Raw genomic sequence first — 72,089 nt, 5'->3', positions numbered from 1 at the left:
CCCGGTTAATCCCAAAAAAAGGAACATGTCTAACCACCCCGGTTAATCCCCAAAAAAGGAACATGTCTAACCACCCCGGTTAATCCCCAAAAAAGGAACATGTCTAACCACCCCGGTTAATCCCCAAAAAAGGAACATGTCTAACCACCCCGGTTAATCCCAGAAGAGCTGATCTTTCCCACCTCCTGATCCCAATTGACGATCCAGTGGACGAAACATTTAGAAAAGAACTTTACAAATTTACACGAATATTTGTTATTTTCCTCGTCCGTTACGTAATTTTTCATTTCTGAAGATACCAACATTTCATACTTATCTATTTCATACTGATCTATAATTCATACTTTCTTCTTGCAAATCCCACTATTATCATTAAATAAAGAAAAAAAAAACATATCCAATATACGTTTTTTTCCGAGCCTATGATCTAAAACCATATCTCCAAATAATAAAGATATGGAAAAAATGTGATTCAGCATCAAATCATCTGCCACGTTGCGAGACGTCCTCAGCTGGAGTTGCAAGTCTTAACACACCAATGCCTACACGAATATATACGCCATTAACTCAATTTGACAAGGTCACTGTGGAGTCAGACAAAATTCACCAGACTTAACTCTGTCCATTCATGCATCAGTGATTTGTCTTTTTTTTTTTTTCCCTCGCTGGTTTCTTTCAAGGATCTCATAAACCCACAGCGGTTGCCATCTTTCTGTGTTATTTCTGTGCAGTGATTGAAAACTTCATTGTACACCTTGTGGATTTTCTTCGCCTCAGGTGTACTATAGGGAACAGGCAATTATCTAGACTTTAACATTCGTGCTATACAAACCAACAGGAACTTCTCGGCGCCAGCTGTGACCAATCTGCCAAAGAATGAAATGCCGAATGTGAAGCATCAATATTTAATCGGGCAAAGTTTTTGCTGAAGTTTATGAGCGTAGATTACTTCTGCCAGGTTAAGATACAGGAAAATTCAACCCCAAAAACCTTGGTGACTCTGACGTAGGAGAAGAGCTTAGGGTTCTAATTAGTGCTATCATTTTCTACACAACTGGCTGTAATGAAGGTTCCTAGTAGGTTACTGTTGCGCCTAACGAAACCTTCTACTTGTCTTCTTCTTGTAGAGCCATCGGCCATCTTATCTCCATAGGAAGCTAGGTACATAAATCCCGGAACAGCATAAATAAGTATCCTCCAGAACTTTGATTGAGTGCCAAAGTGACAACACAAGGACTATGACTTAGTGGAGCACTCCGGAATAATTCATTAAGAGGTGCCCTCCACTTAATGAATTCGGCACATCTTCTCAGAGTCGTGCGCCTCAACAGAAATGTTATTGGAGTAACTTTTACTTTTGCTGAATTTGACACAACAATGGACCCATCTTAGAAAATGTCAAAAGTTGGACAATTATTACCTAAACTAGATTGTGGCCCGATTCTAACGCATCAGGTATTCTAGAATATGCATGTCCCCGTAGTATATGGACAATGATGATTCCAGAATTCGCGGCAGACTGTGCCCGTCGCTGATTGGTCGAGCCAACCTTTATGACATCATCGTCGTCATGGCAACCATTATGACATCTACATCGATACTGTGCCCGTCGCTGAATCAGAAACGTGGGATTTCTACGTCCTTTATGACATCATCGTCGCTGTGCCCGTTGCTAATTGGTTGAGGCCAATCCTGGCCTCGACCAATCAGAGACGCGGGATATCTACGTCCTTTATGACATCATCGTCGCTGTGCTCGTCGCTGATTGGTCGAGGCCTGGTGGCCTCGACCAATCAGAGATGCGGGATTTCTACGTCGATGCTGTGCCCGTCGCTGATTGGTCGAGGCCTGGCGGCCTCTACCAATCAGAGAGGCGGGATTTCCAGGACAGACAGACAGAAAGACAGACAGACAGACAGACGGAAAAACCCTTAGACAATTATATATATAGATTCCACACTGAATAGTTGTAAAATTTGGGGGTTTAACGCCAGTAAACACTTTTATGTATCGGCCACATCGGTTATTCCTTTTTTTCATGGGACTAAGTAAGCAGTTGAATGCAAAAGTTTAGAGAAATAGGTGTAACATCATTCTGACGGTTTCTTTTCCCTAATGGATAAAGCAAAAAGAAAAAGAAAAAAAAAAAACACAAAATGAGCATATACCCTACAGCAAGTAAACAAGTCAATAATAATAGTGCATGTCAATAACGCAGGGTATTTAGTTAACACTATTTTGATCAAAAAAAGGATAAAAGCCATCCCACCGTGACAAGGGACAATCCTAACCTGTCTAGTATTAAAACCTTACCGACATCAATGTGAATAAGGGCAGAGCAGGAAGGGAGCCGACTAAGTCACCCATCTATGTGAAGCTATACAGATGAAATAGTTCAAAAATGGGGGCAATGCCCCTGTTTGTACAGAGTACAAACAAATTGCAGAAAAAGCAAAAACCTGAGCCAGACTATAAGCGGATATACACGTAAAGGTCACACTGTGGCAATTTCAAAGACAAAACCCAAGAAACAACACAAAAGAAAAAACAAAAACAAAATGAGCATACACCCCACGGTAAGTAAATAATAGTAATGGTATAGCTTCCTATGGATGGGTGTCTTAGTTGGGACCATGTCCTGATCTGTCCTTATTCACATCGATGTCGTATGACAAATGGACAGGTTAGGACCATCCCAATGGGTGCACCTTGTCATGGTGGGATGGCTTTTCTGCTTTTTTTGAACCAAAACAGTGTTAACTAAGTACCTTATGTTATTTACATGTACCATTGCCACAGTGTGTATCATGGCAGCAGTGTGAACGTGCTCTTACACTTTGCATGTATACCAGCTTAAAGTCTGGCTCAGGTTTTTGGTTTTGCCTTATGAATAAAGACCATGTTGGCACAACCAACTAATTTTGGTAAGATCAGTCAACCATCGAAAGTCTATGGGATCTGTCACGCAGAGCCTTGGGACAGTGGGCGCTAACCAGGTCCCTAGAACTAGGGGCACCCTCGTCTATCCCTGTCACGTGGATTAATCTTGAAGGTGGACTTACTATACTCCCAGATCAGCCCTTATCGGTCCTCTCCCACCCAGGGAGGTGGGAAGTCAAAGTGTATAGGATAACACTAACCAGACAAACAAGGAAAGACGGACAGGGATAAATGAAAGTAGTCATACAACATACACTTGCTGAACAATAGAGTGGAACACAGGGGAGTTAAAGGAAGGAGAAACAAAATAGGAGAGGATGAGGATGTGCACACAAGCAAACTAAAAAGCAACAGTTTCCTGGACAAATCTCCAAATGCCGACTCCAACCACGAACTACACCTGAAACTCCATAACCAGGCAGTAAGAACTAACACTGGCAATCCCTAAGTGCCAGAGATGAACATATATAACAGAGGGAAGTGGCCAACACTGAACAACTGAGACAATCCAGGTAGAAAAGCTCCAGGAGCTTAGATTAACCCTTGAACTGCAGCAAGGAAATAACCTGCACTGTTTAATAAGACGGTGAAGAACTTCTAACCAGTGCAGTAGTTTGTGAAAATGGGGGCAATCTGTCGTAGTATCCCCTTGACAGGACCCTCCCTTCCCTCAGATATACTTTTCCTACCTATATCTGAATATTTGATTTTTTTTCGACATCTATTAGGCTCGGTTGATGCCAGATTTCAAGGGGTTCTCCAAACGTCCAATATGAAAGGCCTATTTTTAGGGTAGGTCATCAATATAAGATCAAAGAGGGTCCGAAAACCGATACTCCCACTATTCGGGTGTTATAAGCTCCATTGGGAAGTGGTCATTCTCACGTTGAGGAGAATATGACATAGGATTGGTTATTGCAGTATCAGGCTCCAGCTGGTGGGTTGATGGCTGCCGGACCCCCTCACTGACCTAATATTGATAGTCTATCCAGGGATTGGTCATCGATATTGGAAGTCTAAAGAACTACTTTAAAGGACTAATCGTAACCATTGAAAAATTATTTTTTTTAAAATGGATTAATAATTGATTATTCATCATTTTACGTCCTGCTATGAATCTCTGAATGCCAGATTACATTTAATTTTCCGACCGCGGCGCATTTAACCTGATGGCGGGTCCTTCATGTTGTTCTTTCTACCACGTTTGGATTATGTAAATGTAATAAGCCGCGTTTGCTAAGAGAGGGTTTCATCGCCGCAATTCCGATGCCGGGGCTTCTCTTCTCTGCGGTGTTATTGTAAGCAGGAAAATATGATAATTTATTTTGAAAATCAGGTTTTCCCGACGTTCAAAAATCGAAATCAGATGCTTTGAAATTCATGATATCTGATCAGCATTTATTAAAGCGCAGATGTAAAATATTAGACTGGAAATAAAATCTATGCAAATGTGATAATTGCCGAGGTGCCAAATTAATGTTTCTTTTTAGTATTTTTTTCCATATATAATGCGAAAAGATGCTCCTCGCCCACAAGAGAGTTGGCTCAGAATTATCCCAGATGTTTCACTTTCTGTCGTTTTTACAGAGATTTAAGAGACACAAAAATAATGAAATAAAATAAGATTTCGTAAACAAATTTGGCTTATTCTATAATATTTGAGAGATGCAAATCCACGGAAATCGCTCTGAATGCAGCTTGTATCCAGCAATATTACATTTATTTATTTGTGTTATTTATATAGTGTCGTCATATTCCATAGTGATTTACAGTCGTTAACATCACTGTCCTCAATGGGGCTCACGATCTACACATACAGGAGCATCACAGGGAAGCTGCAACATGGAGCGATAGCACGTCATTGCATAAATGCTTAGTTACTATGTCTTTGAGAAAAAGATCTGTATAAATCCTTTCTGTATTATACCCCAGAGCTGCACTCACTATTCTGCTGGTGCAGTCACTGTATACATACATTACATTACTGATCCTGAGTTACCTCCTGTATTATACTCCAGAGCTGCACTCACTATTCTGCTGGTGCAGTCACTGTGTACATACATTACATTACTGATCCTGAGTTACATCCTGTATTATACCCCAGAGCTGCACTCACTATTCTGCTGTCACTGTGTACATACATTACATTACTGATCCTGAGTTACATCCTGTATTATACTCCAGAGCTGCACTCACTATTCTGCTGGTGCAGTCACTGTGTACATACATTACATTACTGATCCTGAGTTACATCCTGTATTATACCCCAGAGCTGCACTCACTATTCTGCTGGTGCAGTCACTGTGTACATACATTACATTACTGATCCTGAGTTACCTCCTGTATTATACCCCAGAGCTGCACTCACTATTCTGCTGGTGCAGTCACTGTGTACATACATTACATTACTGATCCTGAGTTACATCCTGTATTATACCCCAGAGCTGCACTCAGTATTCTGCTGGTGCAGTCACTGTGTGCATACATTACATTACTGATCCTGAGTTACATCCTGTATTATACTCCAGAGCTGCACTCACTATTCTGCTGGTGCAGTCACTGTGTACATACATTACATTACTGATCCTGAGTTACATCCTGCATTATACTCCAGAGCTGCACTCACTATTCTGCTGTCACGGTGTACATTTATGATCTTAGTCACCTTTTGCTGTACCTTTGTTGGTCCTGTTCACACTACAGTATCTACACAAGCTTCATCACATGCTGTATTATAACATCTCAGTATCACTTTGGTTCTGTACCTTTCACGATAAACACTGCGCCGAGTTCAGCTAATGACGGAGACTTATAACGAGCCGAATAGAAAGTCTACCGGCCATTTCCAGTCGCTGACACTGAGCAGTGCTTGTTAATGACATTCGACTCTTCATTTTAGTAATGGGGAAGGACTCAGCCGTCGGTTCTCCACCAATGACTACTCCCAGGTCTATGACATGTCAGAAGTATTATAGAAGTGAAATTGGGGCCGTCCACACTGCGTTTTGGACCTTAGGCGTTATTCAATGAAGCCTACTGGAAGGTCCATGGAGCTACAAACGGACCTTTCTGTGCTTTCCTTCAGCTCTAAATTCTAGTGCTCCCAGGAAAATCTTTAGCTGCATCTCAGATGTCGTTTGAATCATGTTTTTAGGCGTGTATCCATGCCATGTCCATCTAGTTCGTATGTGTTGCGTCCACGCCGTATCCATCTAGTCAGCATGTGTCTGCACCATGTCCATCTAGCTGACATGTGTCTGCACCATGTCCAACTAGTTGGCATGTGTCCGTGCTGTATCCATCTAGTTGGCATGAGTCCATACCGTGTCCATGTAGTCAGCATGTATTGTGCCATGTCCATCTAGTTGGCATGTGTCCTCACCGTGTCCATCTAGTCGGCATGTCTCCATGCTGTGTCCATCTAGTCGGCATGTCTCCATGCCGTGTCCATCTAGTTGGCATGTGTGTGCCGCATCCATCTAGTTGGCATGTGACTGCGCCGTGTCCATTTAGTTGGCATATGTCTGCGCCGTGTCCATTTAGTTGGCATATGTCTGCGCCGTGTCCATCTAGTCGGCATGTGTCCACGCCATGTCCATTTAGTCGGCATGTGTCCGTGCCATGTCCATTTAGTCGCCATGTGTCCGTGCCATGTCCATTTAGTCGGCATGTGTCCGTGCCATGTCCATCTTGTTGGCATGTGTCCGTGCAATGTCCATTTAGTCTGCATGTGTCCATGCCATGTCCATCTTGTCGGCATGTGTCTGCGCCATGTCCATCTTGTCGGCATGTTTAGCGCAACGTCCATTTAGTCGGCATGTGTCCGTGCCATGTCCATCTTGTTGGCATGTGTCCATGCCGTGTCCATTTAGTTGGCATGTCTGTGCCATGTCCATCTTGTTGGCATGTGTCCGTGCCGTGTCCATTTAGTCGGCATGTGTCCGTACTGTGTCCATTTAGTCGGCATGTGTCCGTGCCATGTTCATCTTGTTGGCATGTCTCTGTGCCGGGTCCATCTAGTCGGCATGTGTCCACACCATATCCATCTAGTTGGCATGTGTCTGTGGGCATGTCCATCTTGTCAGCATGTGTCTGTGCCCGGTCCATCTAGTTGGCATGTGTCCGCACCATATACCCGTCTAGTTGGCATGTGTCTGCGCCATATCCATCTAGTTGGCATGTGTCCGTGCCGTGTCCATCTAGTCGGCATGTGCCCAAATGTCTGCAAATCACATACTTGCATCCACGTGCCCTCTGATCCTGACGCTGGTAGTGGAGAATCCTCACAGTGCGCAGTGCGTGCGATATGAGGACTCACAAGTGTGCAGTCACATTAAGTGACGACTGACTTGCAGCCTAAAGCCGGGCAACCCCTTTAAAAGAAGTTAGACTAGACTGTATTACAAGTCCCAGAGAAGACAGGGCAGGCTTTCACACCCCATACAACAGGGAGGAACGGACCTGACACAGTGATGGAGATAGGAGCTCATTGCCTCTTCGATAGTCGAGAATTTTGACATCACTGATTGTGAAAAAAACGTAAGACAACTTTAAGAAAAAGGCCGTGGAGAATTCTCTGGAAATTCGACAGCTTGTCTCCTCTTCATGGCAGATTGAGATATATCCGGAAACATCAGGATAAAAGATCACACGCAAAACGTCATCAGTCACAACAGAGAAAAAGACGGAAAACTGAAGGATTGTGATCACAAGGCGAGATGTCAGGGATAAACGAGCAATCTTCTCCTTGTATCTATTTTTAAGAGGCGAGGCGCCCTGACATGTGAGCCTCGTCCACGCCTCGACGCTTCTCCGCTTCTACATTTTTCATTACAGTTTACGTTAATATCTTTTCCTTTTTAATTTTTTCTTCTCAATGTTTCTCAAAACGTAATGATATTTAAATTGAATTCCCGAGGTACAATGTGTTCAGCTGATTGCGGCGGCCATGATGCAAAGCCTTAATATATTTCGAAGCCAGCACCTGGGGCCCCCGGCTGTTTCGAAATTACTAAAACAATGAAAGGTGAAAAAAAAAAAAGAAAATGTGGGTCGACATGATCAGTGTTGTGTTGCAGGGATTTTACAAGATGCTTTAACTAGAAGGGAAAATAATGATCCTGCGACGCGGCTCAGACTAATTTACGACAGATTATCGCTCATTGTCATCGTGACGACAAACACTCGTAAACACAAAATCAATTATGAGGAAAACAACAACAAAAAGTTCACGGAAAAGGAAAATCTTCTTGTACATAAATTTAACGATGAAAAGAGAGAATGAACGATTGTATCTACCCGACGCACCGCAATCAGAAACGGAGAATTCTCATTTATTTACAGGTTCTAGGCACGGAAGTAATATTAGAAAGAGATCAAAAGCGAGAAAGAAAACGTGACGTTATGTAATAATTCGAGTCAGACATAAAAGTAATCTCTGTGTGCATGTTCATGTCCACGGAAGCGAGAAATACGTAATAAATAATACTATATACGGGGCAGTATTATAGTAGTTATATTCTTGTACATAGGAGCAGTATTATAGTAGTTATATTCTTGTACATAGGGGCAGTATTATAGTAGATATATTCTTGTACATAGGAGCAGTATTATAGTAGTTATATTCTTGTACATAGGAGCAGTATTATAGTAGTTATATTCTTGTACATAAGAGCAGTATTATAGTAGTTATATTCTTGTACATAAGAGCAGTATTATAGTAGTTATATTCTTGTACATAGGGACAGTATTATAGTAGTTATATTCTTGTACATAAGAGCAGTATTATAGTAGTTATATTCTTGTACATAGGGGCAGTATTATAGTAGTTATATTCTTGTACATAAGAGCAGTATTATAGTAGTTATATTCTTGTACATATGAGCAGTATTATAGTAGTTATATTCTTGTACATAGGGGCAGTATTATAGTAGTTATACTCTTGTACATAGGGACAGTATTATAGTAGTTATATTCTTGTACATTGGGAGCAGTATTATAGTAGTTATATTCTTGTACATAGGAGCAGTATTATTATTATTATTATTATTATTTATTGTTATAGCGCCATTTATTCCATGGCGCTTTACATGTGAGGAGGGGTATACATAATGAAAACAAGTACAATAATCTTAACCCCTTAGCGACCGCCGATACGCCTTTTAACGGCGGCCGCTAAGGGTACTTAAACCACAGCGCCGTTAATTAACGGCGCTGTGGAAAAAGTCCATAGCGCCCCCCAGAGGCCGATTTTCTCCGGGGTCTCGGCTGCCGAGGGTAGCCGAGACCCCAGAGAACATGATTCGGGGGGTTTTTAACCCACCCCGCATTTGCGATCGCCGGTAATTAACCGTTTACCGGCGATCGCAAAAAAAAAAAAAAAAAGCGATCTCTTTTTAATTTCTCTGTCCTCCGATGTGATCGCACATCGGAGGACAGAGAAAAGGGGTCCCAGGTGGCCCCCCAATACTCACCTAGCTCCCCCGATGCTCCTCGTGTCTCCCGGTGGGCGCCGCCATCTTCAAAATGGCGGGCGCATGCGCAGTGCGCCCGCCGGCCGGCACCGGGAGAATCTTTGGGGTCTCGGCTGCCGGGGGTAGCCGAGACCCCAAAGAGCACGATCGGGGTCGGTATTACCGACCCCTGTTTTGCGATCGCCGGTAATTAACTGTTTACCGGCGACCGCAAAAAAAAAAAAAAAAAAAAAAGTAAAGTGTAATTCTCTGTCCTCTGATGTGATCGCACATCAGAGGACAGAGAAATAGGGGGATTCGGGGACCCTAGCATACTCACCTAGGTCCCTGGATCCTCTTGCTGCTCCTCCTGGCCGCCGGCAGCAGAACATGGCGGACGCATACCCAGTGCGCCCGCCATCTGTCTCCATCTGCCGGCCGGCAGGAGAACAGCAGTTGGGGCTAAAATTAGGGTTAGGGTTAGGGGTAGGGTTAGGGGTAGGGTTAGGTTAGGGGTAGGGTTAGGTTAGGGGTAGGGTTAGGTTAGGGTTAGGGGTAGGGTTAGGGGTAGGGTTAGGGGTAGGGTTAGGGGTAGGGTTAGGTTAGGGGTAGGGTTAGGGGTAGGGTTAGGTTAGGGTTAGGTCAGAGATAGGTTAGGGTTAGGGGTAGGGTTAGGGGTAGGGTTAGGTTAGGGGTAGGGCTAGGGTTAGGGCTAGGGTTGGGGCTAAATTTAGGGTTAGGGTTGGGGCTAAATTTAGGGTTAGGGTTGGGGCTAAATTTAGGGTTAGGGTTGGGGCTAAACTTAGGGTTAGGCTTCTGTCACACTTACGTCGGTACGGGGCCGTCGCAATGCGTCGGCCCGACATACCGACGCACGTTGTGAAAATTGTGCACAACGTGGGCAGCAGCTGTAGTTTTTCAACACATCCGCTGCCCAATCTATGTCCTGGGGAGGAGGGGGCGGAGTTACGGCCACGCATGCGCGGTCAGAAATGGCGGATGCGACGTACAAAAAAACGTTTCATTGAACTTTTTTTGTGCCGACGCTCCGCCAAAACACAACTGATCCAGTGCACGACGGACGCGACGTGTGGCCATCCGTCACGATCCGTCGGCAATACAAGTCTATGGGCAAAAAATGCATCCTGCGGGCACATTTGCAGGATCCGTTTCTTGTCCAAAACGACGGATTGCGACGGAATGCCAAACGACGCAAGTGTGAAAGTAGCCCTAGGGTTAGGGTTGGGGCTAAAGTTAGGGCTAGGGTTGGGGCTAAAGTTAGGGTTAGGGTTGGGGCTAAAGTTAGGGTTAGAGCTGGGATTAGGGTTAGGGTTTGGATTAGGGTTCGTATTAGGGTTAGGGTTGGCATTAGGGTTACGCTTGGGATTAGGGTTAGGTTTGGGATTAGGGTTAAGGTTAGGGTTGTGATTAGGGGTGTATTGGGATTAGGGTTAGGTTTGAGGTTAGGGTTGAGATTAGGATTAGGGGTGTGTTGGATTTAGGGTTTTGATTAGGGTTATGGTTAGGATTGACATTAGGGTTGTTTTGGGGTAAGGGTTGTGATTATGGTTAGGGTTAGTGATTAGGATTATGAATGAGGTTGGGATTAGGGTTAGGGGTGTGTTGGGGTTAGGGTTGGAGCTAGAATTGGGGGGTTTCCACTGTTTAGGTACATCAGGGGGTCTCCAAATACGACAGCCAATTTTGCGCTCAAAAAGTCAAATGGTGCTCCCTCCCTTCTGAGCTCTGCCGTGCGCCCAAACAGTAGGTTACCCCCACATATGGGGCATCAGCGTACTCGGGATAAATTGGACAACAACTTCTGGGGTCCAATTTCTCTTGTTACCCTTGTGAAAATAAAAACTTGGGGGCTACAAAATCTTTTTTGTGAAAAAAATAATATTTTTTATTTTCACGACTCTGCATTCTAAACTTCTGTGAAGCACTTGGGCATTCAAAGTTCTCACCACACATCTAGATAAGTTCCTTGGGGGGTCTAGTTTCCAAAATGGGGTCACTTGTGGGGGGTTACTACAGTTTAGGTACATCAGGGGCTCTGCAATCGCAACATAATGCCCACAGACCATTCTATCAAAGTCTGCATTCCAAAAAGGCGCTCCTTCCCTTCCGAGCTCTGCCGTGCGCCCAAACAGTGGTTTACCGCCACATATGGCGCATCAGCGTACTCGGGATAAATTGGACAACAACTATTGCAGTCCAATTTCTCCTGTTACCCTTGTGAAAATAAAAACTTGGGGGCTACAATATCTTTTTTGTGGAAAAAAAAATATTTTTTATTTTCACGACTCTGCATTCTAAACTTCTGTGAAGCACTTGGGCATTCAAAGTTCTCACCACACATCTAGATAAGTTCCTTGGGGGGTCTAGTTTCCAAAATGGGGTCACTTGTGGAGGGTTTCTACTGGTTAGGTACATCAGGGGCTCTGCAAACGCAACATAATACCCGCAGACCATTCTATCAAAGTCTGCATTCCAAAACGGCGCTCCTTCCTTCCGAGCTCTGCCGTGCGCCCAAACAGTGGTTTACCCCCACATATGGGGTACCAGCATACTCAGGACAAATTGGACAACAACTTGTGGGGTCCAATTTCTCTTGTTACCCTTGTGAAAATAAAAATTTGGTGGCTAAAAAATCTTTTTTGGGGAAAAAAAAATATATTTTTTATTTTCACGGCTCTGCATTATAAACTTCTGTGAAGCACTTGGGCATTCAAGGTTCTCACCACACATCTAGATAAGTTCCATGGGGGGTCTAGTTTCCAAAATGGGGTCACTTGTGGGGGATTTCTACTGTTTAGGCACATCAGGGGCTCTCCAAACGCGACATGGCGTCCGATCTCAATTCCAGCCAATTCTACATTGAAAAAGTAAAACGGCACTCTTTCTCTTCCAAGCTCTGCGGTGCGCCCAAACAGTGGTTTACCCCCACATATTGGGTATCGACGTACTCAGGAGAAATTGCACAACAACTTTAGTGGTCTAATTTCTCCTGTTACCCTTGTGAAAATAAAAATTTGTGGGCAAAAAGATCATTTTTGTAGAAAAAATGCAATTTTTTTTTTTCACGGCTCTACGCTATAAACTTCTGTGAAGCACATGGGGGTTCAAAGTGCTCGCCACACATCTAGATAAGTTCCTTAAGGGGTCTAGTTTCCAAAATGGTGTCACTTGTGGGGGGTTTCCACTGTTTAGGCACATCAGGGGCTCTCCAAACGCGACATGGCGTCCAATCTCAATTCCAGCCAATTCTACATTGAAAAAGTAAAACGGCACTCCTTCTCTTCCAAGCTCTGCGGTGCGCCCTAACAGTTGTTTACCCCCATATATTGGGTATCAGCGTACTCAGGAGAAATTGCTCAACAACTTTTGTGGTCTAATTTCTCCTGTTACCCTTGTGAAAATAAGAATTTGTGGGCAAAAAGATCATTTTTGTGTAAACAAAAGCGATTTTTTATTTTCACGGCTCTACGTTATAAACTTCTGTGAAGCACTTGGGGGTTCAAAGTGCTCACCACACATCTAGATAAGTTCCTTAAGGGGTCTAGTTTCCAAAATGGTGTCACTTGTGGGGAGTTTCCACTGTTTAGGTACATCAGGGGCTCTCTAAATGTGACATGGCGTCCGATCTCAATTCCAGCCAATTCTGCATTGAAAAAGTCAAACGGCGCTCCTTCACTTCCAAGCTTTGCGGTGCGCCCAAACAGTGGTTTACCCCCACATATGGGGTATTGGCGTATTCAGGAGAAATTGCATAACAAAATTTATGGTTACATTTCTGTTTTTACACTTGTGAAAATAAAAAAAATGGTTCTGAATTAAGATGTTTGCAAAAAAAAGTTAAATGTTCATTTTTTCCTTCCACGTTGTTTCAGTTCCTGTGAAGCACGTAAAGGGTTAATAAACTTCTTGAATGTGGTTTTGAGAACCTTGAGGGGTGTAGTTTTTAGAATGGTGCCACACTTCGTTATTTTCTTTCATATAGACCCCTCAAAATGACTTCAAATGTGATGTGGTCCCTAAAAAAAAATGGTGTTGTAAAAATGAGAAATTGCTGGTCAACTTTTAACCCTTATAACTCCCTAACAAAAAAAAATTTTGTTTCCAAAATTGTGCTGATGTAAAGTAGACATGTGGGAAATGTTATTTATTAACTATTTTTCATGACATATCTCTCTGATTTAAGGGCATAAAAATACAAAGTTTGAAAATTGCAAAATTTTAAAAATTTTCGCCATATTTCCGTTTTTTTCATAAATAATCGCAAGTAATATCGAAGAAATGTTACCACTAACATGAAGTACAATATGTCACGAAAAAACAATCTCAGAATCAGCGGGATCCGTTGAAGCGTTCCAGAGTTATAACCTCATAAAGTGACAGTGGTCAGAATTGCAAAAATTGGCCTGGTCATTAAGTACCAAATTGGCTCTGTCACTAAGGGGTTAAACAATACAAGTCATAACTGGTACAGGAGGAATTAGGATTATAGTAGTTATATTCTTGTACATACGGGCAGTATTATAGTAGTTATATTCTTGTACATAGGGGGCAGTATTATAGTAGTTATATTCCTGTACGTAGGAGCAGTATTATAGTAGTTATATTCTTGTACATAGGAGCAGTATTATAGTAGATATACTCTTGTACATAGGGAGCAGTATTATAGTACTTATATTACTGTACATAGGAGCAGTATTATAGTAGTTATATTCTTGTACATAGTACGGAATTAATATATTTAGATAATCAACATCAGATTGGTGGATGTTCGACACCAAGTACCCCCAGCAATGAGCTAACACCTGGTGTTGCTGCAGAAAGTTTATTCCTTCCTATCTATATCCTCCTCCCTATTGTTAATTAGTGCTTGTGGAGACACAGCATTGTGTCTTATTAATTAACCAGATGACTATTTTTTAGCAAACCAAGAAGAATAGACTGTTATCTGTATGTAGACTTTTGAATTTATGTGTTGGTCAAGACAACAGTCTTTTGCTTGTGTAAGCTTGTATTATTGACTTGTAAGTTGGCATTTAATGTAAGATATTGTGCTCTTATCCTTGATGACTAGTGATGTTTGTTTATATGTTAATTATACATTATCTAGGCCAAATAGTTTGTTGATTTTTAAAATAGAGGAGGAAAATCTATGCAAATAAGTTACATAATCAAATCAAGGCGACTTGGTCATCACTATTCTTCCCCTTATCTGTGATGCTGGACTGAAGGATGCTTGTTAAACATAAAAAGAGGTGATGTGCCTCTATGAGACAGAGACAGCCAGAGATTCAGCCAAGACATCCATACATCCAAAGGACCAGAGACAGGACAGCAGCCAATACATCATGGCTCCATCACAAGGGACATGGATCTATCATTCTACAGGAAACAACCAAGGACACCTCGACCCTGGTTGGTAGAATACAGATTTTCTCCATTGACCATCGCTGAACCATGGATATGTTTTGAGAAGCTAGGTTGTGACCCTTGTGTCAACTGGCCTTATAGCTCAATGGACTGTCATCTTGCTAAGCTTGTGGTTACCTCGTCTCTGTGTGCATGCCACAGGTGGAGTAATTAACCCTGGAAGATGAAGCCAGGTTGTGACCCTCCGGTCAACTGGCTCTTGTATGTGAATGGACTGCCATCTTCCTATGCTTGTTGTTATCTCCTCTCTGTGTGCGTGCCACAGGTGGGGTAGTCAACACTGGAATCTCTGAAGTAACAGCTGCCATTATTCCAGCGAGTCAGCGGAAGGGTGAGACTCTGTAATGTGAACCATATTGGGGTATTTTGCTGGGCCTGTCCTACGTGTTATCTGCCTGTTTTGTGATTCAATAAAGCATTGCCACACTGTTTTACCCTCACCCTGTGTTGTCTAAGTAGCGTTATGCCCGAGTTAAAGGGAGAGCGGGCGCTCGGTGGGATGATCCCTGGTCCATGCGGTTTCGGCTAGTTGACCGGGGCGCCTGCTGACACCCCATGTCTCCACAGTGCTTTTGTATGATAGAAGTTTTCTGTTATCCCTGTTTTTTTTTGTGTCTGGTTTGCCTTTCATTTCTGTCCCATGCCTCATGGGCCAGGGGGAGACAACAGATTAGGGTTTTTATAGGAGCACAGGAAGGTTGGAGACTCAGGCCTCTCTATCTTTAAGAGTACCCCCGGAACAGGGATAGTTAGGGTCCTAGCTCCAGGGATAGTTTGAGGACCCCCTTCGTTACTGAAGACAGCGTGACAGTACTGCAGCTCATCTCCCATTAGATTGGATCTCGTTGAATTTTTCATTGCAATCCCTTGGTCTCATAGAACCACATGAGGTTTGTCTGATTGCCCCACGAACCACCCTCTGTAGGACTTAGGGTTTTTGCATAACCTATGAAAATGAAGAGCCTTGTTTAATGTTCCTCCACAAACTAGGTTTGGGTCTCTCTCTTCGCCGGGAATATCATGGCTTGCCACAATAATATATAAGGCGATTGGATCACGTCATGCCTCTGCTACATATAAACACATTGGCACAGTATAAATCTATATATGATGATGAGTGATGAGAAAGGAGTAGATTTTAAACCGAGAAATGCCGATTACCCTTTTAAATCCCATTTCTCCAGTAACTTTACGGTTTGTAAAAACAAAGAAAAACTCATTGCAAATTCCATTTGTTCCGGAGACTGAGTCATCATCCAGATCCTACGGTGAAATGCCAGGGACAATTCTCGGTAACATGTTCCAGATGAGGATTCATGGCCTCGTATGTAAATGTTTTAGCTGGAAATCAAAGTCTGGACTCTAAACCTTTATCATATAATCCTCGCAGTGACTGGAGTCGCCTTCCGGAATAAAAAGATTTTAACTTCTGATCAATTTCGTTGAATTATCATCACCGAGACGTCAAAAAATGAAAGTAAATTTCAGTGAATTGTGGAAATGTGTCTACTTAGGTTTCCTAGCATTTATCCATTGAATGTTGAGGATATTCACAGTTATTTATTGACTGTAAATTAATAATAAATCTGCCTAATAACGTATAGCTTCCCCTCACTCGACCAAAACAACGATTGCCCAACATGGCCTAGACATCTGAAGTCATCCTGGGACACCAAGACGTCATCTGTCATGATCCCAATGGCAGGGGATCACAAAAGGACAAGCACAAAAAACAAAACAAGCTCTAGGGTGATGGAAACTGAGCTGACCGCGATCCTGAACCTCAACACACAACTAGCTGTAGCCGGGGAACGTGCCTACGATGATTCTAGACGTCTCGCGCCAGCCGAAGAACTAACTTTCCCTATTAGAAGAAACACAGACCTCTCTTGCCTCCAGAGAAATACCCCACAGAAATAGCAGCCCCCCACATGTAATGACGGTGAAATGAGAGGAAAGCACATACGTAGTTATGAAAACAGATTCAGCAAAATGAGGCCCGCTAAAGCTAGATAGCAGAGGATACAAAAGTGAACTGCGCGGTCAGCGAAAAACCCTACAAAAAACCATCCTGAAATTACTTGAACTCATGTTCCAACTCATGGAACATGAGGAGTAATATCAGCCCACTAGAGCAACCAGCAAAAAGGAATCACATATCTGCAAGCTGGACTAAGACAAAAATTAAGCAAAACGTGGAACAGGAAAATCAAAAACTTAGCTTGTCCTGAAGAATACAGAAGCGGAAAGCAGAGGTAACAAGACACACTGATTACATTGATAGCCGGCGAGGAAATCACAAGAAAGCCAGGTTAAATAGGAAACTCCCATATCCTGATAGAACAGGTGGACACCAGAGACCGCAGAGAACACAAGTCACCCAGTACCATCTGTAACCACCAGAGGGAGCCCAAAAACAGAATCCACAGCAGTCATCAGCAAATCTTGAGTGTTGCTTGGTGGGCCTCCTTTGATGGGGCTTGCTTTTGAGCAATGGAAGTCTTCAGAGGCTGGACAGACATCTGTCTGAGATGGTTTAGTGAATCCTGCATTGAGCAGGAGGTTGGACACGATGACCCTTGAGGTCCCTTCCAACTCTAACATTCTATGAAATTTTACAAGAGATTCGTAAGACCAAAAATCTGGGAATTTGGAGACAAGTCATCACATTGAACTCTTGTTCTCAGACCATTCCTGCCTGGCTATTATTTTGATGATTTAGGCACTGCCAATAGTTATACTTCTGCCACGATATGGGGCACTAAGTCTGTATAAAGTTTATGTAGGTGGAACATCTCAAATCAACATCTCAGGATCCAAGGCAGGGCATTGTCCAGAGTATTGCACTGCTTCTGCCAACTTGCCTAGGGCATCTCATCTCTTCATTATAATATTGTGACACACTCATGCATTTGATAAAAAGGAAACCCTGATTCATCAGACCACGCTCCCTTCTTTCATTGCTCCATTGTCCAGTGTTGATGCTCATTTGCCCAATGTAGGCACTTTCAAGAGAAGACAGGTGTGAGCATGGACGGTTCAACTGACCTGCGGCTGACTACAATACCACAAATATTCAGCTGTGACTTTGCTGTATGGACCCTGTGTGGCAGCACACGATGTCCCTAATCTTCTGTAATACAGTATAAAGTTGTATTCTCCATTCTTGTGAAAACTACTGCAACAGACAATGTGATGGTATAGATTATGTTACTCACGTGTCCTGGCTCCAGTGCCAGGCTCTGCATCCTCCAGCTCTGGGCTCTGCATCCTCCAGCTCTGGGCTCTGCATCCTCCAGCTCCGGGCTCTGCATCCTCCAGCTTCGGGCTCTGCATCCTTCAGCTCTGGGCTCTGCATCCTCCAGCTCTGGGCTCTGCATCCTCCAGCTCTGGGCTCTGCATCCTCCAGCTCCGGGCTCTGCATCCTCCAGCTCCGGGCTCTGCATCCTCGAGCTCAGGCCTCTGCATCCTCCACCTCTAGGCCCTGCATCTTCCAGCTTCGGCCTCTGCATCCTCCAGCTCGGGGCTCTGCATCCTTCAGCTCTGGGCTATGCATCCTCCAGCTCTTGGCTCTGCATCCTCCAACTCTCGTCTCTGCATCCTCCAGCTCCGGGCTCTGCATCCTCCAGCTCCGGGCTCTGCATCCTTCAGCTCTGGGCTCTGCATCCTCCAGCTCTGGGTTCTGCTTCCTCCAGCTCCGGGCTCTGCATCCTCCAGCTCCGGGCTCTGCATCCTCCAGCTCCGGGCTCTGCATCCTCCACCTCCAGGCCCTGCATCCTCCAGCTTTGGCCTCTGCATCCTCCAGCTCTGGGCTCTGCATCCTCCAGCTCCGGGCTCTGCATCCTCCAGCTCCGGGCTCTGCATCCTCCTGCTCCGTGCTCTGCATCCTACAGCTTTGGGCTCTGCATCCTCCATCTCTGGGCTCTGCATCCTCCATCTCTGGGCTCTGCATCCTCCAGCTCTGGGCTCTGCATCCTCCAGCTCCAGGCTCTGCATCCTCCAGCTCCGGGCTCTGCATCCTCCAGCTCAGGCCTCTGCATCCTCCACCTCCAGGCCCTGCATCCTCCAGCTTCGGCCTCTGCATCCTCCAGCTCGGGGCTCTGCATCCTTCAGCTCTGGGCTCTGCATCCTCCAGCTCTTGGCTCGGCATCCTCCAGCTCTCGGCTCTACATCCTCCAGCTCCAGGCTCTGCATCCTCCAGCTCCGGGCTCTGCATCCTCCAGCTCCGGGCTCTGCATCCTTCAGCTCTGGGCTCTGCATCCTCCAGCTCTGGGTTCTGCATCCTCCAGCTCCAGGCTCTGCATCCTCCAGCTCCGGGCTCTGCATCCTCCAGCTCAGGACTCTGCATCCTCCACCTCCAGGCCCTGCATCCTCCAGCTTTGGCCTCTGCATCCTCCAGCTCGGGGCTCTGCATCCTCCAGCTCGGGGCTCTGAATCCTCCAGCTCGGGGCTCTGAATCCTCCAGCTCTGGGCTCTGCAGCCTCCACCTCCGGGCTCTGCATCCTCCAGCTCCGGCCTCTGCATCCTCCACCTCCGGCCTCTGCATCCTCCAGCTCCGAGCTCTGCATCCTCCAGCTTCGGGCTCTGCATCCTCCAGCTCCAAGCTCTGCATCCTCCAGCTCCGGCCTCTGCATCCTCCAGCTCGGGGCTCTGCATCCTCCAGCTCGGGGCTCTGCATCCTCCAGCTCTGGGCTCTGCATCCTCCAGCTCTGGGCTCTGCATCCTCCAGATTTGAGCTCTGCATCCTCCAGCTCTGGGCTCTGCATCCTCCAGCTCTGGGCTCTGCATCTTTCAGCTCTGGTCTCTGCATCCTTCAGCTCTGGTCTCTGCATCCTCTAGCTCCAGGCTCTGCATTCTCCAGCTCCAAGCTCTGCATCCTCAAGCTTCAGGCTCTGCATCCTCCAGCTCTGGGCTCTGCATCCTCCAGCTTGGGGCTCTGCATCCTCCAGCTCCGGGCTCTGCATCCTCTAGCTCGGGGCTCTGCATCCTCCAGCTCTGGGCTCTGCATCCTCCAGCTCTGGGCTCTGCATCCTCCAGCTCCGGGCTCTGCATCCTCCAGCTCTGAGCTCTGCATCCTCCAGCTCTGGGCTCTGCATCCTCCAGCTCCGGGTTCTGCATCCTCCAGCTCGGGGCTCTGCATCCTCCAGCTCTGGGCTCTGCATCCTCCAGCTCTGGGCTCTGCATCCTCCAGCTCCAGGCTCTGCATCCTCCAGCTCCGAGCTCTGCATCCTCCAGCTCCGGGCTCTGCATCCTCCAGCTCCGTGCTCTGCATCCTCCAGCTCTGGGCTCTGCATCCTCCATCTCTGGGCTCTGCATCCTCCATCTCTGGGCTCTGCATCCTCCAGCTCCGGGCTCTACATCCTTCAGCTCGTTCTGCCGATTGACCATGACAAATCTATGATTGACCATGACAAATCTATGCTCTACTATACGCTGGGAACTCTGCTGCATCACTGGTCATTATGCTGCTTGACCCTGATACCTCAGCTCTGCTGCATGACCGGTCAGTACTGACGATTGACCCTGTGACAACATCAGCTCTACTACACGCTGGGAACTCTCACTGGTAAGTATTACCTCTAACCCTGTTACATCCTCAGCTATGCTGCATTGCTGATCAATACTGCCTTGGACCCAGTAACAAACTCAGCTCTGCTATATCGCTGGTGAATACTGCCTTTGACCCTGTGATAAAGTCAGATCTGCTACATCGCTGAGACAACTCTTGCTCTGCATAAGACTTTGTGACAAACCTAACTCCGCTAGATTGTAGATTCAATGCTATCATAGAACTGCTAGCTCTGCAATGGACTCTGTGACAAACGTAACCTTACTGTATGGCTGAGATAACTCAGCTCTGCACCATAGTTTCCCCACCGTCGAGTCTCCCTTGTGGGTTACACTGGTTGCCATTATCACAACTCTGCCTTATCGGATTTTGAGACTTCCGCTTGCTCCTCCTGATGCCAAACCGCCACCGCAGCGTCCGTTATTTCTTACAGACATCAGTGCTGCACCAACATCATGTGCCCATGCTGCGCGACAACTTCTCATCACAAGCTTCGAGCAGCCGCCCCACCAGGTAAGACATAAGAGTCGTGAATTGGGGAGAGAAAAGCCCTCCTTGTTCCCGAGTAGAAAATCAGAGGCACACGTAGGCGCCGTATGGACCCCTTTAAGTTTACTCATGAGCCTACTGCGGTGCCATATTAGACTTCAGACTTCAAAGTTTACTTATCTGCAAAGTTTCATCTTCAAATTCTTCAGTTTTCTAAGTCTTCCGTCACCTGTCCTCGTATCTCATGAGAGCCGGCAGAAATTTCATCTGTTAATTATAATCTTTTTTTTTCTTTCTTTTTTTCACTTTTTTTTATGTTCTCTAAAGACTTGTTGTGATCTTTAAAGTAATCTGCAATTTCAAAAGGCACTTCAGATATATTAGTGTGTTTTTTAATTTCTCTCATCTGTGAAATATCCAGTTAAAAAAAAAAAATGAAAATTGTAAAAATTCTAGCAGGAAGATACAAAATCCCCAGTGTTACTTTTTCTTTTTTTGTTTTAGTTTTGTCATTGCGGCTTTTTAAGAGCCATAACTTTTCAATTTTTCCATCGACGAACCTTTGCGGGTCAAATTAATCAATAGTTGCATTTTGGGGTACATAGAACTTACTAAATAGACCTAAACCGGTTGTCTACTACTGATATTGTTGACCTGTCAATATCAAGCACTCCTACCGATCAGCTCCACAAGCGGCTGGAAGTATACAGATAGATGGATAACTGCTTTTGTTTCCTTTGTTTGCAGCAACATAGATTATATTATAAGGCAGTACTGAGCTGTGTAACTGTGAATCCAGTTCTGGGGTAAGGTAAAAGACTTGTTGGAAAGCTCAGCATAATCTTTCATTGTCTCCCTCTGCTTGTTTTCCCACTCTCCTTCCCCTCTGGAGAGAGTATAATGGTAGTTGTAACCTGATCTCTCAGTGGCCTGGCAGTCAGGCTTCTTTTCTTTTGAGCTCTTTTTCAGACTGAATAATGAGGTTTGGAGGAGTCTGGTGTAGCGCATGCTCGAGTTACGCCAGTTTCGCTGGAGTACAAGGCGCCAAATTGATTAAGAGACGTCACCGAGTAGTGTGTGAGGTGCCAGAAACATTACTCCACTCAGAGACTAGAATAGAATTTGTGCCACACAAAACACAGGTACTTTGGACAAATTGGATGGACGGGCGTAGTCACGCCCTAGGTAATTACGACAGGCGATCTGCTCTGAGAGCAAGACACTAAGCCTGGGACTCATGCATTCACAGACGGAGAAGTACTGTTACTGGGCGTTTATATATCTCTATATAACTATGTACATTTTGGGGCACTTCCCTTCTACAAGTACACTTCCAAGGCAAGAACTTCCTCTGTTCAAAGCATTAATCATAGACCTTTTGGATCCAGTGGTCACTTATGAATATTGGGGTTTGCATTGATCTGATATTTATGGGACATGTATTTTTGGCGTCGTAACGAAGGGATGAATATAGTGCATTAGAAAAAAAGGAAGGAGGATCCAGCAATGGACAGAGGTGGCTAAAAAATAACTTTAATTGAAAAGCTATTAAAATGAATGACACATATTGTCGGGCACTAACACACTGTTAGGAACGATCAACGCATTTCGACTTGCGTCTTAGCCATGATCTGAATGTAGCGCATTCACTCATATCACCATAAGGCCATTCTAACACCTACAACTTAATATTGGTCGAATGGATGATGCTATCCATGCCATGTTTCTTCTCTATAGAAAGGTAAAATTGCGGTAGGAAACATGATGACAATATTTACCACCAGGTACCAAAGATACCCTAAAAGTTAGAGATCTCATAAACTTCTGAAAGGCCTAGCACATCCCACGCTCCATATGAGCTCACCAAGGGGAGGTATGTGGGTGTAACCTTGTTCTAATAAAATCATAGTTTGGGTTTTGGTCATTGGTTAGCTCTGAAATGTACAGTTTCCTGTGGGTTCTGTCTGTTTTCCTAAGGAGTAGCTCCCTCTGCCAAGCTCTGAGCCATTTCCGTGACATCAGGTTTGGTATTTTTTGTTTTCTTATCCCTTTTATTCTATGTGATTATACAGTTAGGTCCATATATATTTGGACAGAGACAACATTTTCCTAATTTTGGTTATAGACATTACCACAATGAGTTTTAAACAAAACAATTCAGATGCAGTTGAAGTTCAGACTTTCAGCTTTCATTTGAGGGTATCGACATTAAAATTGGATGAAGGGTTTAGGAGTTTCAGCTCCTTAACATGTGCCACCCTGTTTTTAAAGGGACCAAAAGTTATTGGACAGATTCAATAATTTTAAATAAAATGCTCATTTTTAGTACTTGGGTTGAAAACCCTTTGTTGGCAATGACTGCCTGAAGTGTTGAACTCATGGACATCACCAGACGCTGTTTCATCCTTTTTGATGCTCGGCCTTCACTGCAGTGGTTTTCAGTTGCTGTTTGTTCGTGGACCTTTCTGTCTGAAGTTTAGTCTTTAACAAGTGAAATGCATGCTCAATTGGGTTGAGATCAGGTGACTGACTTGGCCATTCCAGAATATTCCACTTCTTTGCTGTAATAAACTCCTGGGTTGCTTTGGCTTTATGTTTTGGGTCATTGTCCATCTGTATTATGTAGTTTGGCTGCATTTGGCTGGATCTGAACACACAGTATGGTGGCTCTGAAGACCTCAGAATTCATTCGGCTACTTCTGTCCTGTGTCCCATCATCAATAAACACTAGTGACCCAGTGCCACTGGCAGCCATGCATGCCCGCGCCATCACACTGCCTCCGCCGTGTTTTACAGATGATGTGGTATGCTTTGGACCATGAGCTGTACCACGCCTTCACCATACTTTTCTCTTTCCATCATTCTAGTAGAGGTTGATCTTGGTTTCATCTGTCCAAAGAATGTTCTTCCAGAACTGTGCTGGCTTTTTTAGATGTTTTTAAGCAAAGTCCAGTCTAGCCTTTTTATTCTTGATGCTTATAAGTGGCTGCACCGTGCAGTGAACCCTCTGGATTTACTTTCATGCAGTCTTCTCTTTATGGTAGATTTGGATATTGATACGCCGACCTCCTGGAGAGTGTTGGTCACTTGGTTGGCTGTTGTGAAGGGGTTTCTCTTCACCATGGAGATTATTCTGCGATCATCCACCACTGTTGTCTTCCGTGGGCGCCCAGGTCTTTTTGCATTGATAAGTTCTCCAGTGCTTTCTTTCTTTCTCAGGATGGACCAAACTGTAGATTTTGCCACTCCTAATATTGTAGCAATTTCTCGGATGGTTTTTTTCTGTTTTCGCAGCTTAAGGATGGCTTGTTTCACCTGCATGGAGAGCTCCTTTGACCACATGTTTACTTCACAGTAAAACCTTCCAAATGCAGCACCGCACCTCAAATCAACTCCAGGCCTTTTATCTGTTTATTTGAGAATGACATAATGAAGGGTTTGCCCACTCCTGTCCATGAAATAGCCTTGGAGCCAATTGTCCAATTACTTTTGGTCCCTTTAAAAACAGGGTGGCACATGTTAAGGAGCTGAAACTCCTAAACCCTTCATCCAGTTTTAATGTGATATCCTCAAATGAAAGCTGAAAGTCTGAACTTCAACTGCATCTGAATTGTTTTGTTTAAAATTCATTGTGGTAATGTCTATAACCAAAATTAGAAAAATATTGTCTCTGTCCAAATATATATGGATCTAACTGTATATGCCGTATTGTTTGTTCACATTTTGTAACATCTTTTTGTATATTTTTATAAACACTGCCTACCTTTCCGCATTAAATATATAAAATTTAATAGCTATGTTCTTCCTGTAAACCGCACCCCTGAAGCCATACGTTACCTGTATCGGGTGTCCATTCGTCTTGAATAAATGATTGGCGGTGGCAGCTAGTAGTTCCTTCTGTTATTGTAGAGTTGTCAGTGATTGTATCGGGGTATATATTCTATGCGTTGGAATCGGAGGTGTATGTAGCATACGCTCAGTGTGAGTTCCTCAATAATCGACCTAGTATTGGAAGCAGCCGCGGCCTCGTCCATCACTCGTCAGTCAATTGCGTAATTGTCCTGACGATTGGAGGCAGCGAAGTTGCGCCCCTGACAAACTGGTGGAAGCTGCGCTACTCACCCTGCAGTTATCCCCGACAAACCGGTGGGATCTCTGCGATCTCTCTGATGTTATCCTTGGCAGTGTTTGATAAAAATGCAGATAAAAAAGTGAGCAGATATATTTCAAATTTTGGCTTTTTCTTGACGCTCTCTAGGCGTAAGCTCGGAAAGGGCTAAATATGCCTTTTTATCAATAACATCGGTATGTCCCTCATCATCGAGCTCCTTCACGTCCTCTCCCGAGAAGCGGCTGAGATAAGTGATATAAAATGCCCGGAGCGGCCTCCTTTTGATACTTGTCACGAAGAAAAGAACTAGTTTGTATTCGGTGCGATCTGCAGCCGGCATTCATCATCACCAGGGTTCCTAGGACACGAGGAGCCTATCGCCGCCATCTCTGTGTTGTGGAGTGCACACGATTCAAGGTCACCGCTGAAGCCTTCACGTCTAAATGACTGTATTCTGGTCACTTTCACACAAAAAACGGAGAAAGCGCCGTAATTGACTTGTCGCTTCGGACTCACCGGTTCCATTTTACTTCTCTGATTTATCTAGGAGTCTTGCAATACTGTAGACGGCGCCGGAGATCAAAGGTAATCAGTGGAAGTAAATTGCCTTTGAGAAAGGACATATTGTGTCGACTTAAAGGGGAACTCCACTAGAGAAAAAAAAACGTAACAGATCTTACTAATGATAGGCAGTCAAATAAGCTTGGAGGGCGAACGAGGATCCGGTGCTTGGTCTCTACGGAGAATAACGGGGTTGTCTGGTCTCCAGATATTGATGTCCTATTCTAACGATCATTTTTTGTTCGATCAGTGGGGTGCGGCACCCGCATCGATGAGTTATTAGCTCCGGGGCTGTGGTGTTCCGGCTCCGGACAGTTTACGTCACTGAAAGTACGTGACAGGTGGCAGTGCTGGATGTCTGACCCCCCACTAATGTGATAATGGTGGCCTACCCCAAGTCTAGGTCATCAATTACACAAGGATGGATCCTGTATTGATAAGCAGAGTCATATTGGGTCATCACAGTACCTTTGGGTCACCCAGTGGGCCACAGAGCCTATTGATTGACAGGGCACCTTCACACATCTATGTTTTTTGCTGAGGCTCCACACCATGATTTGTGGACCGGCCGCAGGTCTCCTGCCCTGAACTCAACAGCCTTATGGGCAAGTCTGCCATTGAGTTTGGGACGGTCTTAAAAAAATTGGTGCATGCACAGACCATCAAACTCGGACCTTAGGATGCAGGAACATTGCTCCTTTCTATGAGGAAATACTATCCATCCATTGGTTTCTGTTCAGTTAACCAAATGATTTGTCCATCGTTAAAGAAGATGGGTCTCCAGGAGTCCAGTGATGAAAAACAGAAATTCTTCATGCCTCCTCCAAGCTCACGTCCCCTTCATCGCTCTTCCATATCCCATGAATGTGTCTGAAAGACGGTGGCTCAAATTGTATTGCAAATTTGTAATTTTACAAGCATTTGACCACTAAAATAATGTAATGTTAAGATCACTAAGTGAGGTGGATTCTCAAAGCCCTAAGTCCGAGTGGGCACAAGGAAATCAGGCGTCAGTGCAGCAGGCAGTGGAGGCACACGGGAAACTGGTAGCAGAGGTCGTGGAGACCGTAGACAAGTAGCAGAGGTCCCGGAGACCGCACACAAGTAGCAGAGGTCGTGAAGACCGCAGACACATAGCAGAGGTCCCAGAGACCGCAGACAAGTAGCAGAGGTCGTGGAGACCGCAGACACGTAGCAGAGGTCCCGGAGACTGCAGACAAGTAGCAGAGGTCCTGGAGACTGTAGACAGGTAGCAGAGGTCCCGGAGACTGCAGACAAGTAGCAGAGGTCGTGGAGACCGCAGACATGAAGCAGAGGTCCCGGAGACCGTAGACACGTAGCAGAGGTCGTGGAGACCGCAGACAAGTAGCAGAGGTCGTGGAGACCGCAGACAGGTAGCAGAGGTCCCGGAGACCGCAGACAAGTAGCAGAGGTCCTGGAGACTGCAGACAAGTAGCAGAGGTCCTGGAGAACAGAGACAGTTAGCAGGGGTCCTGGAGACCGCAGACAAGAGGTCCTGGAGACCGCTGACAGGCAGCAGTGGTCCTGGAGACCGCACATGGGTATCAGAGGTCCTGGTGACCGTAGACAGATAGCAGAGGTCCTGGAGATCACAGACAGGTAGCAGAGGTCCTGGAGACCACAGACAGGTAGCAGAGGTCCTGGAGACCACAGACAGGTAGCAGAGGTCCTGGAGACAACAGACAGGTAGCAGAGGTCCTGGAGATCGCAGGCAGGTAGCAGAGCTCCTGGAGATCGCAGACAGGTAGCAGAGGTCCTGAAGATCGCAGACACGTAACAGAGGTCCTGGAGATTGCAGATAGGTAACAGAGGTCCTGGAGACCACAGACAGGTAGCAGAGGTCTTGGAGATCGCATACAGGTAGTAGAGGTCCTGGAGACCGTAGACAGGTAGCAGAGGTCCTGGAAACCGTAGACAGGTAGCAGAGGTCCTGGAGACCGTAGACAGGTAACAGAGGTCCGGGAAACCGTAGACAGGTAGCAGAGGTACTGGAGACCGTAGACAGGTAGCAGAGGTCCTGGAGACCGTAGACAGGTAGCAGAGGTCCTGGAGACCGTAGACAGGTAGCAGAGGTCCTGGAGATCGCAGACAGGTAGCAGAGCTCCTGGAGATCGCAGACAGGTAGCAGAGGTCCTGAAGATCGCAGACACGTAACAGAGGTCCTGGAGATTGCAGACAGGTAGCAGAGGTCCTGGAGGCCATAGACAGGTAGCAGAGGTCCTGGAGACCACAGACAGGTAGCAGAGGTCCTGGAGATCGCAGACTGGTAACAAAGGTCCTGGAGACTGCAGACAGGTAGCAGAGGTCCTGGAGACCACAGACAGGTAGCAGAGGTCCTGGAGATCGCAAACTGGTAACAAAGAGCCTGGAGATTGCAGACAGGTAGCAGAGGTCCTGGAGACCATAGACAGGTAGCAGAGGTCCTGGAGACCGTAGACAGGTAGCAGAGGTCCTGGAGACCGTAGACAGGTAGCAGAGGTCCTGGAGATCGCAGACAGGTAGCAGAGGTCCTGAAGATCGCAGACAGGTAACAGAGGTCCTGGAGACCATAGACAGGTAGCAGAGGTCCTGAAGACCATAGACAGGTAGCAGAGGTCCTGGAGACCACAGACAGATAGCAGTGCTTCTGGCGATCACAGACAGGTAGCAGAGGTCCTGGAGACCATAGACAGGTAGCCAAGGTACTGGAGACCGTAAACAGGTAGCAGAGGTCCTGGAGACCGTAGACAGGTAGCAGAGGTCCTGGAAACTGTAGACAGGTAGCCAAGGTCCTGGAGGCCGTAGACAGGTAGCAGAGGTCCTGGAGACCGAAGACAGGTAGCCAAGGTCCTGGAGACTGTAGACAGGTAGCCAAGGTCCTGGAGACTGCAGAGAGGTAGCAGAGGTGCAGAGGTCCTGGAGATCGCAGACAGATAGCAATGGTCCTGGAAACTGCAGATGGGTAGCAGAGGTCCTGGCAACTGTAGACAGGTAGCAGTGGTCCTGGAGACCGCAGACAGGAAGCAGAGGTCCTGAAGACCGCAGACAGGAAGCAGAGGTCCTGGCAACTGTAGACAGGTAGCAGAGGTCCTGGAGACCGCAGACAGGTAGCAGAGGTCCTGGAGACCGCTGACAGGTAGCAGAGGTCTTGTAGACTGCTGACAGGTAGCAGGGGTCCTGGAGACCGCGAACAGGTGCTAAGCAGGTCGTGGTGCACAAAGAGTCTTGGTAGGCCTTATATAGCCTGACATGGAGAACAAGAAGGTTTAGCGGACCAGGGTGAAGGGAACAGAGCCCGGACTCAGGACTGGTGTGGATGGTCCGGTCCAGCATAGCGCTCTCATCTGAAAGGACTAGTGGGATCTCTACCTCTGCTTCTCATATTTACAAAAAGACAGAAGTCTCTTGAAAAAGGCTAATATGCCAAAACGTTGAGAATGTATGTTATATGTCTATCATAAAGTCTGCAGTATTTGTCTATGTGGAATCCCACCAACGCATATTTTTCTTGGAATTAAAACATTAATTATCATAATTTTTGTGTGCCGGAGTTTTACCTATAGTATAATGTAGAGGATAGACAACACCTTTAACCCCTTCACGACCTTAGGATTTTCCTTTTCTGTTTTTTTCTCCCCTTCTTCCCAGAGCCATAATTTTTTCAGTGGAGAACATGCGGAAGACACTCGGTTAGCACCCGAGCATGCCGAGATAACACCTTCTGCAAGCATGTTCGCTCATCGCTAGTGGTGACCAAACAACCCCTTTAGGGAATCTGTAATGAGGTATTTTCGCTATCTCATCTGGGAGCAGAGACCCTGATTCCTGTGATGTGTCACTTAGTGTACTGGGTGCAGTAGTTGTGACGAACGTTATCATGGCACATATTAGAGGCATCGGTATATGTTGGAGAATCCTCTCTAAATACGTACGCGTCACATCCTAACATCGGGCTGATAGTTACATCTCCAATATCCAGGAAATCCCCCTTTGAACGTGGATTCTGGCTGTGGAGCGCGTCCCACCTTCCCGCTCTTGGTCGGATTCTCTCGTCTGTATTTCTCCTGCTTTATATTCGCCCCAGGCGCCGGTTCGGCAGTGAAGCGCGGCCCGATCTCTCCGTGCGTCAGACCCCATTGAGCTGTGATTTTCTGGAGGGCGACTGTGCAGAACAGTTTGCGCACAAATTGACAAATTTTCTCGATGGTTAAAGGTTTATCCGAAGCAATAATCCAGCAAAAAATGGATTCCGCTAACTGCACGCCGTGCGATCACTGGGGGCGACGCCGTGTGCTCGTTCGGAGCCGCCGACAGATGTCTGACCCCGTGCAATCACTGTAATAAGGAGAGATCTAATGGCCAGATCTGGGGCTCAATCAGTGGACCGGGGTAGAGGAAACTCAGACTTGTAAGCACACCGCGGCTGATAACAGAAAACAATAGCTTACACCAAGCTTTAAATCGGAGATGTACTGTAGCTAGACCGAGACTTTTCTCGGGTGTTTTGGGGTCCGGTCTGGGATCCATAGTCACGTCTGCTCTAGGTTCTCATTTAATTCAGGGTAAAAGAATGAATTTGCATTTATTTATGGGTCCTATTAGTTTAGGGGTCTGGTTTAAGGTCTGTTCATACAGGGGAAGTCTAGGGTCCATGTACAGAGGGGTCTAGTTTCAGGTCTGAAAACAGGGGTGCAGGTCTATGGTCTGTATACAAAGGTGTGGTCCAGGAGGTCTGATATAGACTGTATACAGGGGGTCTGGTCTGCCATCTGAATAGGGGGGTTCTGGTCTAGGGTCTGTATACAGAGAAAGCCTGGTCTGAGGGATCTGGTCTAGAGTCTGTATAAAGGGGGTCTGGTCTAAGATCTGTGTACAGGGGGTCTGTATGCCATCTGTGTACAGGTGGATTCTGGTTCAAGGGCTGTACAGGGGGTCTGGTATATGATCTTTGTACAGGAGGGTTATAGTTTAAGGGCTGTTCAGGGGGTCTGGTCTAAGATTTGTGTACAAGGGTCTGACCTAAGATCTGCGTACAAGGGGTTCGGGTTGGAGCTCTTTGTACAGGGCGTCTAGTCTAAGATCTGTATACAGGAGGGTTCTGGTTTGAGGTCTGTACAGGGCGTCTAGTCTAAGATCTGTATACAGGAGGGTTCTGGTTTGAGGTCTATACAGGGCGTCTAGTCTAAGATCTGTATACAGGAGGGTTCTGGTTTGAGGTCTGTACAGGGCGTCTAGTCTAAGATCTGTATACAGGAGGGTTCTGGTTTGAGGTCTGTACAGGGTGTCTAGTCTAAGATCTGTATACAGGAGGGTTCTGGTTTGAGGTCTATACAGGGCGTCTAGTCTAAGATCTGTATACAGGAGGGTTCTGGTTTGAGGTCTGTACAGGGCGTCTAGTCTAAGATCTGTATACAGGAGGGTTCTGGTTTGAGGTCTGTACAGGGGGTCTGGTCTAAGATCTGTGTACAGGAGGGTTCTGGTTTGAGGTCTGTACAGGGCGTCTAGTCTAAGATCTGTATACAGGAGGGTTCTGGTTTGAGGTCTGTACAGGGGGTCTGGTCTAAGATTTGTGTACAGGAGGGTTCTGGTTTGAGGTCTGTACAGGGTGTCTAGTCTAAGATCTGTATACAGGAGGGTTCTGGTTTGAGGTCTGTACAGGGCGTCTAGTCTAAGATTTGTATACAGGAGGGTTCTGGTTTGAGGTCTATACAGGGCGTCTAGTCTAAGATCTGTATACAGGAGGGTTCTGGTTTGAGGTCTGTACAGGGCGTCTAGTCTAAGATCTGTATACAGGAGGGTTCTGGTTTGAGGTCTGTACAGGGGGTCTGGTCTAAGATCTGTGTACAGGAGGGTTCTGGTTTGAGGTCTGTACAGGGCGTCTAGTCTAAGATCTGTATACAGGAGGGTTCTGGTTTGAGGTCTGTACAGGGGGTCTGGTCTAAGATTTGTGTACAGGAGGGTTCTGGTTTGAGGTCTGTACAGGGTGTCTAGTCTAAGATCTGTATACAGGAGGGTTCTGGTTTGAGGTCTGTACAGGGCGTCTAGTCTAAGATTTGTATACAGGAGGGTTCTGGTTTGAGGTCTGTACAGGGGGTCTGGTCTAAGATCTGTATACAGAAGGGTTCTGGTTTGAGTCTGTACAGGGGGTCTGGTCTAAGATCTGTATACAGGAGGGTTCTGGTTTGAGGTCTATACAGGGGGTCTAGTCTAAGATCTGTATACAGGAGGGTTCTGGTTTGAGGTCTGTACAGGGCGTCTAGTCTAAGATCTGTATACAGGAGGGTTCTGGTTTGAGGTCTGTACAGGGCGTCTAGTCTAAGATCTGTATACAGGAGGGTTCTGGTTTGAGGTCTGTACAGGGCGTCTAGTCTAAGATCTGTATACAGGAGGGTTCTGGTTTGAGGTCTGTACAGGGCGTCTAGTCTAAGATCTGTATACAGGAGGGTTCTGGTTTGAGGTCTGTACAGGGCATCTAGTCTAAGATCTGTATACAGGAGGGTTCTGGTTTGAGGTCTATACAGGGGGTCTAGTCTAAGATCTGTATACAGGAGGGTTCTGGTTTGAGGTCTGTACAGGGCGTCTAGTCTAAGATCTGTATACAGGAGGGTTCTGGTTTGAGGTCTGTACAGGGCGTCTAGTCTAAGATTTGTATACAGGAGGGTTCTGGTTTGAGGTCTGTACAGGGCGTCTAGTCTAAGATCTGTATACAGGAAGGTTCTGGTTTGAGGTCTGTACAGGGGGTCTGATCTAAGATCTGTATACAGGAGGGTTCTGGTTTGAGGTCTGTACAGGGGATCTGGTCTAAGATCTGTATACAGGAGGGTTCTGGTTTGAGGTCTGTACAGGGGGTCTGGTCTAAGATCTGTATACAGGAGGGTTCTGGTTTGAGGTCTGTACAGGGCGTCTAGTCTAAGATCTGTATACAGGAGGGTTCTGGTTTGAGGTCTGTACAGGGCGTCTAGTCTAAGATCTGTTTACAGGAGGGTTCTGGTTTGAGGTCTGTACAGGGCGTCTAGTCTAAGATCTGTATACAGGAGGGTTCTGGTTTGAGGTCTGTACAGGGCGTCTAGTCTAAGATCTGTATACAGGAGGGTTCTGGTTTGAGGTCTGTACAGGGCGTCTAGTCTAAGATCTGTATACAGGAGGGTTCTGGTTTGAGGTCTGTACAGGGCGTCTAGTCTAAGATCTGTATACAGGAGGGTTCTGGTTTGAGGTCTGTACAGGGCGTCTAGTCTAAGATCTGTATACAGGAGGGTTCTGGTTTGAGGTCTGTACAGGGCGTCTAGTCTAAGATCTGTATACAGGAGGGTTCTGGTTTGAGTTCTGTACAGGGCGTCTAGTCTAAGATTTGTATACAGGAGGGTTCTGGTTTGAGGTCTGTACAGGGGGTCTGGTCTAAGATCTGTATACAGGAGGGTTCTGGTTTGAGGTCTGTACAGGGGGTCTGGTCTAAGATCTGTATACAGGAGGGTTGTGGTTTGAGGTCTGTACAGGGGGTCTGGTCTAAGATCTGTGTGCAGGAGGGTTCTGGTTTGGGGTCTGTACAGGGGTCTGGTCTAAGATCTGTGTGCAGGGCTCTGGTCTGCATACAGGTAAGGTCTGGGGGATCAGGTGTTGGATCTCTATATAGGGGTCTTTTCTAGGGTCTGTGTACATGGAGATTCTTGGGGTCTGTATACAGGAAAGCTTTGCTCCAGGGTCTGTATACACTTTTCTGGTATACGATCAATATTCATATTAAGAGTCAGTATTAAAATAGGGGTCCGGTCTGGAATCTACTATTTGGGGGTCTAGGAGATGCTGTATTAAGTTAGGGGTCTGCATTAGTTTAGGGGGTCTGGGATCTGTGTATACAGGAGTGGATACAGATAGGGTTCAGTATAAACAGACGTTATGTCAGGGGTCTGTATTAGTTTAGGGGGTCCGGGATCTGTGTATACAGGGGTGGATACAGATAGGGTTCAGTATAAACAGGCGTTATGTCAGGGGTCTGCATTAGTTTAGGGGGTCCGGGATCTGTGTATACAGGGGTGGATACAGATAGGGTTCAGTATAAACAGGCGTTATGTCAGGGGTCTGCATTAGTTTAGGGGGTCCGGGATCTGTGTATACAGGGGTGGATACAGATAGGGTTCAGTATAAACAGGCGTTATGTCAGGGGTCTGCATTAGTTTAGGGGGTCCGGGATCTGTGTATACAGGGGTGGATACAGATAGGGTTCAGTATAAACACGTTATGTCAGGGGTCTGCATTAGTTTAGGGGGTCCGGGATCTGTGTATACAGGGGTGGATACAGATAGGGATCAGTATAAACACGTTATGTCAGGGATCTGTATTCATACGGAGGAGCGGTATGTTTATAAGGGGGTCTGGGCCGAGACCGTGCTGTTCTCCCAGACTCCTAGAGACATCTCAGACCAGACCCCCCTATAAAAATCCAGCTCTTCCATATGAATACAGACCCCTGACATAACGCCTGTTTATACTGATCCCTATCTGTACCCACCCCTGTATACACAGATCCCAGATCCCCTAGGGGTATTTATATGGAGGGTCTTTATTGCTATATATTTGGGGGTCTGGTCTGTGGTTTCTTCTTTATTTGGTGGCTATGAGGTCTATGGCTTTATCTAGGGGATCTGATTTGTGGTCGATATTTTCAGGGTCTAGGGTTTCTTACTTTAAGGGGTCTTTACATAGATCTGTATGACTTTAGAGGGGTCTGGTCTCTGTATTAGCTTAGAGATCTGGTTTGAGGTCTGTATTAGTTTAAGGGTTCTAGATTGGGGTCTGTATTAGATTGGGGGGTCTTTTCTTGAGTCTGTATTAATTTAGGGGGTCTGGATTGGGGTCCGTATTAGTTTAGGGGGTTTGAATTGGGGTCTTAATTAGTTTAGGGGGTCTAGATTGTGGTCTATTAGTTTAGTGGGTCTAGATTGTGGTTTATTAGTTTAGGGGGTCTGGAGTGGGGTGCGTATTAGTTTAGGGGGCCTAGATTGAGGTCTATTAGTTTAGTGGGTCTAGATCGGGGTCTATTAGTTTAGGGGGTCTGGAGTGGGGTGCGTATTAGTTTAGTGGGTCTAGATTGTGGTCTATTAGTTTAGGGGGTCTAGATCGGGGTCTATTAGTTTAGGGGGTCTGGATCGGGGTCCATATTAGTTTAGGGGGTCTGGATTGGGGTCCGTATTAGTTTAGGGGGTCTGGATTGGGGTCCGTATTAGTTTAGGGGGTCTAGATTGTGGTCTATTAGTTTAAGGGGTCTAGATCGGGGTCTATTAGTTTAGGGGGTCTGGATTGGGGTCCGTATTAGTTTAGGGGGTCTAGATTGTGGTCTATTAGTTTAGGGGGTCTAGATCGGGGTCTATTAGTTTAGGGGGTCTGGATCGGGGTCCATATTAGTTTAGGGGGTCTGGATTGGGGTCCGTATTAGTTTAGGGGGTCTGGATTGGGGTCCGTATTAGTTTAGGGGGTCTGGATTGGGGTCCGTATTAGTTTAGGGGGTCTAGATTGTGGTCTATTAGTTTAAGGGGTCTGGATTGGGGTCCTTATTAGTTTAGGGGGTCTAGATTGTGGTCTATTAGTTTAGGGGTCTAGATTGGGGTCGGTATTAGTTTAGGGGGGTCTGGTCAGGTGTCCATTATTGTATTGGGGTCTTTTCTGAGGTCTGTATTTGTTCTGGGGTCCGGTCCTGGGTGTGGTGTATTTTTGGGGGTCTGTATCAGTTTTGTGGTCTGGTGTGGACGGTGTCTGTATTTTCGGGGGGTCTAGTCTGGGGTTTCTCTTTCCCCCACAAACGCCCCTTCTCGCCACTAAGGACACAGACTTCACACAGCAAGCAGAGATCCTGCCCATGATGGCGGACTGGTGACGAAGGTACAATCAGACAATGGACACGACCAGGACCGGGAGCGGAGCAGCAGAATCAGCGGCACCGGGCGCTCACGTGACGCCGCCGGTTGCTAGGAGACGCGTTGTGAGTTGTTGCGTCAGCCAGTCACGTGCGCGGGGCGCGGTGACGTCAGGACGCAGCGAGAAGGCGTGGCGCTGCGCGGTCCCTGTGAGTGGGAAGTGGATAGATAGAGGCCCCGGAGGCTGCTGTCACTGCCAGGCCGCGCTGCGTCTTCTCCTCCCGCCTCACCCGCCGCCCTCACCGTCCGACATGTGCGACAAGGAGCTGATGTGGGCGCTGAAGAACGGAGACCTGGACGCGGTGAAGGAGCTCATCTCCGGGGTGAGGAGCCGCGGGCTGTGTGTATACACCGTGTGTGTACCGTGTGTATATACCGTGTGTGTGACGGGGAGAGGGCAGAAGACCGCCGCGCCCTGCTGTCACGTGATCACACTTTCTTTCCCCGCCCCCTCCTCCTTATATGGGGTAGTCACGGCCCCGCCCACTCCCCCCACCAATATTTGGAGGGTCATTATAGATGAGGTGTTTTTTTCCCACATTCTTAAAGGGATTGTACATAGGATAACGCCCTTTCAGTAATAGACATCCTGGCCCCGCCCAGTGGACTCTTCAGACCTCATTTGCATACGATGCAGTGTTGTTCCTAAGACCCCTTTTTATGGAGCTCGCCTTTAAGTTGAATCAGTTGTCACCCAACTTTAAAGGGGAAAAAAATGCTACATTAATAATTGTGTGTGCTTCAGAGCTGAAATCTCCCCTGCGCTGCTCCTGCCCAGGACGTTCTCTGTGTGCAGCCGTTAAACCAGCCCCCCTGGGGTTAATGCTGCACTGTGGAAGCTGCAAGAGTTCAGCTCTGAAGCTTCAACGCCGTTCTGGACTTAGGAATTGTTAGAGGTAATAATCACAGACGGCAAACTGACAAGCGGAAGGGTCAGCGGCCTCCCTGCGCCCGGTGGGGCATGCTGGGAATTGTAGTTCTAACGCCTAGTTAAATTTACGGGCTGCAGAGTTCAGCTCCAGATGACAACAACCGACCCATCACCTGGAGGCCAAAGGTGTCGGGTATTAGGGAAGAGCTAGTTATGCAACTGTCCAATAACCCTCGACTATTAATAGAGGAGCTAAAGTTCAGAGCGCAGCTCAGGAGGATTATGTGTTCACTCACCGTGGGATTCCCAGAGGCCACAGCACCTGTGGACTGGATATAATGATACAAGTACTGGAGAGATGGCAATAGTGAGCGCAGCTCTGGAGTATAACACAGGATGTAACTCAGGATCAGTAAAGTAATGTATGTACACAGTGACTGCACCAGCAGAATAGTGAGTGCAGCTCTGGAGTATAATATAGGATGTAACTCAGGATCAGTAATATAATGTATGTACACAGTGACTGCACCAGCAGAATAGCGAGTGCAGCTCTGGGGTATAATACAGGATGTAACTCAGGATCCGTAATGTACGTACACATTGACTGCACCAGCAGAATAGTGAGTGCAGCTCTGGAGTATAATACAGGAGGTAACTCAGGATCAATAATGTAATGTATGTACACAGTGACTGCACCAGCAGAATAGTGAGTGCAGCTCTGGGGTATAATACAGGATGTAACTCAGGATCAGTAAAGTAATGTATGTACACAGTGACTGCACCAGCAGAATAGTGAGTGCAGCTCTGGAGTATAATACAGGATGTAACTCAGGATCAGTAATATAATGTATGTACACAGTGACTGCACCAGCAGAATAGTGAGCGCAGCTCTGGGGTATAATACAGGATGTAACTCAGGATCCGTAATGTACGTACACATTGACTGCACCAGCAGAATAGTGAGTGCAGCTCTGGAGTATAATACAGGATGTGACTCAGGATCAGTAATGTAATGTATGTACACAGTGACTGCACCAGCAGAATAGTGAGCGCAGCTCTGGGGTATAATACAGGATGTAACTCAGGATCAGTAATGTATGTACATAGTGACTGCACCAGCAGAATAGTGAGCGCAGCTCTGGAGTATAATACAGGATGTAACTCAGGATCAGTAATGTAATGTATGTACACAGTGACTGCACCAGCAGAATAGTGAGCGCAGCTCTGGGGTATAATACAGGATGTAACTCAGGATCAGTAATGTATGTACATAGTGACTGCACCAGCAGAATAGTGAGCGCAGCTCTGGGGTATAATACAGGATGTAACTCAGGATCAGTAATGTATGTACATAGTGACTGCACCAGCAGAATAGTGAGTGCAGCTCTGGAGTATAATACAGGATGTAACTCAGGATCAGTAATGTAATGTATGTACATAGTGACTGCACCAGCAGAATAGTGAGTGCAGCTCTGTAGTATAATGCAGGATGTAACTCAGGATCAGTAATGTAATGTATGTACACAGTGACTGCACCAGCAGAATAGTGAGTGCAGCTCTGGAGTATAATACAGGATGTAACTCAGGATCAGTAATGTAATGTATGTACACAGTGACTGCACCAGCAGAATAGTGAGTGCAGCTCTGTAGTATAATGCAGGATGTAACTCAGGATCAGTAATGTAATGTATGTACACAGTGATTGTTCCAGCAGAATAGTGAGTGCAGCTCTGGGGCTCTGCAGAACGTGTGTGCCTGCTCTGGTTGCTGAGCGCCTCAGGTCTCGGTGAAGTCATATGATGAGCCTTTCACAATGGATCTGGCACGGTAATTGCTTGTGTGTGACTTCACCAGACCTACGTTTGGATCTGTAGTAATGTGTCTATTCCTGGAGGTGGCGTAATGTCGGGCTGAAAAAAAAATTATGATGGTGGGGGACGAGGTGATGAGCCGTGGTGATGGTGGGGGACGGGGTGATGAGCCGTGGTGATGGTGGGGGACGGGGTGATGAGCCGCGGTGATGGTGGGAGGTGAAGGTGATGAGCCGCGGTGATGGTGGGGGACGAGGTGATGAGCCGCGGTGATGGTGGGGGGGCGAGGTGATGAGCCGTGGTGATGGTGGGGGGCGAGGTGATGAGCCGTGGTGATGGTGGGGGGCGAGGTGATGAGCCGTGGTGATGGTGGGGGGCGAGGTGATGAGCCGTGGTGATGGTGGGGGGCGAGGTGATGAGCCGTGGTGATGGTGGGGGGCGAGGTGATGAGCCGTGGTGATGGTGGGGGGCGAGGTGATGAGCCGTGGTGATGGTGGGGGGGCGAGGTGATGAGCCGCGGTGATGGTGGGGGGGGGGGGGGCGAGGTGATGAGCCGCCGTGATGGTGGGTTCGTCTTTCATCCTCCTGTTACTGTAGAGTTTTAAAGTGACACTCCCAAGATCATAAATAAGGCGGGTAAGTGGACAAGCTCTAAAGGTTAAATTTAATGTCGTAAAGGTGATATTTCGCCTCTGATCAGCACCCGACCATCATGGGTTGTCGCACACTGTGTCAGCGCTGGGTTATTATTCCCTGACAGCAAACGGAGATCTTGACCTGTTTACATTTGTCACATAAACTGCAGGACTCGAGCTGAAACCAGAAACCTGCAGATAACGGGGCGATGGTGGTGAATCACCCGGGAACTTTGGACATTTTGCAGGGGGAGATAACGGATGCCTGTAATTGTCACGTCAGGGATGTGTGTGAATGTGTCCAGACAGCTGGGACCCTGCTGTGTAGTTACAGGGGACGGGGCGAGGGGCAGGTTCCCATTATGTGTAGTTACAGGGGGCGAGGGGCAGGTTCCCATTATGTGTAGTTACAGGGGGCGAGGGGCAGGTTCCCATTATGTGTAGTTACAGGGGGCGAGGGGCAGGTTCCCATTATGTGTAGATTCAGGGGCTGGGCGAGGGGCAGGCTCCTGTGCAGTGTAGTTATAGGGGACGGGGCGAGGGGCAGGCTCCTGTGCAGTGTAGTTATAGGGGACGGGGCGAGTGGCAGGCTCCTGTGCAGTGTAGTTATAGGGGACGGGGCGAGTGGCAGGCTCCTGTGCAGTGTAGTTATAGGGGACGGGGTGAGGGGCAGGCTCCTGTGCCGTGTAGTTACAGGGGACGGGGTGAGGGGCAGGCTCCTGTGCAGTGTAGTTACGGGGGGCATGGCGAGGGGCAGGAGGCACCGGTGCTGAGGAGATAAATATTATGGAAAATCCGGTGTGTTTAGCCCATTTAATGGCGGTGGTCCTGGTGCCCTGCAGCAGGGGGTGGGTGCCTCTAGTACTATTCTGATGGGGTTCATCATTTGTGCACATGAACCAGGGAGCTCAGGATGATCAGTTTCTGCAGTCTTTGGTGCCCTGTTGCAGCTCCTCCGCTCAGTCTGCGGCGATTTCCCCCCCTGAGGCTGCACCTGTCCTGCGTCGTAGTGAATCCCCCCAACCTTGGCAATGTTCAGACCTTTTCCCACGATCGCTATCGGCCAGGCTGCTCCTCTTAGATTGGTGGCAGGACGCGCAGGTTACGTCACTTTCTAGAATGTTTCGTAGATAATTGCCCGAGGTGAGAACTGCCGGTATGAGAGGAGTGCGCTGACCTTGTGGGGGGCAGTGATATGATGTGAACGATCACAGACCCCAGAGTTAGGTTCTCCAGCAGCACCGAGTATTTCAGGAGAGGAGTGCGCTGACCTTGTGGGGGGCAGTGATATGATGTGAGAGATCACAGACCCCAGAGTTAGGTTCTCCAGCAGCACCGAGTATTTCAGGAGAGGAGTGCGCTGACCTTGTGGGGGGCAGTGATATGATGTGAGAGATCACAGACCCCAGAGTTAGGTTCTCCAGCAGCACCGAGTATTTCAGGAGAGGAGTGCGCTGACCTTGTGTTGGGCAGTGATATGATGTGAGAGATCACAGACCCCAGAGTTAGGATCTCCAGCAGCACAGAGTATTTCAGGAGAGGAGTGTGCTGACCTTGTGGGGGGCAGTGATATGATGTGAACGATCACAGACCCCAGAGTTAGGTTCTCCAGCAGCACCGAGTATTTCAGGAGAGGAGTGCGCTGACCTTGTGGGGGGCAGTGATATGATGTGAACGATCACAGATCCCAGAGTTAGGTTCTCCAGCAGCACCGAGTATTTCAGGAGAGGAGTGCGCTGACCTTGTGGGGGGCAGTGATATGATGTGAGAGATCACAGACCCCAGAGTTAGGTTCTCCAGCAGCACAGAGTATTTCAGGAGAGGAGTGTGCTGACTTTGCAGGAAGCGGTGACCCGTTGTGTTCTCGCCTTGGTCACCGCTGGCTCGGGCGTGCTGGGCTTTGTGGTGCTTTCACTTTCGCGGTCGGGGTCTCTCCTACTGCTGTGCTGTTGAGTCTGAGCTATTGTTCCCTGTTATCAGCCATTGTAGGCTGGCTAGTTGTGAGCCGGCTGCGGTGATTACTGCACACCGCTGTCCTGGGAATGGCATATAATAAGAGAGGCAGCGATCCTACGAATGAGGGTCCCGTGACCCCCATCCCGCCTGGGGGGCTGCTCTATTATGGCCAGTAATAAATGCGGAGGTGGTCGTCGGTGCGGCCCGTTCCATTCACTTTTATGGGAGACACAAAAAGTTGCGCGTACTTTCTAAGATAACTCCCATAAAAGAGGGGGAATTGGGAGCCTGGGGCACCGGACACCCGTCTTAAAGCAAATCTGCGGGTTCTGCTTGTTGGCCGCACACTGCTCCGCCATCTCTCGTAACTCGCTTTTTGGCCCTGTGCGTTCGGCTCTTGGATACGGATCTGATGCGTCGGCAAAAAAAAAATAAATACAGTTATTTAGGTGCAACATAAAATGTGTAATTGTCAGATTGTCCGGCTCCTGAGCGAGCCGCAACCTGCGCAGAACAGGCGGGGACGAGCTGCTGCTCCATTCCTCTGCCTCCTCTGCGCTGGTTGGGTCACCGCCTGAATGGGAAAATGATTGCAGCATCTGTTATGACATAAGAGAAGTTACGCGGCGTCGCTCCTCTACTTTTAGGAGAGCAACATACAATAAACGGAACCTCATAGAACCTGATAAAACAATGGCTGCCAGCAGCTACCACTAGGGGGAGCTAGCTGTAGACAAGTGGCCTTTATTCACCACTAGGGGGAGCTAGCTGTAGACAAGTAGCCTTTATTCACCACTAGGGGGAGCTAGCTGTAGACAAGTGGCCTTTATTCACCACTAGGGGGAGCTAACTGTAGACAAGTGGCCTTTATTCACCACTAGGGGGAGCTAACTGTAGACAAGTGGCCTTTATTCACCACTAGGGGGAGCTAGCTGTAGACTAGTGGCCTTTATTCACCACTAGGGGGAGCTAGCTGTAGACTAGTGGCCTTTATTCACCACTAGGGGGAGCTAGCTGTAGACTAGTGGCCTTTATTCACCACTAGGGGGAGCTAGCTGTAGACTAGTGGCCTTTATTCACCACTAGGGGGAGCTAGCTGTAGACTAGTGGCCTTTATTCACCACTAGGGGGAGCTAGCTGTAGACTAGTGGCCTTTATTCACCACTAGGGGGAGCTAGCTGTAGACTAGTGGCCTTTATTCACCACTAGGGGGAGCTAGCTGTAGACTAGTGGCCTTTATTCACCACTAGGGGGAGCTAGCTGTAGACTAGTGGCCTTTATTCACCACTAGGGGGAGCTAGCTGTAGACTAGTGGCCTTTATTCACCACTAGGGGGAGCTAGCTGTAGACTAGTGGCCTTTATTCACCACTAGGGGGAGCTAGCTGTAGACTAGTGGCCTTTATTCACCACTAGGGGGAGCTAGCTGTAGACTAGTGGCCTTTATTCACCACTAGGGGGAGCTAGCTGTAGACTAGTGGCCTTTATTCACCACTAGGGGGAGCTAGCTGTAGACTAGTGGCCTTTATTCACCACTAGGGGGAGCTAGCTGTAGACTAGTGGCCTTTATTCACCACTAGGGGGAGCTAGCTGTAGACTAGTGGCCTTTATTCACCACTAGGGGGAGCTAGCTGTAGACTAGTGGCCTTTATTCGGGAAACCACATGGTGTCGACTCATAGGCAATGCTGAACTTCTTATAGGAGTGCCACAATGTTTGTTTTTTTTTTTTTTTTTTGGACAGGGTGTGGATGTCAACCGGACGCTGGAGGGAGGACGAAAGCCTCTACATTACGCCGCAGACTGCGGGCAGGACGAGACCCTGGAATATCTCTTGGCAAAAGGAGCCGATATTAATGTAGGTGTCGACGCCATGCACCGTACCCGTTCCTGTAAAATTGTCTGCTTTCAGCCACCACTAGAGGGAGCCTTAGCCGTCGACTGGAGACATAGTAGAGCGGCGCCATGGATGACAGACCTTCACATGGAGGTTTTTGTTTTTTAGGCTGCAGATAAACATGGCATCACCCCTCTCCTGTCCGCCTGCTACGAGGGTCACTTCAAAACTGTCAAGCTGCTTCTGGAAAGGGTGAGTGTCTATACGATACTATGGCTGACAGGTCCTGGAAAAATGCATCCGGACAGGGGCTGCTGTGGGGGTGAGACATCCCCTTTAATTTGGAAAACTACCAACCAATAGAAATGTCTTTCTGCCTGCTTATCCACACAATAGTAGCATAGCTGAAGAGGCTACTTCTCCAGAGAAACGAAGCTGCCAGAGGGAGGAGGAGACTGATTCTCTAAGATGACAGAGGGTGAAGGAGATTTTTTCTTTCCAGTGCCTTTCCCCAGGAAGTAAAATTGATGGGGAAAATATCTATATATTTTCATATGCAGAAACGGTGCAAAGTAAAAGCATTTCAGGGCTTTTAATCAGCAATCAGAAATTGCTAATTCTATGGAATAAGAATTCCAGAATCCGGTGATTGATTCCAAGCAGCTGATTGGTCGATCGTGTCCCGGACATTCTATGCGGATTTTAGATTGGTGATGGATGTTCTTTTTCGCCCACGCTTACATCCTTGCCCAGTGCATTTCATTGATCCAAGGGGGGAACTGGTCCCGTTTTCCACCTCGGCCCATTCAGCTTCTCGTCTTGTCACAAGCGGTTTTCGACTTTAATGTCAAATCCATTTTTTCTGGACGCGAGAACCTGAGCGGCACCGTCCATTACAGAGAGCACGCTCATTATTCTTAATATGGATGCTTTTATTTTTTTTCCTACTAATAAAGATTAAAGCGCTCCTGGAAGTGATTTTCCTGCAGCCGCAGCGTTAGAGGATTAATTTATTCGGTCCATGAATGGCTCGTTATATCAATGATTCCCGTCTAATATATTTAGTAAGGTCATTCCAGTGTCCGCCGTGTGAAGACGGAGAAGCAATGCTTTACTAATAGGATATGCGCCTCTCTTTACTTTTCTTTTTTTTTTTTCTTTGTCATGTTGTGCAAAAACATTCAACCGCTTACTGACCTGTGACTCTAAAAATGTTGCAATTTCTGTCTTATTAAAATGTTTGTCTTTTGCACATTGCTGACTGCCTCCTCCCCCCTCTCTGCACATTGCTGACTGCCTCCTCCCCTCCTCTCTGCACATTGCTGACTGCCTCCTCCCCCCCCTCTCTGCACATTGCTGACTGCCTCCTCCCCCCTCTCTGCACATTGCTGACTGCCTCCTCTCTGCACATTGCTGACTGCCTCCTCCCCCCCCTCTCTGCACATTGCTGACTGCCTCCTCCCCCCTCTCTGCACATTGCTGACTGCCTCCTCCCCCCTCTCTGCACATTGCTGACTGCCTCCTCTCTGCACATTGCTGACTGCCTCCTCCCCCCCCTCTCTGCACATTGCTGACTGCCTCCTCCCCCCTCTCTGCACATTGCTGACTGCCTCCCCCCTCTCTGCACATTGCTGACTGCCTCCCCCCTCTCTGCACATTGCTGACTGCCTCCTCCCCTCCTCTCTGCACATTGCTGACTGCCTCCTCTCTGCACATTGCTGACTGCCTCCTCCCCCCTCTCTGCACATTGCTGACTGCCTCCTCCCCCCTCTCTGCACATTGCTGACTGCCTCCCCCCTCTCTGCACATTGCTGACTGCCTCCTCCCCTCCTCTCTGCACATTGCTGACTGCCTCCTCTCTGCACATTGCTGACTGCCTCCTCCCCCCCTCTCTGCACATTGCTGACTGCCTCCTCCCCCCCTCTCTGCACATTGCTGACTGCCTCCTCCCCCCCCTCTCTGCACATTGCTGACTGCCTCCTCCCCCCCCTCTCTGCACATTGCTGACTGCCTCCTCCCCCCTCCTCCCTGCACATTGCTGACTGCCTCCTCCCCCCTCCTCCCTGCACACTGCCTCATCCCCCCCCCCCCCCCCCTCTCTGCACATTGCTGGCTGCCTCCCCTCTGCACATTGCTGACTGCCTCCTCCCTGCACACTGCTGACTGCCTCCTCCTCTCTGCACACTGCTGACTGCCTCCTCCCCCCTCCTCCCTGCACACTGCCTCCTCCCCCCCCCTCTCTACACACTGCTGACTGCCTCCCCCCCTGCACATTGCTGACTGCCTCATCCCCCCCCCCTCTCTGCATATTGCTGGCTGCCTCCTCCCTGCACACTGCTGACTGCCTCCTCCTCTCTGCACACTGCTGACTGCCTCCTCCCCCCCCCCCTCTGCACACTGCTGACTGCCTCCCCCCCCCCCCCCCCCCCTGCACATTGCTGGCTGCCTCCTCCCTGCACACTGCTGACTGCCTTCTCCTCTCTGCACACTGCTGACTGCCTCCTCCCCCCCTCTCTACACACTGCTGACTGCCTCCTCCCCCCTCCTCTCTGCACACTGCTGACTGCCTCCTCCCCCCCCCCCCCCCCCCTCTGCACACTGCTGACTGCCTCCTCCCTGCACACTGCTGGCTGCCTCCCCCCCTGCACATTGCTGACTGCCTCCTCCCCCCTCCTCTCTGCACACTGCTGACTGCCTCCTCCTCTCTGCACACTGCTGACTGCCTCCTCCCCCCCCCCCCCCCCTCTGCACATTGCTGACTGCCTCCTCCCTGCACACTGCTGGCTGCCTCCCCCCCTGCACATTGCTGACTGCCTCCTCCCCCTCCTCCCTGCACCTTGCTGACTGCCTCCTCCCCCCTCCTCCCTGCACATTGCTGACTGCCTCCTCCCCCCTCCTCCCTGCACACTGCTGACTGCCTCCTCCCCCCTCCTCCCTGCACACTGCTGACTGCCTCCTCCCCCCTCCTCCCTGCACACTGCTGACTGCCTCCTCCCCCCTCCTCCCTGCACACTGCTGACTGCCTCCTCCCCCTCCTCCCTGCACACTGCTGACTGCCTCCTCCCCCTCCTCCCTGCACACTGCTGACTGCCTCCTCCCCCTCCTCCCTGCACACTGCTGACTGCCTCCTCCCCCTCCTCCCTGCACACTGCTGACTGCCTCCTCCCCCCTTCCTCCCTGCACACTGCTGACTGCCTCCTCCCCCCTTCCTCCCTGCACATTGCTGACTGCCTCCTCCCCCCTTCCTCCCTGCACACTGCTGACTGCCTCCTCCCCCCCCTCCTCCCTGCACATTGCTGACTGCCTCCTCCCCCCTTCCTCTCTGCACACTGCTGACTGCCTCCTCCTCCTCTCTGCACACTGCTGACTGCCTCCTCCTCCTCTCTGCACACTGCTGACTGCCTCCTCCCCCCCTCTGCACACTGCTGACTGCCTCCTCCCCCCCCTCTGCACACTGCTGACTGCCTCCTCCCCCCCCTCTGCACATTGCTGACTGCCTCCTCCCCCCCACTCTCTGCACATTGCTGACTGCCTCCTCCCTGCACACTGCTGACTGCCTCCTCCTCTCTGCACATTGCTGACTGCCTCCCCCCCCCTCCCCCCTCTGAACACTGCTGACTGTATCCCCCCTCCCCCCCCTGCACATTGCTGACTGCCTCCCCCCTGCACATTGCTGACTGCCTCCCCCCTGCACATTGCTGACTGCCTCCCCCCTGCACATTGCTGACTGCCTCCCCCCCCTGCACATTGCTGACTGCCTCCCCCCTCCCCCCTGCACATTGCTGACTGCCTCCCCCCTGCACATTGCTGACTGCCTCCCCCCTGCACATTGCTGACTGCCTCCCCCCCCTGCACATTGCTGACTGTATCCCCCCTCCCCCCTGCACATTGCTGACTGCCTCCCCCCTGCACATTGCTGACTGCCTCCCCCCTGCACATTGCTGACTGCCTCCCCCCTGCACATTGCTGACTGCCTCCCCCCTGCACATTGCTGACTGCCTCCCCCCTGCACATTGCTGACTGCCTCCCCCCTGCACATTGCTGACTGCCTCCCCCCTGCACATTGCTGACTGCCTCCCCCCTGCACATTGCTGACTGCCTCCCCCCTGCACATTGCTGACTGCCTCCCTATTCTCGTAGCACATTTCAGGTCTCCTCTCAGTACTCGTGGGGGTTCCAGCAGTCCGACCTCCGTTGATTAGACCCCCTAGTGTGTCGGGGGGGGGGGGGGGGGCTGTAACGGGATCGCCCCCCCGCTCGCGTCCAGTGGGTCAGTGAGCGGCTTTCGGACAGTTGTGCAAAACCGTTAATTAGTTTTGCTTTCAGACGTGCGACCTTCCTGTTTTCGTTAGGATTATTCTTGTTTTTTTTATTATTTTTTTTCCTGCTTTTCCCTGGTGGCCATGTCTTCTCTTGCTCCGCACTTCAGTGTCCGCGTCTCCTCCTCTGCATTCTTCCTACACCGCACGCTTCCAAAAAATGTAATTAAATGTTTACTTGGCGCATAACCGCGCCGTCGTGTGCCGCACGTCCGTCCGTCTCTGCTGTTCTGCGCGGCCCAGTGGAGCACGACATGACCCTTCTTCTAATTTTCTCTGCTGCTTTGTAACCTACAAGTGATAATGCGCCCGGGGTGCCAGCGTCCTCCGCCAGTTATCTCACCGCCGCTATGCCGTCTGTGCTGGAATTAGTGGCTTAGCATATTTCGAGGATCTTGCCGTCCACCGCCTGGCATCTGTCCGTCAGATTTGTCTCCTTTTATGCCTGGATAAAAGCGGCGAGGACCGGGGTGCGGCGTAACCCGGGCGTCCTGCTTTTGTGCTGAGATTACGGCAGAATACCCCCATCACCCTGGTGAGATCGCTCCTCTCTAGGCTGCTCCATTTTAACATTGTTCATCCTGGGCCTCCTGATTCACGACTGCAATGTCCACATCGATATTCTAGACCAATTGGATTCTCTAGCACTCAGGGTTTTTTTCCTATCTTCAGAGGTGACAAGTGTAGCTTAAAGGACTTGTCACATACCTAAAATATCTTTTATCATTATTTTTTTTTTTTTTTTTTTTTTTAACCTGGTTTTTTAAATCCGGCGATGTTTTTCTCTTCTTCCTACCCCTCTCGGTTCATGAGATATGGCCCCGTCTTCTCTGTATATAAGCTTTACATTTTAAAGCCAACTGGGCGTGGCCTTAAAGAAGATTGCGCGAGAAAAGTGATTATCACACCCACTTGGCTAGAAAGACTAGACTTTTATACAGGTAAGAAGGGGCCATATCTCAGGAACGGAGAGGCGCAGGAACGCAAGAAAAACGTCGCTGAATTCAGGGAAAACGTCGGCATTTACACCAGGTAAGCAAAAATTACATATTCATAGAAACTGGGGAACAGCGCCTCTGTCATGTAGTGGCCATTCTCAGTACTACAGCTCGGGTCACATTCACTGCAGTACTTGAGAACGTCCACTACATAGTACATGGAGCTGAAAACAAATAATAAAATGTATGGGGGTCCTTAGATCTTTTTAAAGGGGTAGTCCAGAACTAGAAAAACATGGCTGCATTCTTTCAGAAACAGCCCCACACCTGTACACAGGTCATGCCTAGTATTACTGATTAGTCTTATATTCATTTGTCCACAGCCTGAAATTTACTTTCTTGATGCCTCCCAAAATGGATAAAAAATGAAGCAGAGCTTCAATGAAAAACTTCATTGTTTTGTGTCCTACGCAGATCGATGCGTTTCAACGATCCTTCCATAAGCCTACACAGATCAGGCAGATCTATCTAACAGAACTTTGGGGATAGTTTATTCTTTTTTCTTGGATATCCAGACTTGGCGATGCCTTTTTGTGAAGAGTCTGGATCCAGTGATCGGTTAAGAGGTTACCGCCGGATGAAGCCCCTTTATCTCCTCCGGCATGGTGAAGGTCGTTACATTACACCCCCATTTATTTTAGCAGCACATTACAAACGACGTGTCTGGCGGCGGAGACTCTGCAGGCGACGATAAGATCACAACACACGGGAAACAGTTCATCTTTCCAGGAAGGCCTCAGCACACGGACGGCCGTTTCCCTGACCGGCGTTTCATGGAAAGCGTCTGACTGGCAGATCTCGCAGATGATGGAGGTTGACGCTCGCAGAGCTGCAGCCTAGCAGATAAGGAGAGGACGGCACAGAGCAGGAACGTGAGGCAAATCCTAATGTCCGTCATCGGGACGTGACAAGTGCTCGCAATGGAAGGTGATGTCTGATGGATTCCTCCAGGGCTTTGGGCTGGTAGATGAACCCTTTCGGGAGGATTGGGTGTGTATGGGACCCTCACCGTCTTGTCCCCTCTCCTCATTGGGCAAGCGTTCATGAAAGCGATGGCTGCAGGTCAAGTGACCCCCAAGTATCTAAGGGCAGCTCTCGGCAAGGGATCTTGGTCGGTAGAGTTAGCAAATTACCATGACCTCTTCTGGAGAAACTAGCCATTTTTGGTCGACCTCCGATAGAGACCAAAGGAACGCTTTTCTGGCCTCCATCAAGTATAGGCAAACACAAAGTAAGACCACCCTATGTGGAAACGGTACAATCTTGCCGTAACTCAAGGGCAACCAAAAGTGTGATGTTAAAAAAGGGCGATTCGGGGGTCTGTGGAACGCCGGGCAATGCCCCTTGGACGTGTGGTGGTCAATTAAATGTGTGACGCGGAGATGCATTTGGCGGAAGCTTTGGGGTGTTTGCGGCGCGCGTCGAGGTGGCAGTTTACAGGTCTTATTGACAGAAGGAGCAGCGGCGATGTGACTGACGTCCGCGTAGCCCCCCCACCAGAATAAGCTAATGAAGTGCAAGAAATAATTATGTCTTTCATCGCTTTTTTTTTATTATTATTTTTTTTATTTCCTCGATTTAATCCGGTGGCGTTCAGGACACGGCGCTGTCAGTCTTACTCCGGCTTGTCTGTAGTTTTATCACCAATGTCCTTCACATGTTGCGCGATCCGGCTCCACTTGTTTTTCTTCTTCATTCAAAGACTTTTTTTTTTTTTTTTTTTTGTAATTAGTTGCCAGTGGAATCCTTTCCAAAGTAGTACGGATATTCCCCGAGTCATTCCCCACCCCCAACATCCCTCTTTAAAGATCAAGATGAGGAGGCTAGAAATCTGGCTCAGATCTTGAAAAGGGCCCTTCAGCTGTGCCGGGCTTATCAGACCGAGGAGGAATGTGATAAACACCAAGAAAGTTGTGTTTTATTTATTGATCGGCCTTGTGGCAGCCATAAACTTTCCGTCATGGGGGATCTGATATCCCTGCATCGCCTCCAGTCTGCTGTCTGTATCCTGTCGATATCGGGCGGTTGTGAACCTGTCATCTTTGTTTGTCCTATGACATGCGACGCGCTGCAGCCTCTCCTGTGCCTTGTCCTACTGACGTGTCTATAGCATCCAGCCCTCGGTGACGAGCAAACGAATGAACCATCGCTTCTGATAGATTTCTAATAATATTAGATGGAGCACTGCTTACTATGTAATCTCCTGTTAAAGCTTGGATTGGACATGTTCTCCATACTCTGGACATTCTAGGGAGGAGCTAGGGGCAGACGCGGACATTCTAGGGAGGAGCTAGGGGCAGACATGGACATTGTAGGGAGGAGCTAGGGGCAGACATGGACATTGTAGGGAGGAGCTAGGGGCGGACATTGTAGGGAGGAGCTAGGGGCGGATGCGGACATTGTAGGGAGGAGCTAGGGGCAAATGCGGACATTGTAGGGAGGAGCTAGGGGCGGACATTGTAGGGAGGAGCTAGGGGCGGACGCGGACATTGTAGGGAGGAGCTAGGGGCAGACATGGACATTGTAGGGAGGAGCTAGGGGCGGACATTGTAGGGAGGAGCTAGGGGCAGACATGGACATTGTAGGGAGGAGCTAGGGGCGGACATTGTAGGGAGGAGCTAGGGGCAGACATGGACATTGTAGGGAGGAGCTAGGGGCGGACATTGTAGGGAGGAGCTAGGGGCAGACATGGACATTGTAGGGAGGAGCTAGGGGCGGACATTGTAGGGAGGAGCTAGGGGCGGATGCGGACATTGTAGGGAGGAGCTAGGGGCAAATGCGGACATTGTAGGGAGGAGCTAGGGGCGGACATTGTAGGGAGGAGCTAGGGGCGGACATTGTAGGGAGGAGCTAGGGGCAGACATGGACATTGTAGGGAGGAGCTAGGGGCGGACATTGTAGGGAGGAGCTAGGGGCAGACATGGACATTGTAGGGAGGAGCTAGGGGCGGACATTGTAGGGAGGAGCTAGGGGCGGACATTGTAGGGAGGAGCTAGGGGCAGACATTGTAGGGAGGAGCTAGGGGCAGACATTGTAGGGAGGAGCTAGGGGCAGACATTGTAGGGAGGAGCTAGAGGCAGACATTGTAGGGAGGAGCTAGAGGCGGACATTGTAGGGAGGAGCTAGGGGCGGACATTGTAGGGAGGAGCTAGGGGCGGACACAGACATTGTAGGGAGGAGCTAGGGGCGGACATTGTAGGGAGGAGCTAGGGGCGGACATTGTAGGGAGGAGCTAGGGGCGGACATTGTAGGGAGGAGCTAGGGGCGGACATTGTAGGGAGGAGCTAGGGGCGGACATTGTAGGGAGGAGCTAGGGGCGGACATTGTAGGGAGGAGCTAGGGGCGGACGATCAATTTCTGAAAAAAAAAAAGTAAAGTTTGAATTGAAGTTTACTCCAGTAACCGAGCTCGCTCTGGTCTCCGTCAGTACAGACTGATGTGCCTGTGTGACCGGTATGGAGCGGGTTCAGCTCCTGAGCTCCTTCATTCATGGGCACCAGATGCAGGAAAGGGTTAAGACTTGAACTTGACAATGAAGCCCGGTGTCAGTCTGCTGCCGGAAAGCTGTAATTAAGGAGACAAACTCCCCTCGTTGGGTCGGATTTATTCTTCCCATAACACGTGCTCATTAATTTATTTGTTTTTTACTCATGAGAGATTGGATCCGAAATTCACATTCCTGTTTTATTACATCCTAGAGCCGACATTAGATCTACGAGCACAATCCGACCCCCTCTGAGGTCTGCGAACCGATAAACACGCAACACCGCCGCAAAACCAATTTCCAATATAAAGTGCTGCTGAAACTAATTACTGTTCTTTTTTTATAAATTAAAAAAAAAAAGCAATAAAGCTCCGTGGCGCAAGGCAGCAGAAAATAGCAATAGCATTAACCACTGTTTTTATTTAACTCTTTTTATTCATTATTTTATTTTTTATTTTTTTCCATTTCTTGTCCTTGAAGATATTTCCTGTAACTCATAAAAATGAATCTGTGGCTTAATGTACAAGTATTGTATATGGCGACAGGATCGCTGTACAAATCCCAGCTCATACTTTGGTTTTCTTTATTTTTTTTTTCTCTGATTAGTAACTTTTCAGTGCAGAGGTCTGATAGTAAGGAATAGTTCACTTTAAGAAAATAGTGCAATTCTTAAAGTTTAAAATCTTTAGAAAATTGTATTTTAAAAGGTTTAACCCCTTCCATGTATTGATACGAGTACATGAATTTAGCCCGATCCATACGCAGCAGGTGCCAGCTGTGTTATACTGCCGGGAATCGACCAGAGCTAGCTCCAATCGCTGCTGTCTAATCATCGATATGCCGCCGACAGTCTGTGACAGCGTCCAGGTTGCACAAAGCGATCTATCCGGGGACAAAATCACGATGAGCCATTGAGCTGTCCGTATTCCTGCCTCAGATGGGCTGGATCATGTGACTTTTTTTTTTTTTTTTTTTGCTATAGGTTTCAGCTTGAAGAACAAGATTACAGGCTCAAGTCCCCAATGGGGACTTAAAATAAATATAATAACGACAGAAAAAAATATAAAAAACATAGAATTTTAATTCATCCTCCTTTCCCATATCAAAAATTAATATTTATTTTAGAAATAAACATATGATGTCCATAAAATAAAAACCCCAACAGTTATACATTTGTTTTTTACTTTTTTTTTTTTACTATTCCACCCTAAAAACCAGTTGTGAATATTTATTTTTTCTTTATAGTTCACCCTTAAAATATATACCGTGTGTGTGTGTATGTATGTATGTATGTATGTATGTGTATATATATATATATATATATATATATATATATATATATATATATATATATATATATATATATATATATATATATATATATATATATTATTATATTTATTTTATTTTTTTTACTATTTTACCCAATATTAACCACTTATCCATAAAAGAAAAACCTACAGAAAAATAAAAACCAAGTAATGTCTCTTGAAATAAAGGGAGGAAAAAAATGAGTATGCAGATGAAAAAACAAAAATTCACCGGTCATAAGTTTGTTAAAGGGTTGGTGAAATTAGATTTTTTTTTTATTTTATTTTTTTTGTGCCCATTTTATTTTTTCTAAACGTTTTTTGTTTGTACTCATTATTACAAGCCTTCTCGCCCGCCTGTCATCGTCACTTACTGTTTTTCTTTTCTTTTTTTTTCGGCAGGGAGCTGACAAGAACGTAAAAGGACCCGACGGACTGAGTGCCTTGGAATCCACAGACAACCAGTCTATTAAGGACCTGCTTCATTGATGGGACTGGAGCTTGTCTGCGACTTCTGCCTCTCACTGCTGTCTTATTTTTATTTTAGTTTTTTCCTTTTCTGTTCTTTTTTTCTTTTGTTTTTGTTTTTTCTGCCATCTTTTAAATCCGAAGACGCAAAGTAACGACTGAGGGATCGTCGGCCGCCTTGTTCCACCAAATACCAAGCGCTAGGTTATGCTTTTTTTCGAAGATTAGCGAATGTACCGCTGTGACGGGCGGCGTGTCGCACGGGGTTAGACCTAGGAACAGTCCAAAACTCCTCATCCGTGGGGATTGTGCTCCGGGACGTTCACCCTGGGATTAACACATTGTTCTATACTGTTTAATAAAACGTTTCATCCCACGCGGGTTAATAAGGTTTTTGTATCTTTTAGACGATATCCTGACCCAAAGCCGCGAAACGCGCTCCCTGCCGCGGAGCACAGAACGGCAAAAATGGCAGCAAAACGGGGCAAAATCCAAAAATGTGCTTAAAGGAATAATCCTTTTTTTTTACCAGCATATTACAGATAAAATCCTGACTTTGCGGGTATTTTAGCTTTCTTGTCTTGTACGGATTTTGACATTTTTGTCCTGCAGTCACATCCATGTTTTTTTTTTTTTTAAGGCATTGATAGCTTTAAAATTAATATTTGTAGGTATATTTGCTCGTTTGGTAGCTATGTCTGCTCTGTTAAGAAGTTTACCAAGACCGCTGCAGCCACTGATTGGTTGCAGCGGTCAGGTTTCTACACTCTTTAGTCATCTCTGAACTCTGCAGGCAATCACAGGCTGCAACGGTCCTGGTAACTTCCAAACAGAGGAGACATAGATTCGGGAGCTGGATCGGCTCCGGAGAGGGTGTTTAAAGGCAAAGTATGCCTCCATTTGGTTTTAAAAGTATTGATGCCTTGAAGAAAATATATATATTTGGGTATCGGACAACCCCCTTAAGATCTATACATAATATCTGTGCCACGAATAATGGTCAGAAGTGGAGTTTTCCTTTAAGCACTTTCTGTAATCGTGATCTTTCCATTTCTACGCTACGGTTGGTGGAATTTTTTTTTTTTTTTTTTCCTATTCTTCCCTCCTTTGCTTCCGCCAACCTAGTAGTTGCTTTAAAACCTGCGCTGACGCTCGTTAGCTGCTTTTTATAGTGTATTTTTGTACCTGTTATTTGGAGGGATCTCATCAGCATTAGGACTGTAGTAATGTGTCGCATAAGATGGGACATGTAACGCTTCTGTACGCTGAACTTTTTTTTTTTTTTTTTGCGCCCAATGACTCTTAAAATTCATTGAATGTCTTTTTTTTTTTTTTTTTTTTTTGCTTTATTTTCAGAACTACTAAATCCGCTCCATTTTAGTGAACGACTTTCAGCTACAATTCCCAGCAATGCCCCCGCCGTCCCTGGGTGATTAAAATAAGCTGGGACAGGCCGATTAGTGACAAATTAGTTGGCGTAAACTAGACCACTTTTAGTAGAAGGCGTAAAAAGTAGAGCGCGCAGATCCTCTGATTCACACGTTGGTAGAGCGACCGAGAGATCCTTACTGCCCCCCGGGCACATCAACAGGGCAGAAGGAGAGTGTGCAAGTAGAACGCCAAGGAATATTTCAGACTGGTGCCCGCAGGGTAAAGGCTCACTAGACCTACAGCCTGCAGCTGAAGCCTCATGCAGTGAATCAATACACTAGTCGAAGTAAACCCCAGAAATTGCTACAGTTTGTTCTGTTTCTTAGGATTTTGTTGTGATTTGCTGCTTGATTTGCTGCTTTTTTGGGCCTTTATTTTGCCTGTAAGCATCAATTTTTTTTATTATTTTTTTCCAGAGTAGAGGCCCACTAAACCTAAAGCATATAATGATGCAGCAAATCACTAAACACATAGAACAGAATTCCTACTCTCCCACAATGCCATGTAAGAGTGAAGAAGAAATCAACATTGTAGCCATTTCTGGGACTTACTTCTGCTTGTCTATTGACTGACTACATCATTTTGTAGGCTGCGAACGCGGGTTTAGTGGACTTTTATTTTCCCTGTATATTAGCATGAATTTCTTTTTGAAGTAAAGGTCCACTAAACTTGGTCGGCAGCATAGAAATGATGCAGTCATTCAAGGGACAATTGAAAGAAATGGATTCTTTCTAAAGTAAAGGTCCACTGAACCTACAGTCTGCAGCATGCAAAAATATGAAGTAAAGTCACAAGCAGATGTAGATCCCAGAAATGGCTGCAGTATCTTTTTTTTTTTTTCTTTTCTTCACTCCTGCATAGCTTTGTGTAATTTGATATATTATTAGATGATGCAAGCTGTATGTTTAGTGGGCCTTTACTTTACATTGAGTACTCCTTTTTTTTTTTTTTTTCAAAGTCCCACTAAACCCGTTTAGTAAAACATTGCAGCCAATCACATCAGTATGTAAAGAAAATCCTGACACAATTCCATAGTTATAGAATTATAGTGAAATGATTGTGTGCGTTGTTTTTCTCTTCTGCTGCAGGGTGTAGGTTTAGTGGGCCTTTCCTTTTTTTTTTTTTTTTTTTTTTTTTTTTTTCTCTCCAATATTCTGAATCTAACTTGCCTATTCTATCTGCACACTCTCCCTCTTCTTATTAAAGTGGTCACAGGTCCATCTTTTGCCTTTTTCCAATTGTTACTCGCTTATTGATTTTTTTTTTTTTTTTTTTCTTTTTTTTTTTTTCTGCTGCAAAACGTTTTCGGAACCAGCGACGTCTCTGCCTCCTTTCCACTGAAGCACTTTTTACGATCCGGTGGGCAGTGTTGACGGTTCGTGTCATTGACTTTGAGCAGATTTACCTAAAACCAGCAAACTTTTTTTTTTTTTTTTTTTTTTGAGACCATTCCCATCACTCGGAAGACAACTTGCACTTCTAAATGGCACCAACTTCCTGCAGCTCCAGGACTTCGGCTGCTACAATACCTCCCAGCGAATGACGCCTGGTACTTTTCTATATGATGTCCGACACTCATTGGATGTTGATTATAGGTGATGAATGTATTCTGTGCATGGGGCCCCCCATCATGAATGCATGGGGCCCGTCATCGCTGTGCTACCGGATTTACCCAGGGTCATTCTTACGAGGCCTTAGACGTCAGACCCCCCAAGGAAAAAGCTTCATAGTAAGAGACTGGATTCAAGAGTTGCATCCTTCCTCCTTGACCTCCAACTGTTTGGCTTTCTTTTTGCTTTGCTTGCTTTGTCAATAACTTTGTTTCCTTTTTTCCCCTCCCTCCTTCTCACTAATAACTTACATAATTTCTTCTCTTTACAATTTTTTTTTTTTGTTCTATTCTGTTTGTAAAACTTTTACTTTCATCTGGAAGTTCACTCCAAAGGAAAAAGTACAATAAATATTAATAACTATGTGGTGTCTTAATAAGGAGGGGTTTAAAAAAAATGAATTAAGGGGTTTAATAGATTGATTGAACTGGTCTCAATGGAGTCCTGACAGGTGGCGTTTCTACCAATCAGATGGAGGCTGAGCACCATTCGCTGAGTAGTGGCCGTTTCCTGGTACTGCAGCTTAGCTCCTGACTGTAAATAGGCGCTGCAGTACCTGTGAATGGCCACTAGAGTGATCAGCTGCATTCACACTCCATTCACAGCCGGCCATAGCTTAAAACAGCTGCTCGATAGGGGTGTTGGACCCCACCGATCTGATATTGATGCCCTATCCAAAGTTATATAGTAATATAGTAAGCCTGGAAAAAACACTTGTAAGATTTAATTGTGAGTAACAGGTTAAAGTAGCGCCGCCCTTGTCCATGTGGATACTTACGGTATTGCAGCCTAGCCTCATTGAATAGTTCCAGGATTTAGAGTGTCGGGTACTCTGCTTCCCTGTGCACAGACACTATTCAAATATTAATTTATGGATGTGTGCAGCCACCACTAGGGGGAGCCAACCTATACATGTAATACACCGCTGCCTTTAATCTTGTGCTCCCCCTAGTGGTGACTTTATGGCTGTGTATTGGGTATTCCAGGATTTTAAAAATTGTTTGGCTTCAGTAGCGCTGCTCTTGTCCGTGGCTGTGTCTGCTATTGCAGTGTAGCCTGTTCAAGGGTGAGCATCGCGGCTATAAAAGAGAGGTGTTGGGACATGCAAACCATCACAGCTATACTAGAAAGGTGTCTGGACACACAAAGCATCACAGCTATGATAGAATGGTGTCACATCTTGCATACCCTGAAACAGTGTCTGCAAATTGAGATTCTGGTTTGGCTATTATCCTAAGTCATGTGACAAGGCTCGTTAAAGGGACGACTGACTTTTAGGATTGCTACTTCCAATATGTGACACTAGAGTTCTTCTAGTTCTCTTCCTCTCTGAAGAGACAATTTACATCTTGCAGAGCATCGCAGCTACGATAGAATTCTGTCAGAATACGCAGAGCATTGCAGCTATGACAGAATGCTGTCAGAACACGCAGAGTATCACAGCTTTGATAGAATGGTGTCTTCTTGCAGCGCATCGCAGCTATGATAGAAAGGTGTCACATCAAGCAGAGCATCACAGCTATGATAGATTTCTGTCAACACGCAGAGCATCACAGCTATGATAGAATGGTGTCTCTTCTCGCAGAGCATTGCAGCTATGATAGAAAGGTGTCACATCTTGCAGAGCATCACAGCTATGATAGAAAGGAGTCAGGACATGCAGAGCCTTGCAGCTTGCTATGTATCTGCAGACCAGTCCACTGCTAAAAGAATCAACAATGGCCACATGAGCATGAGATCTGGACCACGGAGCGATGGAACAAGGCGCCTGATTTGATGAATGCTGTTTCCCATCATGTGGCCGGTGCCTGTGCACCACTGACCTAGGGAAGAGGTGACACCAGTATGCTCTATGGGAAGCACGGGCAGACGGGGTAATGTGATGGGACCATAGTGTGATGGGATCCTGGCATGATGTGAATGTGTCGCCCACCTACATCACACAGACCCTCTTTTTGGCAGTGGGATCTTCTAATGATACCAGGATAATGGTTGGTCGGTAATACAGAACATGATAAATATCAAGGTGACAACATTGTCTCCTAATTCCTCAAATCTCAACCTGATCGATCTTGGATGAGCTGGAGATCCAGTCCAATCCATGGTGGGTGCATCGAGCCACTGGCAGGATCTCGCCGGCCTCCTGCGGGGAATGTGCGGAGTCCGGGCCTCACCGGGTCGGATCTTATCTCGGCGGCCAGGAGGGTTAATATTATGAAGGACTGTCAGTCTGGGGCCGCACAGTGGACATTAATTCTAGTAGATGTCTATCCTGCCGGGTGTCTCGGATTTCCTGACACGTGCGAGTAACTAACGGGGTAATTGCGATTTGTCTCCGTGTTGCCGGATTCATCCGAATCCATGGATTTCCTTTATCTCTTTTGAGCCCATAGTGTTGTTCCACCTGAGTCCCTCAGATCTTGGGATTGTGGAGCAGCCGCGGCTCCCTGGTGAGGTCGATGGCGGCGGACAGACATGTGCGTGCCGTATCGGAGGCTGCTCACACCTGACCGTGTTTTTTTAACGTTTCGGGTCGGTGTTTGGTCCTCGTCGCGTTGACGCATGAACGTCGCCCACAGACATTGTCTCTATTGATGTCAATCAAAGGTGTTGGGGTATTATTAGGGCAAAACCTGATGACCGTCCCCCTTTAAAGAGATACGACAGCAGCATAACATAGGGCAAGAGATCCCGATTCCAGCGATGTGTCACTTACTGGGCTGCTCACTGTAGTTTTGATAGAATCCCTGGTATTTATGTATCGGTGATCAGAATGTTGAGTGCTGTATAGCCCCGCCCACATCACTGATTGGTAGCTCCCTGTGGACACTGCCACTCAGTGGTGGGGGCGGAGTTATAGATTAGCTGGACTTTCCTGCACATGAGACCTAGTCCTCTAGTGATAATCTCCTGCTGATCAAACACTGATTGTGTTAAAACTACAGAACTCAGCCTAATAAGTGATACATTGCCAGAATCAGGGTCTGTTGGCCTATATTATGCTGCTCTCGCATTAAATAGCAAAAACATGGTGACGCCGTTGTACAGTGGTTTTTACCTCACAGGTAAAGTCCAAGTAGTGAAACTACAACTGTCGGCTGAGATTGAATACTGGCTAGAATGGATTCAAGTGTAGCAAATTCTCAGCTGTGAGAAGTCTGGCGTTCTCTCCAATCACTTCTACGAGAGTTTGCATGAGTGACCACCTCTCCATTCACTTCTATGAGAGTGTGCATGTGTCACCACTTCTCCATTCACTTCTATGGAAGTGCACTTGTGTGACCTCCTTTCTATTCAGCCTTATGGGAGGGTGCATGTGTGACCACTTCTCCATTCACCTCTGTGGGCCTGTGCGTAACTTGACACCTCTCTATTCACCTCTGTGGGAGTAGTACATAATATGTGACCACCTCCTTTTGCCGTCTCTTCATTCACTTCTATGGGAGTGATAGTGCGCTAGAAGTGAATGGGGAGATGGCCATGCATGCTCATTACCATCAAAGTGAATGGGGAGGTGGTCACGCATGCTCATTACCATCAAAGAAGTGAATGGGGAGGTGGTCACGCATGCTCATTACCATCCTAGAAGTGAATGGGGAGACGGCCACGCATGCTCATTACCATCCTAGAAGTGGATGGGGAGGCGGTCACGCATGCTCATTACCATCCTAGAAGTGGATGGGGAGGCGGTCACGCATGCTCATTACCATCCTAGAAGTGAATGGGGAGGCGGCCACGCATGCTCATTACCATCCTAGAAGTGAATGGGGAGACGGCCACGCATGCTCATTACCACCCTAGAAGCGGATGGGGAGGCGGCCACGCATGCTCATTACCACCCTAGAAGCGGATGGGGAGGCGGTCACGCATGCTCATTACCATCCTAGAAGTGAAGGGGGAGGCGGTCACGCATGCTCATTACCATCCTAAAAGTGAATGGGGAGACAGCCACGCATGCTCATTACCACCCTAGAAGTGAATGGGGAGGCGGCCACGTATGCTCATTACCACCCTAGAAGTGGATGGGGAGGCGGCCACGCATGCTCATTACCATCCTAGAAGTGGATGGGGAGGCGGTCACGCATGCTCATTACCATCCTAGAAGTGGATGGGGAGGCGGCCACGCATGTTCATTACCATCCTAGAAGTGGATGGGGAGGCGGCCACGCATGCTCATTACCATCCTAGAAGTGAATGGGGAGGCGGTCACGCATGCTCATTACCTTCCCAGAAGTGGATGGGGAGGCGGTCACGCATGCGCATTACCATCCTAGAAGTGAATGGGGAGACGGCCACGCATGCTCATTACCACCCTAGAAGTGGATGGGGAGGCGGCCACGCATGCTCATTACCATCATAGAAGTGAATGAGGAGGCGGCCACGCATGCTCATTACCATCATAGAAGTGGATGGGGAGACAGCCACGCATCCTAATTATCATCCTAGAAGTGGATGGGGAGGCGGTCACGCATGCTCATTACCATCCTAGAAGTGAATGGGGAGGTGGTCACTCATGCTCATTACCATCGTAGAAGTGAATGGGGGGGCGGTCACGCATGCTCATTACCATCCTGGAAGTGAATGTGGAGGTGGTCACGCATGCTCATTACCATCCTAGAAGTGAATGGGGAGATGGCCACGCATGCTCATTACCTCCCTAGAAGTGGATGGGAAGGCGGCCACGCATGCTCATTACCATCATAGAAGTGAATGAGGAGGCGGCCACGCATGCTCATTACCATCATAGAAGTGGATGGGGAGACGGCCACGCATCCTATTTACCATCCTAGAAGTGGATGGGGAGGCGGTCACGCATGCTCATTACCATCCTAGAAGTGAATGGGGAGGCGGTCACGCATGCTCATTACCATCCTAGAAGTGAATGGGGAGGTGGTCACGCATGCTCATTACCATCCTAGAAGTGAATGGGGAGGTGGCCACGCATGCTCATTACCATCCTAGAAATGGATGGGGAGGTGGTCACGCATGCTCATTACCATCCTAGAAGTGGATGGGGAGGTTGTCACGCATGCACATTACCATCCTAGAAGTGGATGGGGAGGTGGTCACGCATGCGCATTACCATCCTACAAGTGGATGGGGAGGTGGTCACGCATGCTCATTACCATCCTAGAAGTGGATGGGGAGGTGGTCACGCATGCTCATTACCATCCTAGAAGTGAATGGGGAGGCGGTCACGCATGCTCATTACCATCCTAGAAGTGGATGGGGAGGTGGTCACGCATGCTCATTACGATCCTAGAAGTGGATGGGGAGATGGTCACACATGCTTATTACCATCCTAGAAGTGAATGGGGAGGTGGTCACGCATGCGCATTACCATCCTAGAAGTGGATGGGGAGGTGGTCACGCATGCTCATTACGATCCTAGAAGTGGATGGGGAGGTGGTCACGCATGCTCATTACCATCCTAGAAGTGGATGGGGAGGTGGTCACGCATGCTCATTACCATCCTAGAAGTGGATGGGGAGGTGGTCGCGCATGCTCATTACCATACTAGAAGTGAATGGGGAGGTGGTCACACATGCTTATTACCATCCTAGAAGTGAATGGGGAGGTGGTCACGCATGCGCATTACCATCCTAGAAGTGGATGGGGAGGTGGTCACGCATGCTCATTACCATCCTAGAAGTGAATGGGGAGGCGGTCACGCATGCTCATTACCATCCTAGAAGTGGATGGGGAGGTGGTCACGCATGCTCATTACTATCCTAGAAGTGAATGGGGAGGTGGTCACGCATGCTCATTACCATCCTAGAAGTGAATGGGGAGGTGGTCACGCATGCGCATTACCATCCTAGAAGTGGATGGGGAGGTGGTCACGTATGCTCATTACTATCCTAGAAGTGAATGAGGAGGTGGTCACACATGCTCATTACGATCCTAGAAGTGGATGGGGAGGTGGTCACGCATGCTCATTACCATCCCAGAAATGAATGGGGAGGTGGTCACCATGCTCATTACCATCCTAGAAGTGGATGGGGAGGTGGTCACGCATGCTCATTACCATCCCAGAAATGAATGGGGAGGTGGTCACGCATGCTCATTACCATCCTAGAAGTGGATGGGGAGGTGGTCACGCATGCTCATTACCATCCTAGAAGTGAATGGGGAGGTGGTCACGCATGCGCATTACCATCCTAGAAGTGGATGGGGAGGTGGTCACGTATGCTCATTACTATCCTAGAAGTGAATGAGGAGGTGGTCACACATGCTCATTACGATCCTAGAAGTGGATGGGGAGGTGGTCACGCATGCTCATTACCATCCCAGAAATGAATGGGGAGGTGGTCACGCATGCTCATTACCATCCTAGAAGTGGATGGGGAGGTGGTCACGCATGCTCATTACCATCCTAGAAGTGGATGGGGAGGTGGTCACGCATGCTCATTACCATCCTAGAAGTGGATGGGGAGGTGGTCACGCATGCTCATTGCCATCCTAGAAGTGAATGGGGAGGTGGTCACGCATGCTCATTACCATCCTAGAAGTGGATGGGGAGGTGGTCACGCATGCTCATTACCATCCTAGAAGTGGATGGGGAGGTGGTCACGCATGCTCATTACCATCCTAGAAGTGGATGGGGAGGTGGTCACGCATGCTCATTGCCATCCTAGAAGTGAATGGGGAGGTGGTCACGCATGCGCATTACTGCTCTCTGGGATTGTTAGGGTATGTACGGCCACCTCGAGCGCTAATGCTTACGTTGGCCCCGGGGGTCACACATTGCTCTTCACCTAGGAGGATATGGGGCCACTATTTTCCTCTCTTGATGGGCGGGGGTCTTTGTGGTTGGACCCCCCCCCCCCCCCCCATTTATACACTTATGCACACAGTCAGCCGGCATGTCCATCAGGGGTGGGGTGTTTGGAGCCGCCGTAATGTCCCCTTCGTCCCCTTCTCTCTTGGTTTTGTTCGTCTTCTCCAGAAGTGCACGGCGGCGGCGGTGGTGGTCGGCGCTGGCTGCAGGGAGAGGCCGCCGACGGCCGGTGCATAGCAAACAGCGCGCGGCGGCGGCACAGGGGAGCGCGGGAGGAGACCGGCCGGAGATGGCGGCTGCTGCCGGGCTTCTCCCAACATGATTAATGACTGTAGGGAAGCGGAGCAGCGGTATAGCGGGGTGTGGTGACTTTATTACCGCAAGGTACCGTGTAATGTACTGCGCGCACAGACATCGCCGGAGCGGCGGCCGGGATTAATGTCACTGCGAGGAGGGAACAAAAAAAGCTCAATGAGACGAATAATTCCTCATCCCTGCAGGACATGGCGGTATAGGCGGCGGACAGCGGGCACACACGAAGAGGAGGAGGGTCCACCTGTAACGTGGGGGGAGGTTTAACGAGTAAATGGACTTGGGGCAAAAGATAAAGCTCAGAGACACACAAGTGCCTGAATAATACCGCCATACCGTGTCACCATGACACTGCCGTATTGTGCCCATCAAACAAAAGATCCTTCTCATATAACACTGCCTCACAGTATACAAGATATATACCGCCATATAGTGCTGACAGCAGCCATATAATGCGTCTATGCAATACTCACACACTACTGTACAGTAATCACATTTTATTGGGGGACATCTGCGGGGGGTCTAGGGCAGTGAAAGTGTTAATGGAGACAGACAGGATGATCCAGATCAGTCAATGTTGTAAATGGAGACTTCCCTTGGTGGTCTAAGGTGGTCCCTGGTGGTCTAGTGGGTTTAGTAAAGGCGATATTATACTAAGGGGTTAATGGAGACACCCCTGGTGGTCTAGGATGGTGAAGACCATCCTAGACATCCCTGGTGGTCCAGTGTTTTTTTTCTCACAGAGGCAATATTATATTACAGGGTTAATGGAGACATCCCTGGTGGTCTAGGGTGATGAATGAATTATTGAACACTTCCCTGGTTATCTAGCATTATGAAGGGATTGTTGAAGACATCCCCAGTGGTCTAGGACGATGACACTGTTATGAGAGACATCCCTGGTGGTCTAGGGGATTATAGAAGATATCCCTGGTGGTCTAGGGGATTATAGAAGATATCCCTCGTGGTCTAGGGGATTATAGAAGATATCCCTCGTGGCCTAGGGGATTATAGAAGATATCCCTCGTGGTCTAGGGGATTATAGAAGATATCCCTCGTGGTCTAGGGGATTATAGAAGATATCCCTGGTGGTCTAGGGGATTATAGAAGATATCCCTGGTGGTCTAGGGGATTATAGAAGATATCCCTCGTGGTCTAGGGGATTATAGAAGATATCCCTCGTGGTCTAGGGGATTATAGAAGATATCCCTGGTGGTCTAGGGGATTATAGAAGATATCCCTCGTGGTCTAGGGGATTATAGAAGATATCCCTGGTGGTCTAGGGGATTATAGAAGATATCCCTCGTGGTCTAGGGGATTATAGAAGATATCCCTGGTGGTCTAGGGGATTATAGAAGATATCCCTCGTGGTCTAGGGGATTATAGAAGATATCCCTCGTGGTCTAGGGGATTATAGAAGATATCCCTGGTGGTCTAGGGGATTATAGAAGATATCCCTCGTGGTCTAGGGGATTATAGAAGATATCCCTCGTGGCCTAGGGGATTATAGAAGATATCCCTCGTGGTCTAGGGGATTATAGAAGATATCCCTCGTGGTCTAGGGGATTATAGAAGATATCCCTGGTGGTCTAGGGGATTATAGAAGATATCCCTGGTGGTCTAGGGGATTATAGAAGATATCCCTCGTGGTCTAGGGGATTATAGAAGATATCCCTCGTGGTCTAGGGGATTATAGAAGATATCCCTGGTGGTCTAGGGGATTATAGAAGATATCCCTCGTGGTCTAGGGGATTATAGAAGATATCCCTGGTGGTCTAGGGGATTATAGAAGATATCCCTCGTGGTCTAGGGGATTATAGAAGATATCCCTGGTGGTCTAGGGGATTATAGAAGATATCCCTCGTGGTCTAGGGGATTATAGAAGATATCCCTCGTGGTCTAGGGGATTATAGAAGATATCCCTGGTGGTCTAGGGGATTATAGAAGATATCCCTGGTGGTCTAGGGGATTATAGAAGGTATCCCTCGTGGTCTAGGGGATTATAGAAGATATCCCTCGTGGTCTAGGGGATTATAGAAGATATCCCTGGTGGTCTATGATAATTAAGAACTTATTGGAGACATCCCCAGTATTCAAGGGGGTTACGGGAGACATCCCTGCTAATCTATCATAATGACGGCATTGTTGGAGACATCCCTGGTGGTACAGGGTGAATAATTGATTATTGTAGCATTCCCTGGTGATCTAGGGCAATGAAGATATTATTGGAGACACATACCCTCCCTCCCCCGATGATCCAGGCAAATGAAGAGATTATTTGGGATATCCCTGGTGTTCTAGTGGATTATTAGAGACATCCCTGGTGGTCTAGGGTAATGAAGGGATTATTGGGGATATCCCTGGGGGTCTAGAGTAATTGAGAGATTTTCCAGAGACATCCCCAGAGATCTTTTGTAAAGGAGGGATTTTTGGCGATATCCATAGGTCTTGGGGATTGTTGGAGACATCCCTGGTGGTCTTGGGTGATGAAAGGATTATTATGACACAGTGGTCTAGGGAAGTAATGGCGATATCCCTGGTAGTCTAGAGTAATTAATTAATTAATAAAGGTATTTTTGGAGACTTCCCTGGTAATGAAGGGATCATTGGAAACATCTCCAGGGGTCTAGGGTGAAGAATTGATTATTGGAGACATCCCTAGTAGTCTATGATATTTAGTAGGTGCCCCTTTGTGGTCCAGGTTGAATAATGATTAATATGCTAATGGAGACATCCCTGGTGGCCTAGTGTAGTAAGAAAGTCATTAGTCGTTAGCTCTATCCAAGGGATTGAAGTATTGAATGGCTGATAACAGAAACCAGTAGCTTATATTTAGCTGTGCAGCAATTATAAAATGAATAGACTCCCCGTCCCTTTAAATTTCATGCGTCCATTATATTGATAACATGATGAGCTCTGGACCTGCCATTAAAGGGATGTGAGCGGCGCAGGAGCCTGTGGAGCCCCCGGATACGGCGGTCGGAGTCTGTGGCTTTTTCCTGTCTCTAGACTGACATCAGTGAGTGACAGCGCGGCGGTCAGCGGAATTGGCAGCGAGAACAATCAGTGTATAGACGACACATCACAGGAAGCGTAAACCGCCCGCTCCGTACTGCCACAATGACGGCCATTAATAGTGATGGGGGGAAATAGGAGATAGAATCCTGTCTGAGCTCAAATATGGCAGAGTCCAGGCTGCAGTGGTTTAGTCGAAGATCAATAGTGTCATCAGCACAATCAGCTCTGCTATTCCTCTCTCCAAGGTGCCATCCACACATTCAGCTCTGCTATTCCTCATCCAAGGTGCCATCCACACATCAGCTCTGCTATTCCTCATCCAAGGTCCCATCCACACATTCAGCTCTGCTATTCCTCATCCAAGGTGCCATCTACGCATTCAGCTCTGCTATTCCTCTCCCCAAGGTGCCATCCACACATTCAGCTCTGCTATTCCTCTCTCCAAGGTCCCATCCACACATTCAGCTCTGCTATTCCTCTCTCCAAGGTGCCATCCACACATTCAGCTCTGCTATTCCTCTCTCCAAGGTCCCATCCACACATTCAGCTCTGCTATTCCTCATCCAAGGTGCCATCCACACATCAGCTCTGCTATTCCTCATCCAAGGTCCCATCCACACATTCAGCTCTGCTATTCCTCATCCAAGGTGCCATCTACGCATTCAGCTCTGCTATTCCTCTCCCCAAGGTGCCATCCACACATTCAGCTCTGCTATTCCTCTCTCCAAGGTCCCATCCACACATTCAGCTCTGCTATTCCTCTCTCCAAGGTGCCATCCACACATTCAGCTCTGCTATTCCTCTCTCCAAGGTCCCATCCACACATTCAGCTCTGCTATTCCTCATCCAAGGTGCCATCCACACATCAGCTCTGCTATTCCTCATCCAAGGTCCCATCCACACATTCAGCTCTGCTATTCCTCATCCAAGGTGCCATCTACGCATTCAGCTCTGCTATTCCTCTCCCCAAGGTGCCATCCACACATTCAGCTCTGCTATTCCTCTCTCCAAGGTCCCATCCACACCTTCAGCTCTGCTATTCCTCTCTCCAAGGTGCCATCCACACATTCAGCTCTGCTATTCCTCTCTCCAAGGTGCCATCCACACATTCAGCTCTGCTATTCCTCTCTCCAAGGTGCCATCCACACATTCAGCTCTGCTATTCCTTTCCCCAAGGTGCCATCCACACATTCAGCTCTGCTATTCCTTTCCCCAAGGTGCCATCTACACATTCAGCTCTGCTATTCCTCTCTCCAAGGTGCCATCCACACATTCAGCTCTGCTATTCCTTTCCCCAAGGTGCCATCCACACATTCAGCTCTGCTATTCCTTTCCCCAAGGTGCCATCTACACATTCAGCTCTGCTATTCCTCTCTCCAAGGTGCCATCAGCACATTCAGCTCTGCTATTCCTCTCTCCAAGGTGCCATCCGCACATTCAGCTCTACTATTCCTCATCCAAGGTGCCATCCACACATTCAGCTCTGCTATTCCTTTCCCCAAGGTGCCATCCACACATTCAGCTCTGCTATTCCTTTCCCCAAGGTGCCATCTACACATTCAGCTCTGCTATTCCTCTCTCCAAGGTGCCATCCACACATTCAGCTCTGCTATTCCTCTCTCCAAGGTGCCATCCGCACATTCAGCTCTGCTTTTCCGGCTGTGATCTGCTTCATATCTCCCAAAGTGAGTCTCCTGATAATTTTACCCTTGCCTGTCTGCATTCTCAGTTCTGCTGTTTCAAGGCGCCTGTATACATACTCGGCTCTACTTTTCCAAGGTGCTGGTCATGATATTCTGTTGTTCCAAGATGCCAATCTGCATATTCGGCTCTACTATTCCAAGTGCCTGTCTGCACATTCGAATCCAAGGTGTCATTCTGCATACTCAGCTCTGCCGATCCACGACCAAGGTACCATCCTGCATATCCAGCTCTGCTATTCCGCATTCCAAGGTGTCGTCCAGCCTGTTCAGCGCTGCTGTTCCTCATCCAAGGTGACATCTGCACTTTCAGCTCTGCTATTCCTCGTTCCAAGCTGCGATAAAACCTATTGAACCCTGCTATTTCACATTCAAGGTTGTCATCCACACATTCATCTCTGCTATTCCTCGCACCAAGGTGCTGTCATCCCTATTCTGCCCGCTTATTGACAGACAGAGAGGTGTAATACCTTCTCTCTCCTGTGGAGGCAATGTAGGGAAATTGAGCAGGAATTACAGCTCATCGATGTGATTTCTAATTATCAGGTAACCCCTTTAAGAGAAAAAAAAGATTGTTCTGGCCAAAATTTCAAAGATTGTTCCCCTAAAGTTTGGAAAGTGGGCTGCTTGTCCCGATTTATGGCCGTGCACCGTTGAATACCCCCATTTAGGTTCATCATCTGTTATCCAGAATGGAGGGCAGCTCTGGAGGACCAAACCCCTCCATGCGTTTCAACGAGAAAGGTGTAATGCCTTATTTCTCCTGTGGGGGCGCTGCTGGCGATTACAGCTGATTAATGTGATCTCTAATGATCAATGAACCCATTTTAGGGAGAAAAAAATGCTGCGGGAAGATCAGGATGGACGTTTTTTTCATGGATTTGGCCAATTATTAAGGTAAATTGAGGATGAATAATCGAGTTGATGCTTGTTTTTATTTTAATGGTGCCGGCCCTTTAAATCTAAACAAGTGCGAATGTATTAAAAACCAAACAATGAGAGGAGGGCCGCCCCGGAAAAAAGGAAATGAAATCCCAGATAAAGTTCTGATCTTATCGAGTTCTGCAAGGTTGGGACAAAGGAGAGGTCAGCAATGTCCGCCCCGCAGGGCCCCGGCCGCTTCTTATTGAACAAGATGCAGGAGACCCGCTGCAAAGCCTCGTACTGGGATGGCGGTGTGTGAGGCCGGGGCGGTAGTGGCAGTGATGTATGGAGACAATACGGCAGAATCTGCACCGCAATAACCGCCGCTCCATTATCGCAGGAAGGTGACTTCTGTTTATCCCTTTCATCCCACAGGAACCAAGAGATGAATTTAAAAAATGAAATTGTCCCCGATTTATCTCCTACGCTGCAATTACACATGGAGTCAGGTCTGGAATCAGGTCCGTGGCTTCTACGCAAAACCGGAGGGTAATACCGCCTAGATTGTGCCCAAATAATACCACCATAAAGAGCTGAGTAACAATACTGTACAAGGCCCACAACATACTGCCACATAGTGCCCAAATAATACCACCATAAACAGCTTAGTAACAGTACTGTACAAAGCCCACAACATACTGCCATATAGTGCCCAAATAATACCACCATAAAGAGCCGAGTAACAGTACTGTGCAAAACCCACAACATACTGCCGTACAGTGCACAAATAATACCACCATAAAGAGCCGAGTAACAGTACTGTACAAGGCCCACAACATACTGCAACACAGTCCCCAAATAATACCACCATAAAGAGCCGAGTAACAGTACTGTACAAGGCCCACAACATACTGCCACATAGTGCCCAAATAATACCACCATAAAGAGCCAAGTAACAGTATTGTACAAAACCCACAAAATACTGCCATACAGTGCACAAATAATACCACCATAAAGAGCCGAGTAACAGTACTATACAAGGCCCACAACATACTCCCACATAGCGCCCAAATAATACCTCCATAAAGAGCTTAGTAACAGTACTGTACAATGCCCACAACATACTGCCATACAGTGCACAAATAATACCACCATAAAGAGCCGAGTAACAGTACTGTACAAAGCCTACAACATACTGCCATATAGTGCCCAAATAATACCGCCATAAAAAGCTGAGTAACAGTACTGTACAAGGCCCACAACATACTGCCACATAGTGCCCAAATAATACCACCATAAAGAGCCAAGTAACAGTATTGTACAAAACCCACAAAATACTGCCATACAGTGCACAAATAATACCACCATAAAGAGCCGAGTAACAGTACTATACAAGGCCCACAACATACTCCCACATAGTGCCCAAATAATACCACCATAAAGAGCTTAGTAATAGTACTATACAAGGCCCACAACATACTGCCACACAGTGCCCAAATAATACCACCATAAAGAGCTGAGTAACAGTACTGTACAAGGCCCACAACATACTGCCATATAGTGCCCAAATAATACCACCATAAAGAGCCGAGTAACAATACTGTACAAGGCCCACAACATACTGCCACACAGTGCACAAATAATACCTCCATAAAGAGACAAGTAACAGTACTGTACAAGGCCCAAAACAAACTGCCACACAGTGCCCAAATAATACCACCATAAAGAGACAAGTAACAGTACTGTACAAGGCCCAAAACATACTGCCACACAGTGCCCAAATAATACCTCCATAAAGAGCTGAGGAACAGTACTGTACAATGCCCACAACATACTGCCACACAGTGCACAAATAATACCTCCATACATAACCAAGAAGGCCATATTGTAGTGCTATCCTGTACACAAATAATTGTACCATACAGAGCTAATAGTACCATGTAGAGCCCATATAGTACTACTATAAAGAGCCAAATAACAGCAATGTATAAGAGCCACTATATAGTGTCATAGAGGAAAGCATGATAGCACCATACAAAGCTAATATTACCGTATAATACCTATGTAATACCGCTATATAGAGAGAAGTGCTGTGCAATGGCCACATCATAGTGCCAAAGAATACTGAAATATCAGGATCATATAGAGACCTATTACCGTACCATATAGTGCCTATATAACACCACCATAAACAGCCGAGTCCCGGTACTATGCAATGCCCACAATATAGTGCCAAAGTGTGCACAAACAATAGCGCCATACACAGCAAATAGTACTAGTAAAGCAGAAGTTATAGTATTATATAGTGCCCTAATAATACTGGAATAATGGCATCATACAGCTAAGGAGCATTACCGTATAGCGCCCACATGACACCACCTTAAAGTGTCATGTAACAGTATAGCGCAATGCTCACACTATAGTGCCATACAGTGCACAAATAATAGCGGTATACAGAGCCAGGAATCAGTACTATATTACCCCCAGATTATAGCACCATAGACGAGCCACCATACAGCGTTAAACAAAAAATAGTGTCCAAATAATGCCGTCATACACTATACAGCAAATATAGTGCCATATGGTCACCACATAATACCATACTGTACCGCCAAAATAGTGCTGATAGTGCGTTAAGGTGACGTGATGATACAACCATAAAATACCTACATATACAATCCACAAGTAGCCTGCCACAGTGCCAAAATAGCAGTACCACATAACATCCCAATAATACCGCCATAGTGCCAAAATAGCAGTACCATATACATCCCGATAATACCGCCACATAGTGCCAAATAATAATAGTAATAATAATACAATGCAATATAATACAGTCATATGGTATTCAAATAATACTGGAGAAAATGTTTATAACACCGCCATATAGATTCTGCATGTAGATAAAATGTACCGCTATTATTTATTGGTGGAAAATGAGACGAGTCCTCTCCTCTCTCGGCGCTTATCAGGTCTCGATGCCTCGTTATTTAACATTCCGGCCGAGGAGGAAATAGTCACATCTTTCATACATACATATTATCCTGGACAGTCACACGCGGGGCCCGGTGACAAGGAGAATACATTAAGATGTGCAAAATAAAAAATACCGCAATACAATGATTCCGCGATCCGCATTAAGCAGCCCTATTAGTATTCCGGCCGCAGGGGAAGGCGCTTGTAAAGATAAATGCGTTTTCATTTTTCCT

General features: G+C 47.4%; 1 protein-coding gene across 1 annotated transcript; it reads left to right on the top strand.

Annotated features, from left to right (window-relative positions):
- Positions 1-35,599: 35,599 nt before the first annotated feature.
- Positions 35,600-56,568, top strand: MTPN (myotrophin). The gene is made up of 4 exons (XM_069763189.1): positions 35,600-35,801; positions 42,493-42,606; positions 42,754-42,837; positions 53,099-56,568. The coding sequence occupies exons 1-4, from the start codon at positions 35,730-35,732 to the stop codon at positions 53,183-53,185; spliced, it is 357 nt and encodes a 118-aa protein (XP_069619290.1). The 5' UTR covers positions 35,600-35,729; the 3' UTR covers positions 53,186-56,568.
- The last annotated feature ends 15,521 nt before the right edge of the window (positions 56,569-72,089 follow it).

The sequence above is a fragment of the Ranitomeya imitator genome, chromosome 4 (assembly GCF_032444005.1).
Source record: "Ranitomeya imitator isolate aRanImi1 chromosome 4, aRanImi1.pri, whole genome shotgun sequence".
NCBI classification, from domain to species: domain Eukaryota; kingdom Metazoa; phylum Chordata; class Amphibia; order Anura; family Dendrobatidae; genus Ranitomeya; species Ranitomeya imitator.
This window is presented reverse-complemented; position numbering and strand designations above follow the sequence as displayed.

Excerpts from the sequence above, each read along its gene's own strand:
- MTPN (XM_069763189.1), top strand. The coding sequence starts at position 35,730 with ATGTGCGACAAGGAGCTGATGTGGGCGCTGAAGAACGGAGACCTGGAC. Across the intron at positions 35,802-42,492 it reads TGAAGGAGCTCATCTCCGGG|GGTGTGGATGTCAACCGGAC; the intron begins GTGAGGAGCCGC and ends TTTTTTGGACAG. Across the intron at positions 42,607-42,753 it reads CAAAAGGAGCCGATATTAAT|GCTGCAGATAAACATGGCAT; the intron begins GTAGGTGTCGAC and ends TTTGTTTTTTAG.